The sequence below is a fragment of the Pseudophryne corroboree genome, chromosome 1, assembly GCF_028390025.1.
Source record: "Pseudophryne corroboree isolate aPseCor3 chromosome 1, aPseCor3.hap2, whole genome shotgun sequence".
NCBI lineage: Eukaryota > Metazoa > Chordata > Amphibia > Anura > Myobatrachidae > Pseudophryne > Pseudophryne corroboree.
Genome location: NC_086444.1, coordinates 103,363,257 through 103,435,345, shown reverse-complemented (window position 1 = coordinate 103,435,345; position 72,089 = coordinate 103,363,257). Strand labels below are relative to the sequence as shown.

At 48.8% G+C, this 72,089-nt stretch overlaps 1 protein-coding gene across 1 annotated transcript; it reads left to right on the top strand.

Moving 5' to 3' along the window:
• The first annotated feature begins 35,919 nt into the window (after positions 1–35,919).
• Positions 35,920–56,286, top strand: MRPS30 (mitochondrial ribosomal protein S30). Its single transcript, XM_063961829.1, has 5 exons — positions 35,920–36,604; positions 40,270–40,415; positions 47,299–47,404; positions 54,102–54,278; positions 55,916–56,286. Exons 1-5 carry the CDS (start codon positions 36,061–36,063, stop codon positions 56,176–56,178), a joined length of 1,236 nt encoding a protein of 411 aa, XP_063817899.1. The 5' UTR covers positions 35,920–36,060; the 3' UTR covers positions 56,179–56,286.
• The last annotated feature ends 15,803 nt before the right edge of the window (positions 56,287–72,089 follow it).

Sequence of the window (72,089 nt, the reverse complement as noted above, 5' to 3'; positions counted from 1 at the left end):
ACCATACCCTATCTCCCACCATAAAAGTGCAAGGACGTCGGAGCCTGTCAGAAATTTTTTTCTCTCGAAAGGCCGCTTTTCTGAGAGCAAGGTGCACTTTTTTCCAAATGGCTCTGAGATGGGAGGTTAAGGTTAGCGAGGAGACTGAGGAATGATGAAAAAAAGAATTGGCTCTGGGGTGAAAACCAAAAACTGAAAAGAATGGAGACACTTTAGTGGAGGAATGACAAGAATTATTGTAAGCAAACTCCGCCAACGGAAGAAACTCGGACCAATCATTCTGGAGTTTGGCTGAATACAAACGCAAATACTGTTTCAATGATTGGTTAACTCGCTCGGTTTGCCCGTTGGATTGTGGGTGGTAACCGGATGTTAACGACAATTTCATCTTTAATGAAGCACAAAAACATTTCCAGAATTGTGCGATGAATTGTGGACCCCGATCAGAAACAATATCAGTAGGCAACCCATGAAGTCTGAAAACATGGCGGAGAAACAAAACTGCCAACCCTTGGGCAGATGGCAGTCGGGGAAGAGCAATGAAATGAACCATCTTGCTAAAACGGTCCACTCCCACCCATATGACTCGGAATCCGGCTGAAAGGGGAAGGTCAACCACAAAATCCATGGAAATATGAGACCATGGCCTGAGAGGGACATTTAAGGGCATAAGTTGCCCGATAGGCAAGGAACGGGGAACCTTATGCTGTGCACAAACCTGACATGAAAAAACAAACTCCTTAACGTCTTTAGAAAGACCAGGCCACCATACTGAGCGGGAGACTAACTCCAAAGTCTTAGAGATTCCCGGATGCCCGGAAACTTTGTTATCATGGAATTCAGTTAAAACAGTAGCTCTCAAAAACTCAGGGACGTAAAGACGACCAGCAGGAGTATTTCCAGGAGCTTGGTGTTGAAGCTGTTTTAACTGGGTAAATAAATCTTGTGTGAGGCCTGCCCAGATGACCGAAGATGGAAGTATGGGAGTAACAGGACTGTTATTGTGAACCGGAAGAAAGCTGCGTGACAGGGCATCAGCCTTGGTATTCTTGGAACCAGGCCTGAAAGTGATTATAAATTTGAAACGAGTAAAAAATAAAGCCCAACGTGCCTGCCGGGCATTAAGCCGCTTAGCCGATTCGATGTATTGCAGGTTTTTATGGTCAGTCAATACTGAAATAGTATGTTTTGCTCCCTCCAACCAATGCCTCCACTCCTCGAAAGCCCACTTTACCGCCAGTAACTCCCGATTACCAACGTCATAGTTGGATTCAGCGGAGGAGAATTTCCTGGACATAAAGGCACAAGGGTGTAGCTCCAGAGACTCCGGATCCTTTTGAGAAAGGATAGCCCCCACTACAACCTCCGAGGCATCAACCTCCACAACAAAGGGCAATTCCGGATTGGGATGTTTGAGGACTGGAGCCGAGACAAAGGCTTGTTTCAAGGCCCGGAAGGACAACTCAGCTTCACGCGACCAGTTAGTAGGATCCGCTCCTTTCTTTGTCAGAGCTACAATGGGAGCAGCCAGGTCAGAAAAAGAATGAATGAACCTCCTATAATAATTCGCAAACCCTAAAAAGCGCTGAATTGCTTTTAAATTGGTGGGTTGCGCCCAACTAAGGATGGCCTGGAGCTTCTTTGGTTCCATGGAAAATCCCCGAGGGGAAATAATGTACCCTAAAAAAGATACTTCCGTGACATGGAACTCACACTTCTCCAGCTTGGCATATAGATGATTTTCGCGTAACTTTTGAAGAACCAGACGCACCTGGGTAACATGTTGTTCCATTGATTCAGAATAAATCAGGATGTCGTCTAAGTAAACGACCACGAATTTCCCTAGGAAGTCACGGAGCACATCGTTAATGAGGTCTTGAAAAACTGCTGGAGCATTAGACAATCCGAACGGCATCACCAGGTACTCGTAGTGACCCGACTGAGTACTGAAGGCCGTCTTCCACTCATCTCCAGATTTAATTCGGATGAGGTTGTACGCTCCTCTAAGGTCAATTTTAGAAAAAATCACAGCCGAACGTAACTGGTCAAAGAGTACAGAAATCAGCGGCAAAGGATAAGTGTTTTTAACTGAGATCTTATTCAGGGCTCTAAAGTCAATGCAAGGTCTAAGCGAGCCATCCTTTTTCTCCACAAAGAAGAAGCCTGCACTTAAAGGGGATTTTGATGGTCTAATGAATCCTTTCTCTAGGCTCTCCTTAACATAATCATTCATAGCCGCAGTTTCTGGCCCGGATAATGCATATAATCTTCCCTTTGGCAAAGCGGCACCAGGAATTAGCTCAATAGCACAATCATAAGGCCGATGGGGAGGTAGAATGTCCGCATTGCCTTTGGAGAAAACATCAGCAAACTCCCGGTATTCCACAGGGATGAGTTCTGGAATGATAGCTGCTACTCTGACGGGAAACGTAATACATTCCTTAGCACAAAAAGTACCCCATTGTGAAATCTCCCCTGACCGCCAATCAATGGTGGGATTATGAAAGGCCAGCCAAGGGTGACCCAGAACAACTGGAACTGCTGGGTGTCACGATCCAGGTAATTCCTTATCAGTATTTACCTTCCAAATGTCTCCTGAGACTGTCCCAGTGTTCCAAGCCTGGATTCCATCTGCGCTGTCTGTGTGCAGGACGCTGCATCTCATTGTCTCTAATCTCCTTACTGTGATTCTGGCAGCATCAGGGTTAAGTTTCACATGCAAGTTACAAACAATCTTTCCCTCCAAAAGCTAGCATGGGCGCAGCCATGTTTGTTTTCATCACATGTTACTTTTCAGCCAATCAGCTGCACTCTGGTTTCTACCCAATTACCCAGCAGCTGCACTCTAGACTCTGCTTAATCAGCCAGCCAATCCCTGTTTCCCAGCTGGTATAAATATCTTGTTCCTGGGCTGGAAAGATTGGTCAGTGCTTACTGTCACAACTGAGGGCTGGTGCTGACCAGGGGGAGCCTCAGTTGTAGGGGCTGAGGTATATGTGTACCTGGGAGGCAGTACAGGGTTCTTAGACAAGCAGGGAACCTTTAGAACAAATGCCCGAAGGCGTGACCAAGACAACGAAGGAAAGTTCAAAGGTTTATTAAACACAGTTCAGAGGAATACGGATGACTTGGTACAGGTAACAGGAATCACAGTTCAGAGAAATACTTGGGATCGATGGCGGAACACCGATGGTGACTGGGGATCGATGGCGGAACACCGATGGTGACTGGGGATCGATGGCGGAACACCGATGGTGACTTGGGATCGATGGCGAAACACCGATGGTGACTTGGGATCGATGGCGAAGCACTGATGGAGACTTGGGATCGATGGCGGAGCACCGATGGAGACTTGGGATCGATGGCGGAGCACCGATGGAGACTTGGGATCGATGGTGGAGCACCGATGGAGACTTGGGATCGATGGCGGAGCACCGATGGAGACTTGGGATCGATCCCAAGTCTCCATCGGTGCTCCGCCATCGATCCCAAGTCTCCATCGGTGCTCCGCCATCGATCCCAAGTCTCCATCGGTGCTCCGCCATCGATCCCAAGTCTCCATCGGTGCTCCGCCATCGATCCCAAGTCTCCATCAGTGCTTCGCCATCGATCCCAAGTCACCATCGGTGTTTCGCCATCGATCCCAAGTCACCATCGGTGTTCCGCCATTGATCCCCAGTCACCATCGGTGTTCCGCCATCGATCCCCAGTCACCATCGGTGTTCCGCCATCGATCCCAAGTATTTCTCTGAACTGTGATTCCTGTTACCTGTACCAAGTCATCCGTATTCCTCTGAACTGTGTTTAATAAACCTTTGAACTTTCCTTCGTTGTCTTGGTCACGCCTTCGGGCATTTGTTCTAAAGGTTCCCTGCTTGTCTAAGAATCCTGTACTGCCTCCCAGGTACACATATACCTCAGCCCCTACAACTGAGGCTCCCCCTGGTCAGCACCAGCCCTCAGTTGTGACACTGGGCAATGTGTAAGATAGAACTCGATTTTTTCGGAATGTAGAGCTCCTACTGTAAGTAGTACAGGGGGTGTACGGAGAGAAATAACCCCATTGGACAACGGACTCCCATCTAAGCCATGCATGGTGACACACCTACCCAAAGGTAACTGAGGAATGCCTAAGGCCTTAGCCCAAGTTAAATCCATAAAGTTTCCTGCAGCTCCACTGTCGACAAAAGCCGACACCAAAGAACTGAGGCTGCCAAAGGAAACCTTAACTGGGACTAAAAGGGAGTTATTCGAGGAGATAAGCTGCAGACCTAGGTGAACCCCCTCACAATTCACCTGGTCAAAAGCGTTTCTCGACTTGTTCGGACAGTTTAGAGCAAAATGTCCCTTACCCCCACAGTACAGACAAAGACCGGATTTTTGCCTTTTGGCTCTTTCCTCAGGGGACAGCCGGGAGAGACCCATCTGCATGGGCTCCTCTATGTCTTCAGGAATGGAATATACACACGGACTTGACCTTATAGGTGCTCCTCTGTCAGTCCTCCGCTCTCTGAGACGACGATCAATCTTAATAGAAAGCTCCATGAGTCTATCGAGAGTCTCAGGAGCGGGGTACTGGAGGAGACTGTCTTTTATAGACTCTGATAAGCCGAGGCGAAACTGGCTGCGCAGGGCTGGGTCATTCCAGCCACAGTCGTTCGACCAGCGGCGAAACTCCGTACAATAAACCTCCGCAGGATTTCTACGTTGTTTGAGAGCGCGCAGCTGACTTTCAGCGGACGCCTCTCTATCAGGGTCATCATACAAAAGCCCTAAAGACTCAAAAAAAGCATCTACTGACAACAACGCAAGATCCTCTGCCCTTAAACCGAATGCCCAGGTCTGAGGATCCCCCTGGAGTAAAGAAATAATTATCCCAACCCGCTGAGATTCAGTACCAGAGGAAGTAGGTCTTAAACGGAAATATAGTTTACAGGATTCCTTGAAATTAAAAAAATCTTTTCTGTCGCCAGAAAAACGGTCTGGCAAATGCATCTTTGGTTCAGGGACTACCTTCGGGGAGGCTCGCAAAAGATCTTCCTGCGATCTCACCCGAAGAGAAAGATCCTGAAACATCTGAGTAAGTTCTTGCATCTGGCTGACTAAGAACTGACCGGGATTTGGCCCTAAACCTGTCGGATTCATGAGGCCGATAAACTCTCACAAAACTGAATGAGAAAAAATTAAACCCCGTTTAATTTTAAGTTTTGGTATGGCCGGTAATAATGTTATGATTCCAGCACTCCAGGTCAGAGGAGATCTTATGGCAAGGACCGGAGCGCTGGAACGGAATGCTGGGGAAGGGAGCAGGAAAGAACAATAGCCCCTGGCGCCATAACTCTGTTGTCTCACCCGTGCTGTCAGAAATCCCTTGCGAGACTATGGTTTCTTGAGCCCTTGGCAGCCGCGTTTGAAGGGCGGATTATGTCTGCCCAACTCCGATGCCCCCCGGTCTTAGTGAGAGACAAAGGGAAATCCGAGACAGGATGATGACAAGAGGCCCTCTAACTAAACAAACAGGCCAGGGGCTATGAGCTAACTAAAAAACCAAAAGTATGTGCGGAGAAACCGCCAGGGAAAAGGACAACCAAAATCCACTTGTCCAATACTCCTACCCGGCACCGCCGAATACCAGAGTGGACCTGTGGAAGCGGAACCCTCCGCAAATGCTCCAAAACACAAAACATAAAGGGTAAAGCGGCCGAGCCGCTACACACGGCAGAGCCGCGACTCACGAACACCACTGGATGTTAAACGGTGATCAGTCAGGACTCCAGGGACGAGATGATAACTCCCGAGTACAGGACTTCAGAGGACTGGAATGACCGGATACAGCAGGACTGGAAACAGACTCTCAGCAAACAAAGGCAGCATGCAGGAAGCTATTACCGGCGTCTGTGAGAAGCCCTGAGAGTGTATTTAATCAGGAGTCCTCCAATCAGCTGCTGACAGAGCTGATTAGAATAAATGCCGTGCAGCTGCCTTGCTGCACGGCCAGGGAACAGGTGCACTTATTAATTCAAAGGACCCGGCAACGGGGAACGCGGTCCGCCAGTGGTGTCCCCGTTGCTAGGGTCCGTGCGGCTCAGCGCGCCCGGCGTCTAGCGTTGCTAGGGAGCCGGCGGCTGTACGCGCACGGCGTCCCTAGTTGCTAGGCGCCGCGCAGACAAGCGTACCCCGGCGCCTAACACACATAGACAAAACATGACAAGCACCAGACATTATAATGTATTTATATAATAGAGTGTAACATCAGATATATATGTATTATCAGAACGGAACAAGTTAAATATATCATGCTTATTGTCAAAATGATCAGGAGAATGTGTGTATTAATTTGATAGCTATGGGTAGATTGTAGCACATTGCAATGATTAGTTATGACCAAATGTATGACTACAAAGGACTTCCTGAAGACTTGAAACTGGATTCACAGTCATGGCCCTGGGGGCAGACACATGTGTTTGCAACATAGGAGAAAAGCCCTCGCACTGACCTATGAGCTGTCGAGTTCTTGAGAGGTCTAGCCTCTGGACCAATGGAAGAAGATGAAACCCACTGTTGTATACACCCATTATTTTACTGTATAAACATAGGGACCCAGAAGCAGGCAACTATTTGATACATTCTCATACACGCACACACACATTCTCATTCACTCTCTGATACATTCTCATATACTCTCAAACACACACACACACACACACACACACACACACACACACACACACACACACCCTTATCAGAAGTCTCCTACCTGATGACTGGCTGCCTGGGACCAGTGAAACTAAGCATATGTATATTGGCTGTAACTGATTCTTTTGTAACTATAACTGCTTCTTGTGTAATTGTAACTCTATAACCATATATATACATGTTATACTTAATGATATACTGTACACATGTTATTTTGTATGCATAACCCTTTTAATATCAAACATATATATATCTCTAAGAAATTGGACCTCAGCTTACAATGTGTGCGACTGCTTGCTTTCTCTTAAGGGACATAGTGTTGCGACATTCAGCGCACTTTTATCGTATATGGTAATAAGATGCGCCTTGCGTCCGCAGTACATATATTAACGCTGGCATTTGAAATGTTTATTTAGAAATAATTTGAAATTCACAGGCCACACCCCTGCAACCGGTGCAACGCTACATCTCTGCCTAGGAAACGGAGTGTTGCCCCCCCCCAGTCCCGTTTTGCGATCCAACCTGAATCAGCCCTATATTAAAGATTTATATACCAATTTTCAAGAATTTACAACATGTTTTTTTATTTTTTTTATACAAAATACCGTCACCCAGGGAGGGGGATACATTACCAATGCAATTGGGAGGCCAAAATGTTTTGTTAATTGCTAGAATGCTTTAGAAGTTTGGGTCTACCTATTTAAGCTGCATAAAGTGACACTGGGCCTGATTCAGAGACGGACGGTAGAGGCACAGCAGGTGCTGTGCGAAAATATGCTAATACTGCAGGAGGCATCTGAAGTCAAATGAAACCCAATGCTAGCATCTCAGATCCGAGTGCTACACCTGACGACAGAGCATTGGATCACCATCGGGCAGCCATCGAAGTAAGCCTATTCAAAAAGGCCAGTAAATTACATTACTGCCAAGGACAGTAAATCTGCATTGGAATATGCAGACACTGGCTTCGGCACAGCTCAAAACTCCCCCCACGTCAATGCCATGGCCTGTCAAGTTAGCTGCGGTTCCGATGCACTGCAACCATCATTGCATCCACAGATTTGCAAATGCGCAATGTGGATCCTGCGCATGTTCAAAAAACATTGGAGATGTACATAAATGTTGTGTTTATGTACATTGCTGAATCAAGCCATCTGGCATTAGAGTAAGATGCCAAGAGCTTAAAAAATAAATGTCAATGGAACTAATAGCTGTTATTATGATGAGTTTATAACTGAGTTACTTATTTTTCTATTGCATTTGTAGCATGCTAGAGCGTATTAATGAGAATAATAGTACAGATGGACAGAGCTGGCCCTGGGAATAGGCTATATAGGCTAATGCTTAGGGTGCTATTGTTCAAGGGGGGCACCCAGCAGGCACGTCCAAACATTACCCAGCCCAATGTGACACTGTGAAAAGAAGCACTGACTGTAGCGCACTGCTGGGAGAGGTCACGTCTGCTACAGGCTCCTGTGCAGCACCCCACAGGTGATACTTTCAGCATGCCAGAAGCCAGGATGCCGGCAGTCGAAATCCCGGCGACAGAATCCCGACACGTGGCCAGAATACCGGTGACTTAAAATGCAGATGCCAGAATCCTGAATGGCCCCATCCCAATTGTAAGTATGCCAGGGATTCTTAGGGTTAGACCGTGTGGAAAGGGGGTGGTGGTTAGGCTTAGGCGCCACCAAGGGTTAGGGTTATGCTGTGGGGAGAGGGGGTTAGGTTTACAAAGCCCCGTATGCTACACAGTGAAACTTGGGAGTGAGGAAACGCTGCATCGGGCCCTTTTAACACAGATTCAGTTGCCCACAAAAATACAATTGTCGCACTATACACTGATGTTAGCAATGCAGCTATGTCACTCGCAGTTATTTTATTTACACTAAAAGAATGCACATTTTAAGTGAAAAAGAAGATCTGCATGGTCAAGACAAACGGGGTCTGGTGCACTGAGAGGGGACACTTGGCGTGACTGATGCCACAGTAAAAATAGGACATTCTGCATGAGAGTTGCAGTGAGAATTGACATATTGTCAGTAGAGATAAGCGGGTTTGGTTCTTAGAGAACCGAACCCTACCGGACTTAGCCTTCCGAGCCCGGATCCGAGTCAGGCTCAGGTTTTCCAGCCTGACTCGGAAATTGGAACGCGGCAAAACGTCATCATCCCGCTGTCGGATTCTTGCGGGATTTGGATTCCATATAAGGAGCCACGCGTTGCGGCCATTTTCACTCCAGTCTCGGAGAGTGTAGTGAGAGGACTTGTCTCCGTCCTCCAGTGTCTGTGTGGGGGCGGGAAAGTGGGGTGGCAAGTCTTGTGCTGTGTTGTGCTGCTCAGTCCAGTCCAGTGTAGTCACAGTGTATTGTGCTGCATTAGTCCAGGCAGTCACAGTGTTGGTGGTCTCTCCTGCCAGTGTAGCTGTATAAAGTGTTGTTGACTGTGTTGTGCTGCATCAGACCAGTGGTAGTGTCCTGTCTCATCAGTCATTCCAGTGACGATATACGCTGCTACTATATGTCCACTGCTGCCGTATAATAATAACAACAACCACAAGTCTCTTACGGTATTGTTGTGTAGTTCTTTGTTCTGCATCAGACCAGTGGTAGTGTCCTGTCTCATCAATCATTCCAGTGACGATATACGCTGCTGCTATATGTCCACTACTGCCGTATAATAATAACAACAACAACCACAAGTCTCTTACGGTATTGTTGTGTAGTTCTTTGTTCTGCATTAGACCAGTGGTAGTGTCCTGTCTCATCAATCATTCCAGTGACGATATACGCTGCTGCTATATGTCCACTGCTGCCGTATAATAATAACAACAACAACCACAAGTCTCTTACGGTATTGTTGTGTAGTTCTTTGTTCTGCATTAGACCAGTGGTAGTGTCCTGTCTCATCAGTCATTCCAGTGACGATATACGCTGCTGCTATATATCCACTGCTGCCGTATAATAATTATAACAACCACAAGTCTCTTACAGTGTTGTTGTGTTGTTCTGTATTAGACCAGTGGTAGTGTCCTGTCTCGTCAGTCATTCCAGTGACGATATACGCTGCTGCTATATGTCCACTGCTGCCGTATAATAATAATAACAACCACAAGTCTCTTACAGTGTTGTTGTATTGTTCTGCATCAGACCAGTGGTAGTGTCTTGGCCATCAGTCATTCCTGTGCCGCATATTGTGTTATATAACTCCAAAAAAATAATGGAGAACAAAAATTTGGAGGATACAATAGGGAAAGATCAAGAACCACTTCCTCCTAGTGCTGAACCTGCTGCCACTAGCCATGACATACAGTAGACGATGAAATGCCATCAACGTCGTCTGCCAAGGCCGATGCCCAATGTGATAGTAGAGGGCATGTAAAATCCAAAAAGTCAAAGTTTAGTAAAAAGACCCAAAAAAAGTTTTTAAATGGACTGAGAAACATAAACTTGCCAGTATGCCATTTATGACACGGATTGGCAAGGAACGGCTGAGGCCCTGGCCTATGTTCATGACTAGTGGTTCAGCTTCACATGACGATGGAAGCCCTCATAACTGAGGCCTTGACACTTATGTTGGTGTTAGACGTGTGCCCGGTATCCGCCATTAGTGCAGTGGGATTTAGACAATTAATGGAGGCATTGTGTCCCCGGTACCAAATCCCATCTAGATTCCACTTCGCTAGGCAGGCGATAGCGAGATTTTGCCATTTAATTCCAGTCACTTGGATGTATAATTACAGTGATTTTGCCAATTAATTTCAGTGATTTATAATTATTAATTACAGTGATCTTGCCATGTTATTCAAGTGATTTGGACGTATAATTACAGTGATTTTGACAATTAATTTCAGTGATTTATAATTATTAACTACAATGATCTTGGCAATTAATTCCAGTGATTTGGACGTATAATTCCAGTTGGAATTGTTTGTGTCGCTTGGCTTAGTCATACAGCTACTTCATTGCACCTCTATGACATCTTTGCATGAGGTGCTGTTTGGGGCCTAGTTTTTGAAAAGTGCCATCCTGTGTGACACTGCCGTATAAGTCCAGGGGTACTGCCGTATAAGTCCACCAATTGCAGAATTTTTTTAAAAATTACTGGAGCGTGCTGGAGATGCTGTCAGTGGACCGAACAATTGCGGCCCATTCTCGACATTCAGCCACTGCGTGACACTACTAGATGGGCCAGGTGGTTGTGTCGCTTAGCTTAGGCCTACAGCAATCTCGTGCACCTTTTTTTCTTCTTTGCATCATGTGCCGTTAGGGGCCTATTTTTTTATATCTGCCCTCCAGTCTGCCACTGCAGTGCCACGCCTAGATGGGCCAATTGTTTGTGTCGCTTGGCTTAGTCATACAACTACCTCATTGCATTTCTTTTTCATCTTTGCATGATGTGGTTTGGGGCCTTTTTTTTATATCTGCCCTCCTGTCTGACACTGCAGTGCCACTCCTAGATGGGCCAGGTGTTTGTGTTGTCCACTTGTGTCGCTTAGCTTAGTCATCCAGTAACCTCGGTGCAACCTTTTGGCATAAAAACAATATTGTGAGGTGTTCAGAATAGACTGGAAATGAGTGGAAATGATTGTCATTGAGGTTAATAATACCGTAGAAGCAAAATTACCCCCAAATTCTGAGATTTTAGCTGTTTTTGTTTTTTTTCCAAAATCATCCAGATCCAAAACCAAAGCCAAAACCATAACACAAAAGTGGAATTAGAACCAAAACACAAAACGTGCCCGCCGCCCATCTCTAGTTGTCAGGCACAGAGAACATGATGCACCTTGTGCAGGTATAAAAGATGGTCACGTTTTCGACCCCATACTAGAACTGTCACTGCAAATGCTGCAGCCAGCACCAGTCTAGTGGCAGCTGAGCTTGTCACACTATAACAGGGAGGCAGGAAATTCTACCCAATTTGGGAATCACCTCTTCCCCCACCCCAACATAAATAAATAAAATCTCTTCCCCACTCACCCTAGGAAATAAATCCTGTGTAAAGTTAGAGATGTAAGGTTCTCTAGAAATCCGAACCCATCCGAATTTTGTAGATCCAAACCAAAACCCAGGTCCGATCTCCTGAGGAGAACCCTACTCTGTTCGCATCTTCCCATGATTTGGAATTCAGATTTTAAGCCCGACATTCGGGTTTTGGATTGCAAAAATTATGTGATTCTAGCTGAAATTCAAAATCCAAGATTTGGATTTTAAATCCGAATTCCGAACCAAACACTTGGTGGTTTTGCAAAATCAAAACATGACAATGAAATTAGAACTAAAACCCGAGACTTCGCGTGCATCTTGAAAGTTAAAAAAACAAAACATTTTCATATGTGCCACTTCTGGTACCAGCAAGTCCCTACAGCTATAAACTGCTGGCCCTTTTTGAACTACAAGCGTCAGTATGCCCTTTCATCCAGGACCCACTAGGACTGGTAATGAAGGTACATAGGTTGGACAGAGGATCCATTTGTGCATTCTGTGGGCTAAATAAGTATATATTACAAATTGCTTAAGTGTGTACACCCAGCATTGTTGGGTCCACTGGGGGGACTCCTCCCCCCATATTTTTGCACCAGGTCAGACATGACTATATACAGTGGGGATTGAAAGTTTGGGCACCCCAGGCAAAAATTCATTTTAATGTGCAAAAAGAAGCCAAGGAAAGATGGAAAAATCTCCAAAAGGCATCAAATTACAGATTAGACATTCTTATAACATGTCAAAAAAAGTTTGATTTTATTTCCATCATTTACACTTTCAAAAGAACAGAAAACAAAAAATGGCGTCTGCAAAACTTTGGGCACCCTGCAGAGTTAATACCTTGTACTGCCCCCTTTGGCAAGTATCACAGCTTGTAAACACTTTTTGTAGCCAGCCAAGAGTCTTTCAATTCTTGTTTGAGGTATCTTCGCCCATTCTTCCTTACAAAAGTCTTCCAGTTCTTTGAGATTCCTGGGCTGTCTGTGACGCACTGCTCTTTTAAGGTCTATCCATAGATTTTCAATTATGTTGAGGTCAGGAGATTGTGAAGGCCATGGCAAAACCTTCAGTTTATGCCTCTTGATGTAATCCACTGTGGATTTTGAGGTGTGTTTAGGATCATTATCCATTTATAGAAGCCAGCCTCTCTTTAACTTCAGCTTTTTCACAGATGGCATCAAGTTAGCGTCCAAAATTTGCTGGAATCTTATTGAATCCATTTTTCCTTCTACTTGTGAAATGTTCCCTGTGCCACTGGCTGCAATACAACCCCAAAGCATAATTGATCCACCCCCATGCTTAACAGTTGGACAGATGTTCTTTTCATTAAATTCTGTGCCCTTCCTTCTCCAAACGTACCTTTGCTCATTCCGGCCAAAAAGTTCTATTTTAACCTCATCGGTCCACAGAACTTTATTCCAAAATGCATCAGGCTTGTCTATATGTTCATTTGCAAACTTCAAACGATGATTTTTGTGGTGAGGACGTAGAAGAGGTTTTCTTCTGATGACTCTTCCATGAAGACCATATTTGTACAAGTATCTCTTTATAGTGGAATAGTGTACCACAACTCCAGTGTCTGCCAGATCTTCCTGGAGGGATTGTGCAGTCAAACGTGGATTTTGACTTGCTTATCTCATAATCATGCGAGCTGTTCTGTCTGATATTTTTCTTGGTCTTCCAGATCTTGCTTTAACTTCCACTGTTCCTGATGACTGCCATTTTTTTTATTACATTCTGAACAGAGGATATGGGCATCTGATAACGCTTTGCTATCTTCTTATAGCCTTCTCCAGCTTTGTGAGCGTCAACTATTCTCTGTTTCAGTGTTCTACACAACTGCTTAGAGGAACCCATGGTGCTGATTGTTGGAGCAAGGTCAGATGAGTCTGGGCTTTTAAAACCTTTGAGATTGACATCACCTGGTCTTTCCAGATGATGATTGAGAACAATCCATGATACTGCCAGGCCTCAGCTGTCCAAAGGGGGCAGTACAAGGTATTAACTCTGCAGGGTGCCCAAACTTTTGCAGACACCATTTTTTGTTTTCTGTTCTTTTGAAAGTGTAAATGATGGAAATAAAATCAAACTTTTTTTGACATGTTATAAGAATGTCTAATCTGTAATTTGATGCCTTTTGGAGATCTTTCCATCTTTCCTTGGCTTCTTTTTGCACATTAAAATGAATTTTTGTCTGGGGTGCCCAAACTTTCAATCCCCACTGTATTGAGGTAACGGTGATGATACAAATGGCAAACAGTCACAGGATGAAGATAAAGGTAACCCTGCCCAAATTATATGATATGCGATTAATATATTGCCGGTCGGGATCCCGACACTGAAATCCTGACAGGCGGGTAAATGCCGGCGGTCAGAATCCAGACCGCAGCCCCGTATTCCCACTCGGGTGGTGGGTCCACGCCACCACCCGAGTGGGAATATAACCTGTGACGATCAAAGCTCGCCACCAGGTCTGATGCCATATGCTGCTGTCGGGATACTGCCGGCATCCCAACAGCCGGTATATTGTATGTATTCCAATTATAGTACTTTACACGATAAGTAGATGGGTGGAACACTTGATATATAAGGCATATAACACAACTGCAGCTGCTGGTGGTGGATACATCTTCATGGATACAGGTAACGTGCCAGATTCTGTCTCTGGGAAACTGGTGATTACAGGCAAAGTGCTAGTTCCTGGCTCAAGGCAGTTGATAATCACAGATACAGGGTTAAGGCTCATACACACTGGGCGATTTTGAGCTGAAAGCAGGTCACTTTTGGTGTGTTGAGCTTCTTTCAGCTCAAAGCCGCCCAGTGTGTATGAGCAAGCGATGAGCGCTGATGCGCGCTCCCGCTTCACCGCTGGCAGCCGTCGTTCATCTACTGGTATGGAAAGCCGCTCACCCCCGCTGACATCGCTGGGTGAGGGGAAAAGCGCTCAGTGTGTATGCACCTTAAGTTCCTGGCTCTGGGCAGTTGACCGCAGGTGCTGTGCCAGTGTCTCGGCAGCTGGTGACCACAGGCCATGTTAGTGTCTGGGCAGCTGGTGACCACATGCACTATGCCAGTGTCATACCCTCCAACTGTACCTTTTCAATAGGTACAGTACCTTTTTTTTATGGTCTGTACTGATTTTTGGCTCTCCAAACTTCCATTGCAAGTATAGGAAAAGGGGCGTGGCCACGTGTACATTTTCTAATTTGAACCGATTTTTATGTGTAAAATGTTGGAGGGTATGCAGTGTATGGGCAGCTGGTGACCACATGCACTATGCCAGTGTCTGGGCAGCTGACCACATGCACTGTTCCAGTGTCTGGGCAGCTGGTAACCACATGCACTGTGCCAGTGTCTGGGCAGCTGGTGACCACATGCACTGTGCCAGTGTCTGGGCAGCTGGTGACCACATGCTCTGTGCCATTTTCTGTCTCTGGGCAGTTGCTAACTACTGCTGCCGGCTGCTGTGCCTGTCACTGTCAGCGGCGCCGGCAGATTAAAGCCTCCTCTCCCCCTCCTGTAACAGTGACTAACTGATCGGATGAAGGGGCGGGGCTACACTGGTGAAAAGAGGCGGGGCTACACCGGGGGGGGGGGGCTACACGGGACGATAAGACTGCAGTACCACAGAGGACATGCTGCTCAAGATCCTGCCAGCCAGACGGATAAGTGAAGAGAGAGTGAGTGTGTGTGTGTGTGTATGTATGTATGTGTATTTATGAATGTGTGCGGCGGGGGGAGGGGGCAAAATGTGAATAAACTGCACTTCTGTGAGCGTTATTTGTAATTTGTGTATGTATGTATGTATGTATGTGTATTTATGTAAGTGTGCTGCGGGGGGGGGCAAAATGTGAATAAACTGCACTTCTGTGAGCGTTATTTGTAATTTGTGTATGTATGTATGTATGTGTATTTATGTAAGTGTGCTGCGGGGGGGGCAAAATGTGAATAAACTGCACTTCTGTGAGCGTTATTTGTAAGATGCGCTACTACTCGGGGCGTTACGTGGAAGCGGCTCTACTGCTGGGGCATTATGTGTAAGCCAGGCCTGGCCAACCTGTGGCTCTCCAGCTGTTGTGAAACTACAAGTCCCATCATGCCTTGCCACAGTTTTGCTATTAGGGAATGCTAAAACTGTGGCAGGGCATGCTGGGATGTGTAGTTTCACTACATCTGGAGAGCCACAGGTTGGCCAGGCCTGGTGTAAGCTATGATACAACTGGGGCATTATGTGTAAGCTGTGATACAACTGGGGCGTTCTGTGTAAGCGGCGCCACTACCGGAAGTGTTTTAAATGGGGGTACTATTGTGTGGCCATGTCCCTTCCTTGTGAGACCACATCCTTTTATTGACAAGCCCTTTGTAAAGTATGGGAGGGTGCAAATTTGTAGTTTGCAGGGGGGCGCCGAACATCCTAGTACCGGCCCTGGCTGTGCCAATGTCTATCCCTGCAGAGCTGGTGATTACAGGTATTGTGCTAGTTCATGGCTACAGATAGAGCAACAGAGTAATTAACCAGCAGGAGACAGTCCTGACAAATGACTTCACTATAACCTATCCTTCAAATGTGTTTCCTTTGTGAGGACTAGATTTTATTATGGGAACCCAACAGCACAGAGAAACGAGATGCCAGTGACTGTCCCAGTAAATGGAACTGCAACCCACAGATCCCAATCAGATTCTATTTCCAGCACTTTTTATGCCATTAACCTTATACAATTATATGACTGCCTCTATTATTTGCTGAAGCGCTCAGCAACGCATATATCATAAAGGGCCTGATTCTGAGTTTGATGCAAAATGATTCTTTTTTGTGTGAAGCCGTAGAAGCCAAATTTACTACCTTATTATTGTTACTATGGGGGGGTCATCCCGAGTTGATCGCTCGCTAGCAGTTTTAGCAGCCGTGCAAACGCTATGCCACCTCCCACTGGTAGTGTATTTTAGCTTCACAGAAGTGCGAACGAAAAGATCGCAGAGCGGCTACAAAATTATTTTGCGCAGTTTCTGGGCAGCTTCAGACCTACTCAGCGCTTCAGGCTATTCAGTTCCTGTTTTGACGTCACGAAAACGCCCTGCATTCGCCCAGCCACGCCTGCGTTTTTCCGAACACTCCCTGAAAACGGTCAGTTGACACCCAGAAACGCCCTCTACCTGTCAATCACTCTGAGGCCAGCAGTGCGACAGAAAAGCTTCGCTAGACCTTGTGTGAAACGACATCGTTCGTTGTAATAGTACAACGCACGTGCGCATTGCGCCGCATGCGCAGAAGTGCCGTTTTTTTGCCTGATCGCTGCGCTGCGACCGAAAGCAGCTAGCGATCAACTCGGAATGACCCCCTTAGTCAGCACATTCCGGGGCCAGACCTCCCAACAATTTAAAGTCTCAAATTGGAACTCCTCACATGCACCGAATGGGATGTGACCTTTTATCAGTGAGGCAACGCCCACTGGTGGATGGCATTTTGGGGAAGTGACTACAGGTCACATCCACATTCCCGTCATGCTAGGAGCTTGACCTGCGCTCCGCGTGCTGCTAGTCAGCCCCCAACTTCTCCCGACACAATGATGTGCATGTCATCCTTGCTGCTCTGCATGAGAGTGTCTCCCCAACGTCCCACTACCGCGGGACAATGCGGTCTGTGGGTGGGACATCAGGACAGTGCCCAAAAAGTTGGACTGTCCTGCTGAAATCGGGACGGTTGGGAGGTGTGCCTTGCTCTTTACAATCTGGAACTAAACAGTAATAAAACAGAATAAGTGCTTAGTCCAACCAGATGACAGAGGCTGTTGGTGAGCTGCATGATCCGGTCACACAGCAATGTTGGCCTGAGGTCAGCTCAGTTACAGCCCATTTCACACAAAGCAAGATCTGGTAAAAGTCGGTCTGCCTCGGAGTTGATTGCAGGTATGCAAAAATGTACAACAGGCTTCTGCACATCCGCAGTATGGCAAAAATTGCTATTTGAGTCCCGAGGAGAGATCTGTCCGACTTACAACGTTTTTTAATGATTCAGGGCCTAATTCAAGGTTGATTGCAAAACAATATTTTCCTCTAATGGGCAAAACCATGTGCCTTGAAGGAGGGGCAGATATAACATTTGCAGAGAGAGTTAGATTTGGGTGGGTTATATTGTTTCTGTGCAGAGTAAATACTGGCTGCTTTATTTTTACACTGCAATTTAGATTTCAGTTTGAACACACCCCACCCAAATTTAACTCTCTCTGCACATGTTATATCTGCCCCACCTGCAGTGCACATGGTTTGGCCCATTAGAGTTAAATGTTGTTTTGCAATCAGCCTTGAATTAGGCTCTCGGTTCTATGGAAGTACTGTACTAAAGTATTTTTCAAAAGCATTACACCATCACATACCTCCCAACATGACCCTCTCCGGGAGGGACAGAATGCTCTGCTCCTGGACTTCCCTCTTAATTTATGATTGCCGGCACCTGGGCTGAAACACCTTTCTAATCCATTGACCTGTTCAACACAGGTGCCGGCAATCATAAATTAAGAGAAAAGTCCAGAAGCCGAGCATTGTGTCCCTCCTGGAGAGGGTCATGTTGGAAGGTATGCCATCACTCTTTTCATTTCTTTTTTTAAACTCTACAGACCAAGCTCCGGCAGGCCCTAGAAGCCACATAGCCGTAATAACAGGTGAGTAGCTTCCCGTGGGAAGAGCTCCCTCTGCTGTCGCAGTCTGGAATGCAAGTCCCAGGGGGAGAAAACAATTCCACCAACACTGTCTGTCTGGTTGTGATTACCAGGGAGTGCTTTCAATGGTTCCGGTATGAATGTTCGACAGTCATTAGGTTGACCACTATTGGTCGACATTGACATGGTCGCCACATGAAAATGGTCGACATGGATTTTTGGACTGTTTTTGGTGTCATTTTTTCGTTAACATGACCAGGAACTCCAATTAGTGTACCGCGTCCCCTTGCATGGTTCGCTTCACAGGTTACCGTTCCCAATCGTGTTCACGTGGATGGTAGAGTATGAAGAAGTGAAAAATCTATATATTTTTTTTAAAAGTCATGTCGACCTTTTAATTTGTTGACCATTCATATGTTGACCATTTTCATGTGTCGACCATTTGTCCATGTCAGCCATTGGTGGTCAACCTAATGAGTGTCGACCTTAACATTGTCGACCATCTGAACGGATGCAGATTTTACTGGGGGTAAAATCTGCCATGGCTCCTTGCAAGTGCCGATACCTGTGTCCTCCCGATTTCCGGACTCTGGGTCGACACCACTTAGGTCGACACCCATTCCATGACAGGGAATAGGTCGACACTAGAAATAGGTTGACATGACCATTAGGTTGTCATGAACAAGGTCGACGTGCAAAAAGGTCGACATGAGTTTTTCACATTTTTCTTCTTTTTTTTTACTTTTTCACACTTAACAATCCACGTGAACTACGATTGGGAACGGTAACCTTTGCCGAGCGCAGCGAGGTACCTTGTTGCTCGGTGCACTAATTGGGGTTCCTGGCCACTTTACGAAGAAAACGATACCCAAAAAACTCATGTCGACCTTTCTGCATGTCGACCTAATGGCTGTGTCGGCCTATTTCTAGTGTTGACCTAGGAACTGTCGACCAATAGGTGTCGACTTAGACACTGTCGACCCTAGAGTCCCATACCCGTCCTCCCCAGGGGTCATTTTCTCTTGAAAAGTGTCCCTTTACCTCTGTTAAAATAAATACAAGATAAGAGAATAAGATACATCAAATATCCCCCCAAAAATGGAAACCCTCTTTATAATTAATACACTGCTTAGACATATTTAACTTTTATGAAATTTGCATTAATTGCATTAATTGCCTACTCTGTGTGGGGAATTCAAATGGCAGCGAGGTAAAAAACCTCACGGATCTTGCACCCAATTTTGGATTACCGCGGTTATGCGCACTCCCGATACCTGCGTTATCTAATATATAGTAAATGGTTGTGGGGTTTTCAGCTCTGAAACCCTGCGGCGTGAGTAAAAAATAAAATAAATAATAATGATACTTACCCTTCCGGTGGTCGCTGCGAATCCCGGTGGTCTCCACTACATCTCTGCACTCGGGATGGGGCTGCTGGGAGGCATAGGTTCTGAGGGGAGGCTTGGTGGCCACAGCCAGGGACATCTCTAACACTAACCTGCTGTTATGTATGGGCGTGGCCACCTGCAGCTGTCAAAATTGACAGCTGGAGGTGTCGGAGCGGTCAGCGCTGCCTACCCGTTCATACATTGCACCCGCATATTGGCATACTATCCTTTAGATAGCAGCGCCGATGGTCACTGAGCTGGCACAGCCAGTGTCTTACATGGGGGAGATGCAGTATCAATGCATGCAATATGCGCTGATACCACTTCTACCGTATATAGGGGGTCATTCCGAGTTGATCACACGCTGCCGATTTTCGCAGTGCAGCGATCAGGTTACTACTGCGCATGCTTATGCACTGCAATGCGCACGCGCGTCGTACGGGTACAAACAGCATTGTTGCTGGGGAATGCTTCTAGCGACGAATCCATTCGCATGGGTGATCGCAAGGAGATTGACAGGAAGAGGGCGTTTTTTGGGGGTCTACTGATCATTTTCTGGGAGTGGTAGGGAAAACGCAGGCGGGTCCAGGCGTTTGCAGGGCGGGTGTCTGACGTCAATTCCGGGACCGGACAGGCTGAAGTGATCGCAGTGGCTGAGTAAGTTCAGACCTACTCTGAAACTGCAAAAAACGTTTTCGTCCCGCTCGGCTGCACAAGCGTTCGCACACTTGCAAAGCAAAAATACACTCCCCGCGTGGGCGGCGACTATGAGTTTGCACGGCTCCCACCCAGGGGATAGAGGTAGGGAGGCATTTGTGGCGGCATTGCGGCAGGGCTGGGCACTCACTGGGGGTGACTCATTGGGATATGTAGTGTGGGGCTGCGGTCTCGCGAGATGATAATATCATCATCTCACGAGTCTCTCCCTGTGCAGCCGGCTACAGCCTCCAGGCGATCTCCGAGTTCAGCAGGCAGCGGGCGGGGATTGGGAGGAGCCTGGAAAGCGTGCAAGGTGCGATGCCTGGCTGGTGTGGCCGCATTGGATCTTCAAGAGTTGTGGGGCACCACACACTCTGTTGGAAGATTAATCAGGGGCAGCAGGGCAGGTCTCCAAGTGGACTGACTGGGACTTTAACTGTATGAGTGATAAGAGGCAAGCCACTGACTGTATCTATCTATCTATTTGTCTATCATCTATCTATCTATCTATTCTGCATGCTGCAATGTGTAAAAAGCGGGACTGTTTGCCGTAATGTGTTAAAAGAGGACGCTGTCTGCCAAAATGTGTAAAAAGGGCTCTACCTGGTGTAGTGGTGCTACTGTGCAGCGTAATTTGAATAATGGAGACTACTGTGCACCGTAGTATGAATTGGTATGATTTTGTGGCCACGCCCCTTTCCCATGAAGCCACGCCCCTATGTATTTTTTGCGCGGCAACGGCGTGCACTGCTCCTATCTTGCAAAGGGGGTGGGGCGCCAATGCCGTTTCTTGCGCACAGCACTAAAATGCCTAGTTACGGCACTGTTTACCTTACCATGTCTCTATTACCCATTGGCATTTCTATAATGGATGCAATGTTGGCGATGCACATGGACACCTGAATCCAGGGGGGCCCTCACCGCACACACTGCACCCATTTTTAAATGCTTACCTTTCCGGACCCAACATTGGGCATTGCTCACACTGGTGACTAATGGTGGCGTCCTACGATGCACAAAGCATGATTGCACCATCTCTAGATATTGACAGTGGGCGTCCTTGCATACTCAGAAGCACAGTTGTATACCAGGGAAAGGTTTTGTAGCAGTGCGGCATTACAATAAAGTTGCAGATGTAACTGCAGCAAAAGGCGGAAGGAAGGCCGCGACTTGGTCCAACTCAGAATCAGACCCCTATGAGAAGAGATCCTGCCCCCTTCAGGAGACCCCACCCCCTCAGCGGACTGTGCCTCCATTAGGGCTGCTTACAGAAATTTTCCGGGCTGGTTTTCCATCCCAATCCGCCTCGGATATGGTCACTCTACATGAGGAAATAAAAGCTACTGTGCATGTTAAACGCGGGATCCGGTCTGAAGATCGACAGTGTCTAGGTCGACAATGTTTAGGTCGACCACTATAGCTCGACAGTCACTAGGTCGACATGGATGGAAGGTCTAAAGGTCGACATGAGTTTTTCACATTTTACATTTTTTGGGGGGATTTTTTCATACTTAACGATCCACGTGGACTACGATTGGAACGGTAAAGTGTGCCGAGCGAAGCGGTAGCGGAGCGAAGGCACCATGCCCGAAGCATGGCGAGGGGACGCGGTGCACTAATTTGGGATCCTGGTCACTCTACGAAGAAAACGACACAAAAAAATATATCCTCATGTCGACCTAGCACATGTCGACCTGGAAACCCTGTCGACCTTCCATCCATGTCGACCTAGTGACTGTCGACCTATAGTGGTCGACCTAAACATTGTCGACCTAGACACTGTCAATTTGATGAACCACACCCGTTAAACGCACGGTCGCAGCCACAGGGGGTCATGCCGACCCGTTTGCACGCTGCTTTTTTTTCCGCAGCCATGCGAACGGGTCTAGAATGCGCTGGCGCGTCGCTGCCCGGCGACGGGGAACACAAGGCAGCGACTGAATTAAAAAAGAAAACGATCGCTGCCGCGATTGCAACGTGATTGACAGGAGGAATGCGTTCCGGGGTGGCAACTGACTGTTTTCTGGGAGTGGTGAGGAAAATGCAGGCATGTCCAGGCATTCGCAGAGTGGGTGTCTGACGTCAATTCCGGGACCTGACAGGCTGAACTCATCGCAGTGGGTAAGTCCAGAGCTATTTAGAAACTGCACAAAAATAAGAATTTACTCACCGGTAATTCTATTTCTCGTAGTCCGTAGTGGATGCTGGGGACTCCGTAAGGACCATGGGGAATAGACGGGCTCCGCAGGAGACTGGGCACTCTAAAGAAAGATTAGGTACTATCTGGTGTGCACTGGCTCCTCCCTCTATGCCCCTCCTCCAGACCTCAGTTAGGGAAACTGTGCCCGGAAGAGCTGACATTACAAGGAAAGGATTTTGGAATCCAGGGTAAGACTCATACCAGCCACACCAATCACACCGTAAAAATAAGAATTTACTCACCGGTAATTCTATTTCTCATAGTCCGTAGTGGATGCTGGGGACTCCGTAAGGACCCTGGGGATTAGCGGCTCCGCAGGAGACTGGGCACAACTATAAAGAAAGCTTTTAGACTACTGGTGTGCACTGGCTCCTCCCACTAAGACCCTCCTCCAGACTTCAGTTAGGATACTGTGCCCGGAAGAGCTGACACAATTAGGAAGGATTTTGAATCCCGGGTAAGACTCATACCAGCCACACCAATCACACCGTATAACTCGTGATACAATACCCAGTTAACAGTATGATAACAACTGAGCCTCTCAACAGATAGCTCAACAATAACCCTTTAGTTAAGCAATAACTATATACAAGTATTGCAGACAATCCGCACTTGGGATGGGCGCCCAGCATCCACTACGGACTATGAGAAATAGAATTACCGGTGAGTAAATTCTTATTTTCTCTAACGTCCTAAGTGGATGCTGGGGACTCCGTAAGGACCCTGGGGATTATACCAAAGCTCCCAAACGGGCGGGAGAGTGCGGATGACTCTGCAGCACCGAATGAGAGAACTCAAGGTCCTCCTCAGCCAGGGTATCAAATTTGTAGAATTTTGCAAACGTGTTTGCCCCTGACCAAGTTGCAGCTCGGCAAAGTTGAAGAGCCGAGACCCCTCGGGCAGCCGCCCAAGAAGAGCCCACCTTCCTTGTGGAATGGGCTTTCACTGATTTAGGATGCGGCAGTCCAGCCGCAGAATGTGCAAGCTGAATCGTACTACAGATCCAGCGAGCAATAGTCTGCTTAGAAGCAGGTGCACCCAACTTGTTGGGCGCATACAGGATAAAGAGCGAGTCAGTCTTCCTGACTCCAGCTGTCCTGGAAACATAAATTTTTAGGGCCCTGACTACATCCAACAACTTGGAAGCCTCCAAGTCATTTGTAGCCGCAGGCACCACGATAGGTTGGTTCAGATGAAAAGCTGATACCACTTTGGGGAGAAACTGGGGACGAGTCCTCAATTCTGCCCTATCCATATGGAAAATCAGATAAGGGCTTTTACATGATAAAGCCGCCAATTCTGAAACACGCCTGGCTGAAGCCAAGGCCAACAACATGACCACTTTCCACGTGAGATATTTCAAATCCACGGTTTTCAGTGGCTCAAACCAATGTGACTTTAGGAAATCCAACACCACGTTGAGATCCCAAGGTGCCACTGGAGGTACAAAAGGGGGCTGAATATGCAGCACTCCCTTAACAAAAGTCTGAACTTCAGGTAGTGAAGCCAATTCTCTCTGGAAGAAAATCGATAGAGCCGAAATCTGGACCTTAATGGAACCCAATTTAAGGCCCATAGTCACCCCTGACTGTAGGAAGTGCAGGAACCGGCCCAGCTGAAACTCTTCCGTTGGAGCCTTCCTGGCCTCACACCACGCAACATATTTTCGCCATATGCGGTGATAATGGTTTGCGGTTACTTCTTTCCTAGCTTTTATCAGCGTAGGAATGACTTCCTCCGGAATGCCCTTTTCCTTCAGGATCCGGTGTTCAACCGCCATGCCGTCAAACGCAGCCGCGGTAAGTCTTGGAACAGACAGGGCCCCTGCTGCAGCAGGTCTTGTCTGAGCGGTAGAGGCCATGGGTCCTCTGACATCATTTCTTGAAGTTCCGGATACCACGCTCTTCTTGGCCATTCCGGAACAATGAGTATAGTTCTTACTCCTCTTCTCCTTATTATCCTCAGTACCTTTGGTATGAGAGGAAGAGGAGGGAACACATAAACCGATCGGTACACCCACGGTGTTACCAGAGCGTCCACAGCTATCGCCTGCGGGTCTCTCGACCTGGCGCAATATTTGTCTAGCTTTTTGTTTAGGCGGGACGCCATCATGTCCACCTGTGGTTTTTCCCACTGGTTTACAATCATTTGAAAGACTTCTGGATGAAGTCCCCACTCTCCCGGGTGGAGGTCGTGCCTGCTGAGGAAGTCTGCTTCCCAGTTGTCCACTCCCGGAATGAACACTGCTGACAGTGCTAACACGTGATTTTCCGCCCATCGGAGAATCCTTGTGGCTTCTGCCATCGCCGTCCTGCTTCTCGTGCCGCCCTGTCGATTTACATGGGCGACCGCCGTGATGTTGTCTGACTGGATCAGTACCGGCTGGTTTTGAAGCAGGGGTTTTGCCTGACTTAGGGCATTGTAAATGGCCCTTAGTTCCAGAATATTTATGTGCAGGGAAGTCTCCTGACTTGACCATAGTCCTTGGAAGTTTCTTCCCTGTGTGACTGCTCCCCAGCCTCAAAGGCTGGCATCCGTGGTCACCAGGACCCAGTCCTGTATGCCGAATCTGCGGCCCTCTTGAAGATGAGCACTCTGCAGCCACCACAGCAGAGACACCCTTGTCCTTGGAGACAGGGTTATCAGACGATGCATCTGAAGATGCGATCCGGACCACTTGTCCAACAGGTCCCACTGAAAGGTTCTTGCATGAAACCTGCCGAATGGAATCGCTTCGTAGGAAGCTACCATTTTTCCCAGGATCCGCGTGCAATGATGCACAGACACCTGTTTTGGTTTTAGGAGGCCTCTGACTAGAGATGACAGCTCCTTGGCCTTCTCCTCCGGGAGAAACACTTTTCTCTGTTCTGTGTCCAGAACCATCCCTAGGAACAGCAGGCATGTCGTAGGGACCAGCTGAGACTTTGGAATATTTAGAATCCAGCCGTGCTGTTGTAGCACTTCCCGAGATAGTGCTACCCCTACCAACAACTGCTCTCTGGACCTCGCCTTTATCAGGAGATCGTCCAAGTACGGGATAATTAAAACTCCCTTCCTGCGAAGGAGTATCATCATTTCCGCCATTACCTTGGTAAAGACCCTCGGAGCCGTGGAGAGACCGAATGGCAACGTCTGGAATTGGTAATGACAATCCTGTACCACAAACCTGAGGTACTCCTGGTGAGGATGGTAAATGGGGACATGTAGGTAAGCATCCTTGATGTCCAGCGATACCATGTAGTCTCCCTCGTCCAGGCTTGCAATAACCGCCCTGGGCGATTCCATCTTGAACTTGAATTTTTTTATATATGTGTTCAAGGATTTCAAATTTAAAATGGGTCTCACCGAACCGCCGGTTTCGGTACCACAAACATTGTGGAATAGTAACCCCTTCCTTGTTGAAGTAGGGACACCTTTACTATCACTTGTTGTGAATACAGCTTTTGAATTGCCTGTAACACTGCCTCCCTGCCTGAGGGAGTGGTTGGCAAGGCAGATTTGAGGAAACGGCGGGGGGGGGGGGAGACGTCTCGAATTCCAGTTTGTACCCCTGAGATACTACTTGAAGGAACCAGGGATCCACCCGAGAGCGAGCCCACTGACTGCTGAAATTTTTGAGACGGGCCCCCACCGTACCTGGCTCCGCCTGTGGAGCCCCAGCGTCATGCTGTGGACTTAGAGGAAGCGGGGGAGGACTTTTGCTCCTGGGAACTGGCTGTATGCTGCAGCTTTTTCCCTCTACCTCTGCCTCTGGGCAGAAAGGACGCGCCTTTAACCCGCTTGCCCCTATTGGGCCGAAAGGACTGTACCTGATAATACGGTGCTTTCTTTGGTTGTGAGGGAACATGGGGTAAAAATGTAGACTTCCCAGCTGTTGCTGTGGAAACGAGGTCCGAGAGACCATCCCCGAACAACTCCTCACCCTTATAAGGCAGAACTTCCATGTGTCGTTTGGAATCTGCATCACCTGTCCACTGCCGAGTCCATAACCCTCTCCTGGCAGAAATGGACATTGCACTAATTTTGGATGCCAGCCGGCAAATGTCCCTCTGTGCATCCCTCATGTATAAAAGTGCGTCTTTTATATGCTCTACGTTTAGCAAAATAGTGTCCCTGTCTAGGGTATCTATATTTTCTGACAGGGAATCTGACCACGCAGCAGCAGCACTGCACATCCAGGCTGAAGCTATAGCCGGTCTCAGTATAACACCTGTGTGTGTATATATAGATTTCAGGATAGCCTCCTGCTTTCTATCAGCAGATTCCTTCAGGGCGGCCGTATCCGGAGACGGTAGTGCCACCTTCTTTGACAAGCGTGTGAGCGCTTTATCCACCCTAGGGGATGTTTCCCAGCGTGACCTATCCTCTGGCGGGAAAGGGTACGCCATTAGTAACCTCTTAGAAATTACCAGCTTTTTATCAGGGGAAGCCCACGCTTCTTCACACACCTCATTTAACTCTTCAGATGGAGGAAAAGCTACTGGTAGTTTTTTCTCTCCAAACATTATACCCTTTTTTGTGGTACCGGGGGTAACATCAGAAATGTGCAACACATTTTTCATTGCCTCAATCATGTAACGTGTGGCCCTACTGGAAGTTACATTAGTCTCTTCATCGTCGACACTGGAGTCAGTATCCGTGTCGACATCTGTGTCAACCATCTGAGGTAGCGGGCGTTTTAGAGCCCCTGATGGTTTTTGAGACGCCTGGGCAGGCAAAGGCTGAGAAGCCGGCTGTCCCACATTTGGTATGTCGTCAAACCTTTTATGTAAGGAGTCGACACTATCACGTAATTCCTTCCACAGCACCATCCACTCAGGTGTCGACCCCGCAGGGGGCGACATAACATTTTCAGGCATCTGCTCCGCCTCCACATAAGCCTCCTCATCAAACATGTCGACACAGCCGTACCGACACACCGCAAACACACAGGGAATGCTCTGACAGAGGACAGGACCCCACAAAGCCCTTTGGGGAGACAGAGAGAGAGTATGCCAGCACACACCAGAGCGCTATATAACACTGGGATCCCACTATCAATGAGTGTTTTCCTTATAGCTGCTTTTTTTATATATATTATATATATATATATATATATATATATATATATTTATATTATCTATACTGCGCCTAAATTTAGTGCCCCCCCTCTCTTTTTTACCCTTCTGTAGTATTCAGACTGCAGGGGAGAGCCAGGGAGCTTCCTTCCAGCGGAACTGTGAGGGAAAAATGGCGCCAGTGTGCTGAGGGAGAAGCCCCGCCCCCTTTTCGGCAGACTTTCTCCCGCTTTTTCTGTAATACTGGCAGGGGTAATTTTACATCTATATAGCCTCTAGGACTATATATGATGTATATTTTGCCAGCCAAGGTGTTATTTATTGCCCTCAGGGCGCCCCCCCCCCAGCGCCCTGCACCCATCAGTGACCGAAGTGTGAGGTGTACATGAGGAGCAATGGCGCACAGCTGCAGTGCTGTGCGCTACCTTGGTGAAGACCGAAGTCTTCTGCCGCCGATTTTCCGGACCTTCTTCGTGCTTCTGGCTCTGTAAGGGGGACGGCGGCGCGGCTCCGGGAACGAACACCAAGGTCGGGTCCTGCGGTTGATCCCTCTGGAGCTAATGGTGTCCAGTAGCCTTTGTTAGGTAGGTTCGCTTCTTCTCCCCTTAGTCCATCGCTGCAGTGAGTCTGTTGCCAGCAGATCTCACTGAAAATAAAAAACCTAAATATACTTTCTTTCTAGGTGCTCAGGAGAGCCCCTAGTGTGCATCCAGCTCAGCCGGGCACAAGAATCTAACTGAAGTCTGGAGGAGGGTCTTAGGCGGAGGAGCCAGTGCACACCAGTAGTCTAAAAGCTTTCTTTATAGTTGTGCCCAGTCTCCTGCGGAGCCGCTAATCCCCAGGGTCCTTACGGAGTCCCCAGCATCCACTTAGGACGTTAGAGAAACTTGTGATAACCTTACCCAGTTAACAGTATGAACAACAACTGAGCATCACCCAACGGATGGCTTATAACAATAACCCTTTATTAAGCAATAACTATATACACGTATTGCAGAAAGTCCGCACTTGGGACGGGCGCCCAGCATCCACTACAGACTACGAGAAATAGAATTACCGGTGAGTAAATTCTTATTTTCTCTAACGTCCTAGTGGATTCTGGGGACTCCGTAAGGACCATGGGGATTATACCAAAGCTCCCAAACGGGTGGGAGAGTGCGGATGACTCTGCAGCACCGAATGAGCAAACACAAGGTCCTCCTCAGCCAGGGTATCAAACTTGTAGAACTTTGCAAAAGTGTTTGAACCTGACCAAGTAGCCGCTCGGCAAAGCTGTAAGGCCGAGACCCCTCGGGCAGCCGCCCAAGAAGAGCCCACCTTCCTTGTGGAATGGGCTTTCACTGATTTAGGATTCGGCAATCCAGCCGCAGAATGAGCCAGCTGAATCGTGCTACAGATCCAGCGAGCAATAGTTTGCTTTGAAGCAGGAGCACCCAACGTATTGGGTGCATACAGAATAAACAGCGAGTCAGTCTTCCTGACTCCAGCCGTTCTGGAAACATATATTTTCAAAGCCCGGACTACATCCAGCAACTTGGAGTCCTCCAAGTCCCGAGTAGCCGCAGGCACCACAATAGGTTGGTTCAAATGAAACGATGATACCACCTTTGGGAGAAATTGGGGACGAGTCCTCAATTCTGCCCTGTCCACATGGAAGATCAGATAAGGGCTTTTACATGACAAAGCTGCCAATTCTGACACACGCCTCGCCGATGCTAAGGCCAACAGCATGACCACTTTCCACGTGAGATACTTTAGTTCCAGGGTCTTAAGTGGTTCAAACCAGTGGGATTTCAGGAAATCCAACACAACGTTAAGATCCCAAGGTGCCACTGGAGGCACAAAAGGGGGCTGAATATGCAGCACTCCCTTAACAAACGTCTGAACTTCAGGCAGTGAAGCCAGTTCTTTTTGAAAGAAAATGGATAGGGCCGAAATCTGGACCTTTATGGACCCTAATTTTAGGCCCATAGTCACATTTGACTGTAGAAAGTGCAGAAATCGACCCAGCTGGAATTCCTCTGTAGGGGCCATCCTGGCCTCACACCAAGCAACATATCTTCGCCATATACGGTGATAATGCTTAGCTGTTACATCCTTCCTAGCTTTTATCAGCGTAGGAATCACTTCATCCGGGATGCCCTTTTCCGTTAGGATCCGGCGTTCAACCGCCATGCCGTCAAACGCAGCCGCGGTAAGTCTTGGAACAGACAGGGCCCCTGCTGCAACAGGTCCTGTCTGAGAGGCAGAGGCCATGGGTCCTCTGTGATCATCTCTTGTAGTTCTGGGTACCAAGTCCTTCTTGGCCAATCCGGAACGATGAGTATTGTTCTCACTCCTCTTTTTCTTACTATTCTCAGTACCTTGGGTATGAGAGGAAGAGGAGGAAACACATATACCGACTGGAACACCCACGGTGTCACTAGCGCGTCCACAGCTATTGTCCCTTGACCTGGCGCAATATCTTTTTAGCTTTTTGTTGAGGCGGGACGCCATCATGTCCACCTGTGGCAGTTCCCATCGATTTGCAATCTGTGTAAAGACTTCTTGATGAAGCCCCCACTCTCCCGGGTGAAGGTCGTGTCTGCTGAGGAAGTCTGCTTCCCAGTTGTCCACTCCCGGAATGAACACTGCTGACAGTGCTTGCACGTGATTCTCCGCCCAACGAAGAATCTTTGTGGCTTCCGCCACCCTGCTTCTTGTGCCGCCCTGGCGGTTTACATGGGCGACCGCCGTGATGTTGTCTGACTGAATCAGCACTGGTTGATCTCGAAGCAGGGGCTCCGCTTGACTCAGGGCGTTGTATATGGCCCTTAGTTCCAGTATATTTATGTGCAGACAAGTCTCCTTACTTGACCACAGCCCTTGGAAGTTTCTTCCCTGAGTGACTGCCCCCCATCCGCGGAGGCTTGCATCCGTGGTCACCAGGACCCAGTCCTGTATGCCGAACCTGCGGCCCTCGAGAAGATGAGCACTCTGCAGCCACCACAGAAGAGACACCCTGGCCCTCGGGGACAGGGTGATCAACCGATGCATCTGAAGATGCGATCCGGACCACTTGTCCAATAGATCCCACTGAAATATCCTCGCATGGAACCTGCCGAAGGGAATGGCTTCGTATGAGGCCACCATCTTTCCCAGGACTCGCGTGCAGTGATGCACCGACACCTGTTTTGGTTTTAGGAGGTCCCTGACCAGAGTCACTAATTCCTGGGCCTTCTCCTCCGGGAGAAACACCTTCTTCTGTTCTGTGTCCAGAATCATGCCCAGGAAGGGCAGACGCGTCGTAGGAATCAGCTGCGACTTTGGAATATTCAGAATCCAGCCGTGCTGTTGCAACACTTCCTGAGAGTGTGCTACGCTGATCAACAACTGCTCCCTGGACCTCGCCTTTATGAGGAGATCGTCCAAGAACGGGATAACTGTAACTCCTTGCTTCCGAAGGAGTACCATCATTTCCGCCATTACCTTGGTAAATACTCTCGGTGCCGTGGACAGACCAAACGGCAATGTCTGGAATTGGTAATGACAGTCCTGTACCACAAACCTGAGGTACTCCTGGTGAGGTGGATAAATGGGGACATGCAAGTAAGCATCCTTGATGTCCAGAGATACCATAAAATCCCCCTCTTCCAGGCTTGCAATGACCGCTCTGAGCGATTCCATTTTGAACTTGAATTTTTTCATATAAATGTTCAAGGATTTTAAATTCAGAATGGGTCTTACCGAACCGTCCGGTTTCGGTACCACAAACAGTGTGGAATAGTAACCCCTTCCCTGTTGAAGGAGAGGGACCATTATTATCACTTGCTGGAGGTACAGCTTGTGAATTGCCGCCCGGACTACCTCCGTTTCTGTGGGGGAAGCTGGTAAGGCTGATTTTAGGTAACGGTGAGGGGGAGTCACTTCGAACTCCAGCTTGTATCCCTGAGATACAATTTGTATAGCCCAAGGATCCACCTGTGAGCGAACCCACTGATTGCTGAATTTTCGGAGACGTGCCCCCACCGCTCCTGGCTCCGCCTGTGGAGCCCCAGCGTCATGCGGTGGACTTAGTGGAAGCCGGGGAGGACTTTTGTTCCTGGGAACTAGCTGCATGGTGCAGCTTCTTTCCCCTACCCCTGCCTCTGGCAAGAAAGGACGCACCTCTGACCTTCTTGCTTCTCTGAGAACGAAAGGACTGCATTTGATAATACGGTGCTTTCTTAGGCTGTGAGGAAACCTGAGGCAAGAAAGTCGACTTTCCAGCTGTCGCTGTGGACACGAGGTCCGAGAGACCGTCCCCAAACAATTCCTCACCCTTATAAGGCAAAACCTCCATGTGTTTTTTAGAATCGGCATCCCCTGTCCATTGCCGAGTCCATAAGACCCTCCTGGCAGAAATGGACATTGCATTAACTCTAGAGCCCAGCAAGCAAATGTCCCTCTGGGCATCCCGCATATATAAGACGACGTCTTTTATATGGCCCAGGGTTAGCAAGACAGTATCCCTGTCCAGGGCACCTATGTCCTCTGACAGAGTATCTGTCCATGCTGCTACAGCGCTACACATCCAGGCTGAAGCAATAGCTGGTCTCAGTAGAGTACCAGAGTGTGTATACACTGACTTCAAGATAGCTTCCTGCTTTCTATCCGCAGGATCCTTTAGGACGGCCGTATCCTGAGACGGCAGGGCCACCTTTTTAGATAAGCGTGTCAGCGCCTTGTCTACCCTAGGGGAGGATTCCCAACGTAACCTATCCGTTGGCGGGAAAGGGTACGCCAGCAGTAATTTTTTGGCAATCACTACTTTCTTATCAGGGGAGCTCCACGCTTCTTCACATAACTCATTTAATTCATGTGACGGGAAAAAGTCACTGCCTGCTTTTTCTCCCCAAACATATACACCCTCTTGTCAGAGACAGGGTTAACCTCTGAAATGTGCAATACATCTTTCATTGCAATAATCATGTAGCGGATGGCCTTGATCATCTTAGGCTGTAATTGTGCCTCATCATCGTCGACACTGGAGTCGGACTCCGTGTCGGCATCTGTGTCAACCATCTGAGATAGAGGACGTTTATGAGACCCTGACGGCCTCTGAGTCACCTGGGCAGGCCCGGGTTGAGAGCCCGGCTGTCCCACGGCTGCAGCGTCATCAAACCTTTTATGTAATGAGCTTACATTATCATTTAAGACCTTCCACATATCCATCCAATCAGGTGTCGGCCCCGACGGCGGCGACACCACATTTATCTGCACTTGCTCCGCCTCCACGTAACCCTCCTCATCAAACATGTCGACACAGCCGTACCAACACACAGCACACACACAGGGAATGCTCTGACTGAGGACAGGACCCCACAAAGGCCTTTGGGGAGACAGAGAGAGAGAGTATGTCAGCACACACCACAGCGCTATATAACCCAGGGATATTCACTATAATAAGCGATTACCCAATAGCTGCCGATTTTATGAATTTTGCGCCTAAATTTCTGTGCCCCCCCTCTCTTTTTTACCCTTCTTGTATCTGGATACTGCAGGGGAGAGCCTGGGGAGTGTCCTTCCAGCGGAGCTGTGAAGAGAAAATGGCGCTGGTGTGCTGAGGAAGAAGGCCCCGCCCCCTCAGCGGCGGGTTTCTGTCCTGCTTCTGTGTGAAAAAAATGGCGGGGTTATTTACATATATACAGTGCCTGACTGTATATATGTATGTTATGCCACAAAGGTACTTTAATTACTGCCCAGGGCGCCCCCCCCCCCCAGCGCCCTGCGGTATCCGTTCACATGGTCGACCATGTTATGGTCGACAGTCATTAGGTCGACCACTATTGGTCGACATTGACATGGTCGACATGGACACATGGACGACACATGAAAGGTCGACACATGAAAAGGTCGACATGAGTTTTTTTTTCTTTTGGGGAACTTTTCCATACTTTACGATCCACATGGACTACGATTGGAACGGTAAAGTGTGCCGAGCGAAGCGAAGGCACCATGCCCGAAGCATGGCGAGCGAACGAGCCATGCGAGTGGACGCGGTGCACTAATTGGGGTTCCCAGTCACTTTACGCAAAAAACGACACCAAAAAAAGTTAAAAAACTCATGTCGACCTTTTCATATGTCGACCGTTCACGTGTCGACCATTTTCATGTGTCGACCATGTGTCCATGTCGACCATGTCAATGTCGACCAATAGTGGTCGACCTAATGACTGTCGACCATAACATGGTCGACCATTCATACCGGAACCGCGCCCTGCACCCTACAGTGACCGGAGTGTGAAAGTGTGCTGGGAGCAATGGCGCACAGCTGCGGTGCTGTGCGCTACCTTAAATGAAGACAGGAGTCTTCAGCCGCCGATTTCGCCGACTTCAAGCTTCTGTTCTTCTGGCTCTGCGAGGGGGACGGAGGCGCGGCTCCGGGAACGGACGATCGAGGACAGATGCCTGTGTTCGAACCCTCTGGAGCGAATGGTGTCCAGTAGCCTAAGAAGCGCAACCTAGCTGTAGACAGGTAGGTTTGCTTCTCTCCCCTCAGTCCCTCGTAGCAGTGAGTCTGTTGCCAGCAGAAACTCACTGAAAATAAAAAACCTAACAAATACTTTCTTTTACTAGCAGGCTCAGGAGAGCCCACTAGGAGCACCCAGCTCTGGCCGGGCATAGATTCTAACTGAGGTCTGGAGGAGGGGCATAGAGGGAGGAGCCAGTGCACCCCAGATAGTACCTAATCTTTCTTTAGAGTGCCCAGTCTCCTGCGGAGCCCGTCTATTCCCCATGGTCCTTACAGAGTCCCCAGCATCCACTAGGACGTTAGAGAAATGTTTTTGCATAGCCGGGCTGCACAAGCGATCGCAGCCTTGCTATGCAAAAATACACTCCCACATAGGCGGCATCTAGTTGATCGCACCGGCTGCAAAAAGTGGCAGCATGCGTTCAACTCGGACAATTCTGCGCATGCGTATGGGGCGCACTGCGCACTCGCGTCGCACTATCACAAAAGCCGATGTAATTTTGCACAAGCTCGAGCAACGCTTTTCAGTCACACTGCTGATCGGTGAGTGATTGACAGGAAGTGGGTATTTCTGGATGGTAACTGGCCGTTTTCAGGGAGTGTGTGAAAAAACGCAGGCATGCCAGATAAAAACGCAGGAGTGGCTGGAGAAACGGGGGAGTGGCTGGCCGAACGCAGGGCGTGTTTGTGACGTCAAAACAGGAACTAAACAGACTAAAGTGATTGCAAGGTAGGAGTAGGTCTACAGCTACTCTGAAACGAGACAATCTTTTTTCGTAGCAGCGCTGCGATCCTTTCGGTAGCACTTCTGCTAAGCTAAGATACACTCCCTAGCGTGTGCAATGCTGCTAAAATCAGTTAGCGAGCGAACAACTCGGAATAAGGGCTATGGCCCAACTGAGGCCCTCATTTCGAGTTGTTCGCTCGCAAGCTGCTTTTAGCAGCTTTGCACACGCTAAGCCGCCGCCTACTGGGAGTGAATCTTAGCTTATCAAAATTGCGAATGAAAGATTAGCAGAATTGCGAATAGACACTTCTTAGCAGTTTCTGAGTAGCTCCACACTTACTCGGCATCTGCGATCAGTTCAGTCAGTTTCGTTCCTGGTTTGACGTCACAAACACACCCAGCGTTCGCCCAGACACTCCCCTGTTTCTTCAGACACTCCCGCGTTTTTCCCAGAAACGGTAGCATTTTTTCACACACTCCCATAAAACGGCCAGTTTCCCCCCAGAAACACCCACTTCCTGTCAATCACATTACGATCACCAGAACGAAGAAAAAAACCTCGTAATGCCGTGAGTAAAATACCTAACTGCATAGCAAATTTACTTGGCGCAGTCGCACTGCGGACATTGCGCATGCGCATTAGCGACTAATTGCTCCGTTGCGACAAAAAAATAACGAGCGAACAACTCGGAATGACCCCCCAGGAACGACAAGCCCTGAACTGATCGCAGATGCCGAGTAAGTGTGGAGCTACTCAGAAACTGCTAAGAAGTGTCTATTCGCAATTCTGCTAATCTTTCGTTCGCAATTTTGCTAAGCTAAGATACACTCCCAGTAGGCGGCGGCGGCTTAGCGCGTGCAATGCTGCTAAAAGCAGCTTGCGAGCGAACAACTCGGAATCACCACCTGAATGTAGAACCTGAAAGGGGCGGACTTTCTCTCAAGAAGGGCGTTTCGTAGAGCATCTGGGCGGGGATTGGTCAGATGAGTGACAGCGACACATTCACTTCCTGCACGTGGTCCAAATGCTGTCAGTGCGAGTCCTTGAGCCAAGAAGTCGTGCGCTCTGATTGGTTCTTCTGCTATCAGCTGACCTGGACGCGCCCAATCAGTGAGCGTGACGGAGAAGGTCGCGTCCTCCGTTGCCCGGGCACGACAACATGGCGGTGGGGCGCAAGATATACGGGAAACTGCGGCGCAATGCCGATTTAACGGCCGCCATGCTGCTGCTGCCCCCGGAGCCTGCAGTGCCCCGCACCTCGCTCTACCCGCCCATCGTAGCGTCCATGACGGCCAAGAGCAAGGCGTCCAAGCGGCGGCGGGTGGAGGGTCACTACAGCCGGGTGCACGAGCAGACCGACATCAGCGCCAAGCTGCGGCTGATCACCGGCCTCCAGCGCCTCAAGTACGTGGTGTACCCGCAGACCTTCGCCCTGGGCGCCGACCGCTGGTACCAGCACTTCACCAAGACGGCGTACGTGCCGGGGCTGCCGGAGCGGCGCTGTGCGGGGGGCCCGGATCTGGCCGCGGTGCGGTCCCTGGTGTGCGAGGCGCTGCTGCAGGAGATGCACTACGCCCAGAAGGGCCGCCGCTTCCTGTACCGGGAGCAGGAGGTGTCCGCCGCCCCCTTCCTCACCAGCCTGGTGTCCGTGCTCAGTAGCCAGTGCGCCGGCCACAACCCCACCCTCAGCAGCTCCTGCCTAGGTGAGTGCCCGATGCCGCCGTAATCACGGGCTCTGGGTGGTCCTGAAGATGGGATAGGAGCCTGCTGCCTGGGGGTGGGGATAGGGGGGTGCCGCCTTGCCTGGGGGTGGGGATAGGGGGCGCCGTGTTGCCTGGGGGTGGGGATAGTAGGGTGCCGCCTTGCCTGGGGGTGGGAATAGGGGGGTGCCGCGTTGCCAGGGGGTGGGGATAGGGGGCAGCGCGCAGCCTGGAGGGTGGGGATAGGGGGCAGCGCGCTGCCTGGAGGGTGGGGATGGGGGCGGCGCGCTGCCCGGAGGGTGGGGATGGGGGTGGCGCGCTGCCTGGAGGGTGGGGATAGGGGGGCGGCGCGCTAACTGGAGGGTGGGGATAGGGGGCGGCGCGCTGCCTGGAGGGTGAGGATAGGGGGCGGCGCGCTGCCTGGAGGGTGGGGATAAGGGGTGGCGTGCTGCCTGGGTATAGGGAGATCTGTGCTGCATGGAGTAGGGGGTGCCATGCTTCCTGAAGTTGGGATATGGGGCACCACACTGAGGTGCCTGGGGTTAGTGGGTGGTGTGCTGCCTGAGGATCGTGGCATACTGCCTAGCGATGAGGATAGGAGGAGCCATGTGACGCTGTCTGGGGGAGGGGATAGGGAGTGCCATGCTACGCTGTCTGGAGCTAGAAATGAACTTGTACGCTTGGGATACAGTCATTAGGTCGACCACTATACGTTGACAGGTCAGAAGGTCGACATGAGTTTTTTCCCTTTTTTCTTCTTCAATTTTTGGACTTTTTCATACTTTATGATCCATATGGACTACAGTTGGGAACGGTAACCTGTGCCGAGCACAGCGGTAGAGGAGCACACGGTGCACTAATTGGGGTTCCCCGTCACTTTACGAAGAAAACTACACCAAAAAAAGTAATAAAAAAAAATAAATTTTTTTTTTCACCTGTCGACCTAATGCACGTTGACCAATAGTGGTCGACCCATACCCGTACGCTTTAGCGGTCTTGGGCCTGATTGAGAGGTGGATGCTGCTATGTCCGCTCTTATGTCTGTTGCCAGAGTCACGGCTGTGATAATATGCAGGGGCTACCTTCAGCCTCCCCTTGGTGTACAAGCATGTGTCTGAATGTGCAAGTGCTGAGACGCACACTACCAGAGTCTGACACTGTAACCACCAGTGGTTCTTGAAACGTCACTATTGGCACATGAACCTGCGCTATGGCTGGTGTAGCTTCTTTGTCTGACTCTGGTCTCCATGGCAGCAGCTGTTTTTCTGGGACACACGTATGACACTACCGTGAACACCCATGCTCCTATTTCTCTTACCATATGTCCCAGTCACAATAGCACGTTTGTATGTACACACTGTAACACATGGGTTTTCTGATTATTTTTTTGTGCACACCCAGGGGCAGATTAATTAAGCCTGGTGAAGTGATAAAGTGGAAGGTGATAACGCACCAGCCAGTCAGCTCCTAACTGTCATTTTTCAAACCCAGCCTGTGACATGACAGTTAGGATCTGATCGGCTGGTCCTTTATCACCTTCCACTTTATCACTTCACCGAGCTTAATAAATCTGCCCCTCAGTTACAAATTGCTCAGCTGCGTGAACATCATTGCTTGTGACATTGGGGCAGATGTATTAACCTGGAGAAGGCATAAGGAAGTGATAAACCAGTGATATGTGCAAGGTGATAAAGGCACCAGCCAATCAGATCCATTATGTAAATTAACAGTTAGGATCTGATTGGCTGGGGCCTTTATCACCTTGCACATATCACTGGTTTATCACTTCCTTATGCCTTCTCCAGGTTAATACATCTGCCCCTCAGTCCCTTTGTATTTGTTGATAGTAGCACTTAGATGCTCAGACTGCTCTTTTGTCTTCGCTACTGTGACAGTGGGGTAGATTTACTATCCTTCTTTAAGGGATAATGCGCTATATGCACATGTTATGTGCCGCAGATAGCGCATCCCCTGATGTATTATCCCGTCGAATTGATATTGTAAGCAGGGGCGGTATGCGCCCTCTGCCTTATCGGCCCCTCTATCTGTTAGGCAGAGCACCGATAAGCTTGCTTACTTATAAACGTTCGGTGTGCCCGAACGTTGGTCTCTCCTACCCTGTTCCTCTTCGCCTCACAGAATCGGCGCTGCAGGTCTCCAAGCAGTTCCTCCTTTTTTTTTTTTTTCGTGTCTTTCAATAAACTTTATTGTTAAACATACAAAGGCTCCAGCGTCCAGCAAAGCAAACCGCGCATGTGCCAGCATTACTCCCGCAAGGTATGCTGGGAGTAAATGTACGGCGCAGGCGCATAAGTGACAACTGCGGCCAAGGGAGACGGACGTTATGGGAGGACGCGTATCACTAGCAGGGTGAGATAACACACTCCCATAACGAAGACAGCAGCCTTAGTAAATGCATTGGAAAAGAGGACCCACTTCACCACGATAATGTGGTGAAGCGGGTCCCAGCATATAAGGAACGAAAACGGCATTTTAATAAATCTACCCCAGTGTAACAGAATGTAAAGTGTCCTTTCAAAACAAAGCTGTCACTCATTGGTTTATTAAAATCATGTGAGCACTGACCATCACAGGTGACTGATATGTAATTTATCACATTTGAACACTTGAATCTAGCGCTGAGCATACATTATACCATTGGTTTCCAAATGCGGTCCTCAAGGCACCTCGGCAGTCCAGGTTTTAGGGATATCCCTACTTGTGCACAGATTGTATGCTCAAACGGACTGAGGTACTAATTAAGTCTCCTCTGTCTAAGCATGGCTATCCATAAAACCTGGACTGTTGGGGTGCCTTGGCCCACGTTTGGGAACCTCTGCACTATACAATTATCTGGATAATTGTGCAGTGTATGCCTGCGACCAATCCAAAAATATTGATCGGTCAGACATGCCGGATCGTCCAGTGTGTTTGTGCGATGTAACGTTTCGAAGTTACAAATCGTCCGACACTACAATGTATGTGCAGGCAGAGCTGTGTCTCCAGCAGCCGTCTCCTTCCTGTATTTCCAGGGCTTCCTGTGTGTACGTGCTGGCAAAGTGGCGGTGGCTCAGTCCACTTAGGCCGTTTGGCCTACAGAGCACACTACAGTCGGGATACGGTCGTTAGGTCGACGGTCATTGGGTTGACCACTGAAGGTAGATGTGCATTAGGTCGACATTGTCAATTGGTCGACGTACTAGGCCGACATGAGTTTTTTTGGGCTTTTTTGAATTTTTTTTTTTACACATTTTTTGGATTTGTTCATACTTGACAATCCACGTGGACTACTATTGGAACGGTAACCTGTGCAGAGCGAAGCGGTAACGGAGCGAGGCACCTTGCCCGAAGCAGCGAGGGGACATGGTGCACTAATTGGGGTTCCCCATCACTTTACGAAGAAAACAACACCAAAAAAAGTCCAAAAACTCATGTCGACCTTTTCACCTGTCGACCTAATGCCCATGTCGACCTTCAGTGGTCGACCTAATGACCTAATGACTGTCGACCCAATGACCCGTACCCCTACAGTCAAGCCCTTCTCCATCACTCAGTACTATAAGCCCGAAAGATACACTTCTAGGAATTCTGTATTTGAGTGCTGTGTACTTTAGTGCTTCTGTGACTTTAATATATATCATTTATTTCCTCTTCCTGTATGTCTGTAGATCTGAAGCCTCAGGTGAACTTCTATTGGTTGCGCGGTGAGACCGTGGTTCCTCGTGGTCACAGAAAAGGCTGTGTTGATCCCATTCGATTTCAGATTGATGATGAACCTCATGCCCAGATCAGACTGCGTCAGCAACTTCCTGAGGTAGGATATGTCCCTGCATAGACTTTCTGCAGTGTTAGGGAGTTGTAGTTTAACATGTGTTTTTGACGAGTTTTTCTTTATACATTTTAAAAATAATATCTACAATTTTTTTTTTTTTTGCAATTTATTTTGTTTGGCATGGATACTGTGTTTTAGTTTAATATTTAGGTATTTGTTATATAACTAAAAATGTAGGCTTACTTCACAAATGCATTAATTGGCTGCATTTTCCACCCGTTCTAATTAGATTTTGGCTTCCAATTAGAATTTTTAATGCATCGTCCATATAAATTCCCTCCTGTCAGGGCCCAGAATCTACATAGGGTTTAATGGTCAGAGTAAGGGTGTACATCGACTGATAAAAACCATCGATGATCTGGTGATGGTGGGTGGTCTCACTATCAATGGGAGGCTACAGGTGGTAGACATCTATGGCTATTCCCCCTATGGTGACTGCCAGCCCTGCTATGCCCATGCACATGGTGTGCCATCCGTGAATATCCTGGCCATTGATGGCTAGTTGACCATGGTGAAATACAATCAATGTCAGAGCTGTCGATGGTCATACCTCTCAAGGGGATCATTCAGATGATAAATTAATGGGTGTTTAATAAGGATTTTCTCTGACGTCCTAGTGGATGCTGGGAACTCCGTAAGGACCATGGGGAATAGACGGGCTCCGCAGGAGACTGGGCACTCTAAAAGAAAGATTAGGTACTATCTGGTGTGCACTGGCTCCTCCCACTATGACCCTCCTCCAGACCTCAGATTTCTGTGCCCGGCCGAGCTGGATGCACACTATGAGCTCCTAGAAATAAAGTTTATTTTAGGTTTTTTATTTTACAGTGAGACCTGCTGGCAACAGGCTCACTGCATCGAGGGACTAAGGGGAGAAGAAGCGAACCTACCTACTTGCAGCTAGCTTGGGCTTCTTAGGCTACTGGACACCATTAGCTCCAGAGGGATCGACCGCATGGAACTGGCCTTTGTGTTCGTTCCCGGAGCCGCGCCGCCGTCCCCCTTACAGAGCCAGAAGCAAGAAGAGGTCCGGAAAATCGTCGGCAGAAGACATCATTCTTCACCAAGGTAGCGCACAGCATTGCAGCTGTGCGCCATTGCTCCTCATACACACTTCACACTCCGGTCACTGAGGGTGCAGGGCGCTGGGGGTGGGGCACCCTGAGCAGCAATAAAAACACCTTGGCTGGCAAATATATCACAATATATAGCCCCAGAGGCTATATATGTGATAAATACCCCTGCCAGAATCCATAAAAAAGCAGGAGAAAAGTCAGCGAAAAAGGGGCGGAGCTATCTCCCTCAGCACACTGGCTCCATTTTCTCTTCACAGTGCAGCTGGAAGACAGCTCCCCAGGCTCTCCCCTGTAGTTTGCAGGCTCAAAGGGTTAAAAAGAGAGGGGGGGCACTAAATTTAGGCGCAATATTGTATATACTAGCAGCTATTGGGAAAAATTCACTCAATATAGTGTTAATCCCTAAATTTATATAGCGCTCTGGTGTGTGCTGGCATACTCTCTCTCTGTCTCCCCAAAGGGCTGTGTGGGGTCCTGTCCTCAGTCAGAGCATTCCCTGTGTGTGTGCGGTGTGTCGGTACGGCTGTGTCGACACGTTTGAGGAGGCTTATGTGGTAGCAGAGCAGATGCCGATAAATGTGATGTCGCCCCCTGTGGGGCCGACACCAGAGTGGATGGATAGGTGGAAGGTATAAACCGACAGTGTCAACTCCTTACATAAAAGGCTGGATGACGTAACAGCTGTGGGACAGCCGGCTTTTCAGCCCGCGCCTGCCCAGGCGTCTCAAAGGCCATCAGGGGCTCAAAAACGCCCGCTCCCTCAGATGTCGACACAGAGTCTGACTCCAGTGTCGACGAGGTTGAGACATATACACAATCGACTAGGAACATCCGTTACATGATCCTGGCAATAAAAAATGTGTTACACATTTCTGACATTAACCCAAGTACCACTAAAAAAGGGTTTTATGTTTGGGGAGAAAAAGCAGGCAGTGTTTTGTTCCCCCATCAAATGAGTGAATGGAGTGTGAAAAAGCGTGGGTTCCCCCGATAAGAAACTGGTCATTTCTAAAAAGTTACTGATGGCGTACCCTTTCCCGCCAGAGGATAAGTTACGCTGGGAGATATCCCCTAGGGTGGATAAGGCGCTCACACGTTTGTCAAAAAAGGTGGCACTGCCGTCTTAGGATACGGCCACTTTGAAGGTACCTGCTGATAAAAAGCAGGAGGCTATCCTGAAGTCTGTATTTACACACTCAGGTACTAGACTGAGACCTGCAGATAGTGCTGCTGCAGCGTGGTCTGTAACCCTGTCAAACAGGGATACTATTTTGCGAACATAAGAGCATATTAAAGACGTCGTCTTATATATGAGGGATGCACAGAGGGATATTTTGCCGGCTGGCATCCAGAATTAATGCAATGTCCATTCTGTCAAGAGGGTATTAGAGACCCGACACTGGACAGGTGATGCTGACTTTAAAAGGCACATAGAGCCTTATAAGGGTGAGGAATTGTTTGGGGATGGTCTCTGGGACCTCGTATCCACAGCAACAGCTGGGAAGAAAATTTTTTACCTCAGGTTTCCTCACAGCCTAAGAAAGCACTGTATTATCAGGTACAGTCCTTTCGGCTTCAGAAAAGCAAGCGGGTCAAAGGCGCTTCCTTTCTGCACAGAGACGAGGGAAGAGGGAAAAAGCTGCACCAGTCAGCCAGTTCCCAGAATCAAAATTCTTCCCCCGCTTCCTCTGAGTCCACCGCATGACGCGGGGGCTCCACAGGCGTAGCCAGGTACGGTGGGGGGCCGCCTCAAAAATTTCAGCGATCAGTGGGCTCGCTCACAGGTGGATCCCTGGATCCTTCAAGTAGTATCTCAGGGGTACAAGCTGGAATTCGAGGTGTCTCCCCCCCGCCGTTTCCTCAAATCTGCCTTGCCGACAACTCCCTCAGGCAGGGAGGCTGTGCTAGAGGCAATTCACAAGCTGTATTCCCAGCAGGTGATAGTCAAGGTGCCCCTACTTCAACAAGGACGGGGTTACTATTCCACACGGTTTGTGGTACAGAAACCGGACGGTTCGGTGAGACCCATTTGAAATTTGAAATCCTTGAACACATACATAAAAAAATTCAAGTTCAAGATGGAATCGCTCAGGGCGGTTATTGCAAGCCTGGAGGAGGGGGATTACATGGTATCCCTGGACATCAAGGATGCTTACCTACATGTCCCTATTTACCATCCTCACCAGGAGTACCTCAGATTTGTGGTACAGGATTGCCATTACCAATTCCAAACACTGCCGTTTGGACTGTCCACGGCACCGAAGGTCTTTACCAAGGTAATGGCAGAAATGATGATACTCCTTCAAAAAAAGGGAGTTTTAATTATCCCGTACTTGGACGATCTCCTTATAAAGGCGAGGTCCAAGGAGCAGTTGTTGGTCGGAGTAGCACTATCTCGGGAAGTGCTACAACAGCACGGATGGATTCTATACATTCCAAAGTCACAGCTGGTTCCTACCACATGCCTACTGTTCATTTCCTGGGGATGGTTCTGGACACAGAACAGAAAAAAATGTTTCTCCCGCAGGAGAAAGCCAAGGAGCTGTCATCTCTAGTCAGAGACCTCCTGAAACCAAAACAGGTATCGGTGCATCACTGCACACGAGTCCTGGGAAAAATGGTAGCTTCTTACGAAGCAAAATTCCATTCGGCAGGTTCCATGCAAGAACCTTTCAGTGGGACCTCTTTGATAAGTGGTCGGGATCGCATCTTCAGATGCATCGGCTGATAACCCTGTCTCCAAGGACCAGGGTATCTCTACTGTGGTGGCTGCAGAGTGCTCATCTTCAAGAGGGCCGCAGATTCGGCATACAGGACTGGGTCCTGGTAACCACGGATGCCAGCCTTCGAGGCTGGGGGGCAGTCACACAGGGAAGAAATTTCCAAGGACTTTGGTCAAGTCAGGAGTCGTCCCTACACATAAATATTCTGGAACTGAGGGCCATTTGCAATGCCCTAAGTCTGGCAAGGCCTCTGCTTCAAAACCAGCTGGTACTGATCCAATCAGACAACATCACGGCAGTCGCCCATGTAAACTGACAGGGCGGCACAAGAAGCAGGATGGCGATGGCAGAAGCCACAAGGATTCTCCGATGGGCGGAAAATCACGTCTTAGCACTGTCAGCAGTGTTCATTCCGGGAGTGGACAACTGGGAAGCAGACTTCCTCAGCAGACACGACCTACACCCGGGAGAGTGGGGACTTCATCCAGAAGTCTTCCAACTGTTGGTAAACTGTTGGGAAAGGCCACAGGTGGACATGATGGCGTCCCGCCTAAACAAAAAACTAGATATTGCGCCAGGTCAAGGGACCCTCAGGCAATAGCTGTGGACGCTCTAGTGACACCGTGGGTGTACCAGTCGGTTTATGTATTCCCTCCTCTGCCTCTCATACCAAAGGTACTGAGAATAATAAGAAAACGAGGAGTAAGAACGATACTCGTGGTTCCGGATGGGCCAAGAAGAGCTTGGTACCCAGAACTTCAAGAAATGATATCAGAGGACCCATGGCCTCTACCGCTCAGACAGGATCTGCTACAGCAGGGGCCCTGTCTGTTCCAAGACTTACCGAGGCTGCGTTTGACGGCATGGCGGTTGAATTCCGGATCCTAAAGGAAAAGGGCATTCCGGAGGCAGTCATTCCTACGCTGATAAAAGCCAGGAAAGAAGTAACCGCAAACCATTATCACCGTATTTGGCGAAAATATGTTGCGTGGTGTGAGGCCAGGAAGGCCCCAACAGAGGAATTTCAGCTGGGTCGTTTTCTGCACTTCCTACAGTCAGGAGTGACTATGGGCCTAAACTTGGGTTCCATTAAGGTCCAGATTTCGGCTCTGTCGATTTTCTTCCAGAAAGAACTGGCTTCACTGCCTGGAGTTCAGACATTTGTAAAGGGAGTGCTACATATTCAGCCCCCTTTTGTGCCTCCTGTGGCACCTTGGGATCTCAACGTGGTGTTGAGTTTCCTGAAATCACATTGGTTTGAGCCACTTAAAACTGTGGATTTGAAATATCTCACGTGGAAAGTGGTCATGTTATTGCCCTTGGCTTCGGCCAGGCGTGTGTCAGAATTGGCGGCTTTGTCATGTAAAAGCCCTTATCTGATTTTCCATATGGATAGGGCAGAATTGAGGACTCGTCCCCAGTTTCTCCCTAAGGTGGTATCAGCTTTTCACTTGAACCAACCTATTGTAATGCCTGCGGCTACTAGGGACTTGGAAGATTCCAAGTTACTGGTCGTAGTCAGGGCCTTAAAAATGTATATTTCCAGGACGGCTGGAGTCAGGAAAACTGACTCGCTTTTTATCCTGTAGGCACCCAACAAAATAGGTGCTCCTGCTTCTAAGCAGACTATTGCTCGCTGAATTTGTAGCACAATTCAGCTGGAGCATTCTGCGGCTGCATTGCCGCATCCTAAATCAGTAAAAGCCCATTCCACGAGGAAAGTGGGCTCATCTTGGGCGGCTGCCCGAGGGGTCTCCGGCTTTACAACTTTGCCGAGCTGCAACTTGGTCAGGGGCAAACACGTTTGCTAAATTCTACAAATTTGATACCCTGGCTGAGGAGGACCTTGAGTTCTCTCATTCGGTGCTGCAGAGTCATCCGCACTCTCCCGCCCGTTTGGGAGCTTTGGTATAATCCCCATGGTCCTTACGGAGTTCCCAGCATCCACTAGGACGTCAGAGAAAATAAGATTTTACTCACCGGTAAATCTATTTCTCGTAGTCCGTAGTGGATGCTGGGCGCCCATCCCAAGTGCGGATTGTCTGCAATACTTGTATGTAGTTATTGCCTAACTAAGGGTTATTGTTGAGCCATCTGTTGAGAGGCTCAGTTATATTTCATACTGTTAACTGGGTATAGTATCACGAGTTATTCGGTGTGATTGGTGTGGCTGGTATGAGTCTTACCCGGGATTCAAAATCCTTCCTTATTGTGTCAGCTCTTCCGGGCACAGTATCCTAACTGAGGTCTGGAGGAGGGTCATAGTGGGAGGAGCCAGTGCACACCAGATAGTACCTAATCTTTCTTTTAGAGTGCCCAGTCTCCTGCGGAGCCCGTCTATTCCCCATGGTCCTTACGGAGTTCCCAGCATCCACTACGGACTACGAGAAATAGATTTACCGGTGAGTAAAATCTTATTTTCTCACACCCTGCTATTTATATGAACACTGTGACTAGTCAGTGGACATCTTGAATGTTAGAAAACCATTTGTCCTGGGAATGACACTTTTTTGCTGTGCAAAGTGAATACAATAATTATATATTGCAGACCAGTCTTTGGGGCAGATGTATTAAGCCTGGAGAAGGCATAAGGAAGTAATAAGCCAGTGATAAGTGCAAGGTGATAAATGCACCAGCCAGTCAGCTCCTAACTGGTCATTTACATATTGGAGCTGATTGGCTGGTGCATTTATCACCTTGCACTTCCTTATGCCTTCTCCAGGTTAATACGTCTTCCCCATTATGTCCTATTTGCTAGTGATGTAATGAATACTTTTTCCTGACTTTATAAGAAAGTTCATGTTATATCCTGAGGAAACACCCTTCATCCAAAAGAATATTAGGGGGTGAGGAAAATCGGAGGAAAATAACACCTTTTTTTTTTTTTTGGTGGTTTTTTTTTCACCCCTGGCCCATTAGAAGCATATAGGTTATTAAACACAAAATCATCTTTGTACATTGATAACTTTGTGATAAGTTTGCTTTCCATATTCGTTTTATGTTACCAAAATAGTTTTGCTGACTTTTATCTTCTTCTTCTTTCTTTTTTTTTTTTTTTTCCTGAAGTTTGTTCCTCTAGATGCTGCTGTGCCTGAGGAGGTTCCCGTCATTCCGTATGAGCCAAACAAATTGCCCCTGTTCAAAAAACAGTATGCAAACAACGTATTCATTGGTAAATGAATCTAAGAACGCCATAGCTTATTAGGTATTACCAGGTTTTAAGGATTTCCGTCTGTAGCAAAGGTGGAGTAGTTGGTGACCCAGGTAAATAGGAATTTCTCTAACGTCCTTGAGGATGCTGGGACTCCGTAAGGACCATGGGGAATAGACGGGCTCCGCAGGAGATAGGGCTCTTTAAGAAAGCTTTGGACTCTGGGTGTGCACTGGCTCCTCCCTCTATGCCCCTCCTCCAGACCTCAGTTTTACACTGTGCCCAGAGCAAGATGGGTGCACTGCAGAGAGCTCTCCAGAGTTCTCTGCCTAGAAGCATTTTTGTTTGGATTTTTACTACTTTTTCACAGGGAGCACTGCTGGCAACAGGCTCCCTGCATCGAGGGACTGAGGAGAGAGGAGCAGACCTTCTTGTCAAAGATAGGCTCTGCTTCCTCGGCTACTGGACACCATTAGCTCCAGAGGGGGTGAATGCAGGTTCTTACTGGGCGTCCACCCCCGGAGCCGCGCCGCCGTTCTCCTCACAGAGCTAGAAGTACAGAAGACAGAAGTCGTCAGGCGGCAGAAGCCTTCAGCTTCACTGAGAACGCACAGCACTGCAGCTGTGCGTCATTGCTCCCATACACCTCACATACTCCGGTCACTGTAAGGGCGCGGGGGGGGGGGGGGGGGGGTTGGCGCGCCCTGGGCAGCAATATGAACCTCTGCATGGCAAAAAGACTATATACATGTACAGGTGGGCACTGTACATGTATATAAAAGAGCCCCCGCCATATTTTACTAAGTTTGAGCGGGACAGAAGCCCGCCGCAGAGGGGGCGGGGCTTCTCCCTCAGCACTCACCAGCGCCATTTTCTCTCCACAGCACTGCTGAGAGGAAGCTCCCCGGACTCTCCCCTGCTTGACACACGGTGAAAGGGTGCTTAAAAGAGAGGGGGGGCACATAATTGGAGGTTTACATATTATACAGCGCTGCTGGGGAAAAACATTTTGTGTTGGTCTCCAGGGTTATTGCGCTGGGCTGTGTGCTGGCATACTCTCTCTCTGTCTCTCCAAAGGGCCTTGACAGGGATACTGTCTTCAGGAAAGTGGTTCCCTGTGTGTGTGTGAAGTGTGTCGGTACACGTGTGTCGACATGTTTGACGAGGAAGGCTCGCTTAATGTGGAGGGGGAGTGCTTGAATGTCAACGCCGACACCGGAATGGGTGGATATGCTGAATGTCTTGAATGCAAATGTCAATCTATTGCATAAAAGATTAGACAAGGCAGAAGCTAGGGATCAGTCAGGTAAGCCAGTCCATGCCTGTCCCTGGGGCGCCAGGTCCTTCGGGGTCTCAGAAGCGCACCATATCCCAGATCGATGACACAGATACCGACACAGATACTGACTCTAGTGTCGACTATGAAGATGCAAAATTACAGCCGAAGGTGGCTAAGGGTATACGGTACATGATTATTGCCATTAAAGAGGTTTTGCATATTACTGAGGAACCCCCTGTCCCTGACACGAGGGTACACATGTATAAAGGGAAAAAGCCTGAAGTCACTTTTCCATCCTCATTTGAATTAAGTGACTTGTGCGAAAAGGCTTGGGAATCTCCGGATAGGAGACCACAAGTTCTCAAAAGGATTCTCATGGCGTATCCTTTTCCACAAACTGATGGGATACGCTAGGAATCTTCGCCAAAAGTTGACAAGGCGCTGACACGTTTGTCCAAAAAGGTGGCACTGCCTTCTCAGGATACGGCTTCCCTCAAGGAACCTGCTGATCGCAGGCAATTACCTTAAAGCACATTTACAATCATTCCGGTACTATTGCTCGACCGGCTATGGCGTCGGCCTGGGTTTGTAGTGCGGTTGTGGCATGGGCAGATTCCTTATCTACTGAAATTGACACCTTAGATAGGGACGCCATTCAAATGACCATAGAGCATATCAGAGATGCTGCCTTGTATATAAGGGATGCTCAGAGAGACATTTGTTTATTAAGCTCCAGAATAAATGCTATGTCTATTTCTGCTAGGCGGCTCTTGTGGACCCGTCAGTGGACGGGAGATGCCGATTCAAAGCGGCATATGGAGTCCTTGCCTTACAAAGGGGTGGAGTTGTTTGGAGACGGCCTCTCGGATCCTGTCGCTACGGCTTGTAAGTCACATTTCTTACCTTATGTCCCCCCGCAGCATACAAAAAAGACACCTCATTATCAAATGCAGTCCTTTCGTTCCAATAAAAACAAGAAGGTATGTGGATCATCCTTTGTTGCCAGAGGGAAAGGCAGGGGAAAAAAGCTGCACACAGCTAGTTCCCAAGAGCAGAAGGCCTCCCCTGCGTCTGCAAAGTCCACCGCATGACGCTGGGGCTTTCCGAGGGGAGGCAGATCTGGTGGGGGCTCGTCTTCGGTTTTTCAGCCACGTCTGGGTTCACTCGCAGGTGGATCCCTGGGCATTAGAGATTGTTTCTCAGGGATACAGGCTGGAATTCGAAGACTTTCCTCCTCGCCGATTTTTCAAATCGGCTCTGCCGGCTTCCCCGTCAGAGAGGGAGCTAGTGTTGGCAGCAATCCACAAATTGTATATTCAACAGGTGATTGTCACAGTTCCTCATCTCCAGCAAGTAGAGGGATATTACTTAACCCTGTTTGTGGTCCCGAAACCGGACGGTTCGGTCAGACCCATTTCAAACCTGAAATCTCTGAACCTGTACTTGAAGAGGTTCAAGTTCAAAATGGAATCACTCAGGGCGGTCATCGCCAGCCTGGAGGTGGGGGATTGGATGGTGTCCCTGGACATAAAGGATGCTTACCTTCATGTTCCGATATTCCCCCCGCATCAGGCGTTCCTGAGATTTGCAGTGCAGGACTGTCACTACCAATTTCAGACGTTGCCGTTTGGGCTTTCCACGGCCCCGAGAATTTTCACCAAGGTAATGGCGGAAATGATGGTGCTCCTGCGCAGGCAGGGGGTCACAATTATCCCATACTTGGACAATCTCCTCATAAAGGCGAGATCTCGGGAGAGGTTGCCGACAGCGTGTCTCTGTCCATGAAGACGTTGCAGATACAGGGCTGAATTCTCAATATACCGAAGTCCCAGCTAGTCCCTACAACGCGTCTGACCTTTTTGGGGCTGATTCTAGACACAGACCAGAAAAGGTTCAGGAACTCATAGCCATGGTCAGGAACCTATTAAAACCAAAAAAGGTTTCAGTGCATCATTGCACGCGGGTCCTGGGGAAGATGGTGGCTTCCTACGAGGCCATCCCTTTTGGCAGGTTCCATGCGAGGACTTTTCAATGGGACCTCTTGGACAAGTGGTCCGGGTCCCATTTACAAATGCATCAAAGGATCACCCTGTCTCCCAGGACCAGGGTATCTCTCCTGTGGTGGCTGAACAGTGCTCACCTACTAGGTCGCAGGTTCGGCATTCAGGACTGGGTCCTGGTGACCACGGACGCAAGCCTCTGAGACTGGGGAGCAGAGAGAAATTTCCAAGGTCTCTGGTCAAGCCTAGAGTCTTGTCTCCACATCAACGTCCTGGAGTTGAGGGCCATATACAACGCCCTGCGTCAAGCGGAGGAATTGCTTCGGAGAAAACCGGTTCTGATTCAGTCAGACAATGTCACGGCAGTGGCTCATATAAACCGCCAAGGCGGAACAAGGAGCAGAATGGCCATGGCAGAAGCGACCAGGATTCTACGCTGGGCGGAAGGCCATGTAAGCGCGCTGTCAGCCGTGTTCATCCCGGGGGTGGACAACTGGGAGGCGGACTCCCTCAGCAGGCACGACCTGCATCCGGGAGAGTGGGGACTTCATCAAGAAGTCTTCGCACAGATCACGGATCGTTGGGGACTGCCTCAAATCGACATGATGGCATCCCGTCTCAACAAAAAGCTAAAGCGGTATTGCGCCAGGTCAAGGGACCCTCAGGCGGTAGCGGTAGACGCTCTGGTGACACCTTGGGTGTTCAGATCGGTCTATGTGTTTCCTCCTCTTCCTCTCTTACCCAAGGTGTTGAGAATAATACGAAGAAGCAGGGTCAGAACAATACTCATTGTTCCGGATTGGCCACGGAGGACTTGGTATCCGGAGCTGCAAGAGTTGCTCGCAGGGGATTCGTGGCCTCTTCCTCTAAGGCAGGACCTGCTGCGGCAGGGGCCCTGTCTGTTCCAAGACTTACCGCGGCTGCGTTTGATGGCATGGCGGTTGAACGCCGGATCCTAGCGGAAAAAGGGATTCCGGAGGAAGTCATTCCTACCCTGATCAAGGCTAGGAAAGATGTGACGTTAAAACATTATCACCGTATATGGCGGAAATATGTTTCTTGGTGTGAGGCCAGAGCTGCTCCTACGGAGGAGTTCCATTTGGGCCGTCTACTTCACTTCCTTCAAACAGGAGTGACTTTGGGCCTAAAATTAGGGTCCATAAAGGTCCAGATTTCGGCCTTATCCATTTTCTTTCAAAGAGAATTGGCCTCTATTCCTGAAGTACAGACCTTTGTGAAGGGAGTGCTGCATATTCAGCCTCCCTTTGTGCCTCCGGTGGCTCCTTGGGATCTTAACGTGTTACGTTTCCTCAAGTCACCTTGGTTTGAACCACTCAAAACTATGGAGTTGAAATACCTCACGTGGAAAGTGGTCATGTTGTTGGCGTTAGCTTTGGCAAGACGTGTTTCCGAATTGGCGGCTTTATCACATAAAAGCCCATACTTGGTTTTTCACGTGGATAGGGCGGAGTTGAGGACTCGCCCTCACTTTCTGCCAAAAGTGCTCTCATCTTTTCATGTGAACCAACCTATTGTCGTGCCTGTGGCTACACGGGACTTGGAGGATTCCGAGTCCCTGGATGTAGTCAGGGCTTTGAAGATTTATGTGACCAGAACGGCTAGAATCAGGAAGACTGAAGCTTTGTTCGTTCTGTATGCGGCCAACAAGGTTGGCGCTCCTGCTTCAAAGCAGACTATTGCTCGCTGGATCTGTAACACGATTCAGAGGATTGCCGTTACCGAAATCGGTTAAGGCCCACTCCACTAGGAAAGTGGGCTCTTCTTGGGCGGCTGCCCGAGGGGTCTCGGCATTACAGTTGTGCCGAGCAGCTACTTGGTCGGGGACAAACACCTTTTGCAAAGTTCTATAAGTTTGATACCCTGGCTGAGGAGGACCTCCTGTTTGCTCAATCGGTGCTGCGGAGTCATCCGCACTCTCCCGCCCGTTTGGGTGCTTTGGTATAATTCCCATGGTCCTTACGGAGTCCCAGCATCCTCAAGGACGTTAGAGAAAATAAGATTTTACTTACCGGTAAATCTATTTCTCGGAGTCCGTAGAGGATGCTGGGCGCCCGTCCCATGTGCGGACTTCTTCTGCAAGACTTGTATATAGGCCCTCATTCCGAGTTGTTCGCTCGGTATTTTTCATCGCATCGCAATGAAAATCCGCTTAGTACGCATGCGCAATGTTCGCACTGCGACTGCGCCAAGTAACTTTGCTATGTAGAAAGTAATTTTACTCACGGCTTTTTCATCGCTCCGGTGATCGTAATGTGATTGACAGGAAATGGGTGTTACTGGGCGGAAACACGGCGTTTCAGGGGCGTGTGGCTGAAAACGCTACCGTTTCCGGAAAAAACGCAGGAGTGGCCGGAGAAACGGTGGGAGTGCCTGGGCGAACGCTGGGTGTGTTTGTGACGTCAAACAGGAACGACAAGCACTGAACTGATCGCACAGGCAGAGTAAGTCTGAAGCTACTCTGAAACTGCTAAGTAGTTAGTAATCGCAATATTGCGAATACATCGGTCGCAATTTTAAGAAGCTAAGATTCACTCCCAGTAGGCGGCGGCTTAGCGTGTGTAACTCTGCTAAATTCGCCTTGCGACCGATCAACTCGGAATGAGGGCCATAGTTATTGCTTACATAAGGGTTATGTTATAGTTTTTCGGTGGAACCGTGGCTATGTTGTTCATACTGTTAACTGGGTAAGTTTATCACAAGTTATACGGTGTGATTGGTGTGGCTGGTATGGATCTCGCCCTTAGATTTACAAAAATCCTTCCTCGTACTGTCCATGTCCTCTGGGCACAGTTTCCCTAACTGAGGTCTGGAGGAGGGGCATAGAGGGAGGAGCCAGTGCACACCCAGAATCCTAAAGTCTTTCTTAAAGTGCCCTATCTCCTGCGGAGCCCGTCTATTCCCCATGGTCCTTACGGAGTCTCAGCATCCTCTACGGACTACGAGAAATAGATTTACCGGTAAGTAAAATCTTATTATTTGTATAGTAACTTCCCCCAGCTAGACACACAAGCGGATCCTGGCGATAGCGATTCCTAGCTCCTCTATCAGCAGTAGACATGGTCACATAGGTGCTTTGGGGGGAACTGGGGAGTGCTCACCCGCTCTACTCCACTTCCCTAAAGATATATAGATAGAATGGGTAGGTGTGAATGCAGACTTAGGACATGGACCAATTTTACCCTGATGGAAGGAGTGCTTTAACACTGGGGTTAGATACACTTTTTACAGCCCTATTATATATTGAAGGTATCTTGTGTACATTAGGAGTTGTCTGCTTTTGCACTCAACCCCCTCAATAAAATATAGCACCTCCTTGTTTTAAAATAGAGGGTCCAGGTATGAACCGATTTAGAACAGTTAGAACGGCCCAGTTGTGTCCAGGGAGACTCCTTAACACGCTGTTCACTCTTCTCTACAGGAGCCAAAGTAGATGACCCATGCTGTTATGGTCACACGCAGTTTCACCTGGTACCAGACAGATATAAGAGGGAGAGGCTACAAAAGATGAACATTGGAGACCACGTTGAAGTCTTTTTGCGTGCAAATGCCATTGCAAGTCTCTTTGCCTGGACAGGAGCACAAGCCATGTATCAAGGTAAATGTCCTGTGTATGGTGTTCCAGTGAGCATGGACTCTGTAACCCTGAGTATAAAGGGGGGAGGGGGGGGGGGGGCTCTAACATTGGGTCTTATAGCAAGTTTAAAACAATTTGATCCTGACCAAACCATGCTGCAATACAAGGGGTTGCAGGTGCATTTATTTAGTTTGCATGCAGGGAAAATACCGTCTGTTTTTACATGTAGCTCTCACATGATTGTTAACTTTGTTCCTTATTCTGCAATTTAGAATAAAACTAGAACACACATGGCCCGGTCTCTAAATGTCTGCGCACTCTAAAGCTGCCCCACCTGCAGCGCTGAATGTATTTGTCACTGTGCAAACTGCTCTTCTTGGTTTGCTCCTGATTCTGCATAAACCCCATTGTATGCAATGCTTAGACTGGTAGTGATGCAATAATTCCTAATAATCCAGGCTATCTCTGCTCCCAGCTTTTAGTAATATTTCCACTTGAGTATTGTTGATAACGTCAGGCTTGTTTCTCATTCACTAAGGGGCTGATACCCCCCCCCCAAAAAAAAAAAAAGAGAGCAGGATACTACACTGGAGCAAATCTGTGCTGCCCTGCAGGTGGGGCAGATGTAGCATGTGCAGAGAGTTAGATGTGGGAGAGGTCAGCCAGTATTTCATCTTCTTTCTATAAAAAAAAATCATTGGCTCCGTTTTCATTGCAACATAGTTTGTTCCAGATGCATCCTGGGTCATGATGATCTCAACCAAATTGTAACTACTATTTCGCTTTCTGTATAGCTGTTACTCTCTCGAATTGAAAGTATCCAAAGAGTAGCAGCAGGCGTGCTTGGTGACCCGGCCCAAGACGAGGAGGCTGCTGCTGCTGCAGCTATTGAGGCTGAAATGCTTCACTGACGGAATGAGGGAGCCGCAACATATGCTGCAGTTGTCTTACTCCGTATTAAGCATCAGGACTTTAAGAAGCATTTATCTGTTGAGCAGCTATTTGTAGAAATGAGCCAATGCTTGGAATGAGGCTGGCAGTCTTGCCTTTCTCCCAGCTCAGATTAGGCCCCTATATGTTGAATGCAGCGCAGAGGGTAAAGGTTCTCCATTGTAGTAGAATATGTAGCACCCCCTGCCCTTCTCCACATTCTATTAAACACTGTACCTCAAAGCACCTCTATGTAAAGAGACCTGAGGGGTATAGTTACTAAAGTGTGGGTTTACAGAAGTGGAGATGTTGCCCATAGCAACCAATTAGATTCTACTTATCGAGCACATTCTAGAAGATAATAGTTTAGAATCTGGTCGGTTGCTATGTGCAACATCTCCACTTCTATATACCCCCTGAACAGCAGAATAGGCATTCCTTTCAGAGTAAATGAGGAGACAATGAGTATATCCACATCGGCAAAAGCCCTCCATATTCCCCGTAAATTAGGATTCCCCAATTTATAAAGGTATTGCTCCTCAGAAAAAAAAATTGAGCGGCATCTGCATCCCGACACTGAAGATACCAAAAGCGGACGGGGTAAGTATTTTTTTTACTCTACCCTCTCTCTGATCCTTGGGTTGGGGTGGCTATGGCTTACCACTCTCTCTAGTGCTGAACTCTAACCCTCCCTTGAGGACCAGTGCTCATTGTTTTGTGTCTTGCAGGTTTTTGGAACCAGTCAGAAGTGACGCGGCCCTTTGCCTCGCAGGGGGTTATTTCTGATGGGAAATACTTCTCCTTTTTCTGCTACCAGCTAAACACATTGGCTTTGGCGGTGGATTCTGAGAAAGACCCCAACCGTAAGAACATTTGCTGGGGAACGCAGAGCGCCCCTCTATATGAAGCCGTGGAAAATGGGGACATCAAAGGATTTAATGACGACGTTCTTAGGCAGCTTATTGACTTTTTTATGAATTGCCCAACATAGTATAATGGCTTCAAAGGGTGATAATTATTTCATATGTATATATATTTCCCTGTGTTGTAATTAATGCACTTCTTAATTATTGTGGAAATAAAGCAAAGTATGAGCTTTTTTTTTTTTTTTCTACAAGTAATTGTGTTTTATTAGGGGTTCCAACAAACCTCCAACTGTCATCATACACGCGTTTCACCACCTAGCCTTGCTGCTGTTGCCTTCCATGCTTCAATATGTTGTGTTCACACCCTCGCTCACATACAAGAATATTGGGGAGAAAGTCAAAGTACAAATTACACAGCTAGAAATCTGCATAAGGAAGAAATTGCAATGACAAATTAGTGTATTGCATATAAACATGTAGAGCAAATGAGACTCTAACAAGAGTTGCAATGATATCTTGCAAATGAGAATTTTATGTTATAAGGTATATTACCAGGGACGTGTGGGGGGGGGGGGGGCTCCTCCCCTCTCCTCCCCTCTCCTCCCCTCTCCTCCCCTCCTCCCCTCTCCTCCTATGACGCAGGTATGGGGAAGCACTTACCTCTGGATCCCCGCAGCGGCATCTTCTTTAAAAACAGTCTGCTTCCACAGGGTGCTCTGTCCTCCTATCGTCAGTTGTGTCCTAGGCGGCTGTCTCTCCTTCACAGTTGCTTTACTGGGAGGAGGCATGGCTATGGTCCCGGGATGTCCCAGCCTAGCCACGCCTCCTCCCAGTAATGCATTTGTGAAGGAGAGATAGCCAGTTAGGACAAAACAGAAGATAGGAGGACGCAGCACCTTGCGGCAGCAGACTGTTTTTAAAGGTGATGCCGCCCGCGTGGATCTGGAGGTAAGCGCTCATCCGCACTGGGGTGGGGGGCTAAAAATAGGAGAGAAGACCGGCAGCATTGGGGCGCCAAATTTATTTCTCTTACGTCCTAGAGGATGCTGGGGACTCCAAAAGGACCATGTGGTATAGACGGGATCCGCAGGAGCTTGGGCACACTAAAAAGACTTTGACTGGGTGTGAACTGGCTCCTCCCTCTATGCCCCTCCTCCAGACCTCAGTTAGACTTTGTGCCCAGGAGTGAATGGACACGCACTAGGGGAGCTCTACTGAGTTTCTCTAAAAGACTTTGTTAGGTTTTTTATTTTCAGGGAGACCTGCTGGCTACAGGCTCCCTGCAACGTGGGAGTGAGGGGAGAGAAGTCAGACCTACTTCTTCTTAGTTAAGGGCTCTGCTTCTTAGGCTACTGGACACCATTAGCTGCAGAGGGTTCGATCACTTGGTTCGCCTAGCTGCTTGTTCCCGGAGCCACGCCGTCACCCCCCTCACAGAAGCCAGAAGAAAGAAGCCGGGTGAGTATTAAAAGAACCGAAGACTTCAGTGACGGCAGAAGACTTCAGTAACGGAGGTACAGCGCAGCGGTGGAGCTGCGCTCCATGCTCCCACACACTTCACCAACGGCACTCACAGGGTGCAGGGCGCTAGGGGGGAGCGCCCTGGGCAGCAGTTACTGATGTTTTTGGCTGGCAAAAAAGGACTATACGGCGTCCAATCACGGTATAGAGTACCCCCGCCAGTTTGCAGATTCAAATTTTAGCGGCTGCAGCGCGCCGGGAAGGGGGCGGGGCTTAGCCGCACATTGCTCACCAGCGCCATTTTCTCGTATTTCTACAGTGCTGCAGAGACGCTAGCCTGGTCCTCCACGCTCCCGCAAGTACACAGGGAGGAAAACGGGGGGGGGGGGGGGGGCACATATATTTGGTGCTTTTCATTTATGTTAACAGCGCTGATCGTATTTCTAGTTTGTGTTCGTGTATGGGCGCTGGGGTGTGAGCTGGCATACTCCCTCTGCGTTTCTCCCTAAGGGCTTCTCTGTGGGTCTGTCCCCGGGCTTGTGGACTGTGTGGGTGTGTCGGCATGTCTGAGCCTGGGTGTTCCTCCCCAGAGGAAGTTATGGGGGCTGCAGAAAAGGATTTAGGTATGTGTCTGTCGGCACAGTCGACTGCTGATTGGATGACTATGCTGAGTACACTGAATGCGAATGTGGCTTTATTATCTAAGAGACTGGATAAATCTGATTCTCAGACACAAACATGGAGACAGTCGGTGGAGGATGCCTTGTCTCAGGTACAGACAGTCTCAGGGTCACAGAAGCGTGCTTTTAACCAGATGGCAGATACAGGTACCGACACGGACTCTGACTCCGATGTCGATTTGAATGAGGCTTCTTTGCATCCACGGGTTGTCAAAAGTATTCAGTACATGATTATAGCCATTAAAGACGTTTTACGTATATCTGAGGAACCTGCTGTTCCTGACACTAGAGTCTGTTTATTTAAGGGGAAAAGACCTGAGGTAAAATTTCCCCCCTCTCATGAAATGAATGCGCTTTGTGAAAAGGCTTGGCAGTCGCCTGAAAAAAGGTGGCAGATTCCCAAGCAAATTTTGATGGCATATCCTTTTCCCTCTGACGATAGGGAAAAATGGTAGTAGTCTCCAAATGTGGACAAGGCTCTATCCCGATTGTCCAAGAAGGTGGCGATTCCGTCTCCTGACACGGCTGCCCTCAAGGATCTGGCGGATCGCAAGCTGGAGACGACTTTGAAGTCCATTTTTGTAAATACTGGTGCATTGCTCAGACCTGCTGTGGCGTCGGTATGGGTGAGTAGTGCTATTGCTAAGTGGGCTGAGAATTTGGCTTCTGATATGGATGCTCTTGATAAAGATAATATTTTTTTGACTCTTGGTTATATCAAGGACGCTGCAGATTACCTAAAGGATGCAGCGAGGGATGTTGGCCTCTTGGGATCAAGAGCCAATGCCATGGTGATTTCGGCCAGGAGGGCGCTGTGGGTTCATCAATGGAATGCCGATGCCGACTCCAAGAAGAATATGGAAGCTCTCCCTTTTAAAGGTAGTGTCTTGTTCGGTGACGGCCTGGCTGACCTGGTGTCGACCGCTACGGCGGGTAAGTCGTCTTTTCTTCCTTATGTTCCCACACAACAGAAGAAGGCACCCCATCAGCAGATGCAGTCCTTTCGGCCTAATAAATACAAACGAGGTAAGGACTCGTCCTTCCTCGCTTCAAATGGTAGAGGTAGGGGAAGGAAGTCGCCTGCAGTGTCAGGCACCCAGGACCAAAAGTCCTCCCCTGCCTCTACCAAGTCTACCACATGACGCTGGGACTACCCTGGGGGAGCCGTCTCCGATTCTTCAGTCAGATCTGGGTTCGTTCGGCTGTGGATCCTTGGGTCTTAGACATAGTGTCCCAAGGGTACAGACTGGAGTTTCAGGAGATGCCCCCCAACCGGTTTTTCGTGTCTGCCTTGCCAACTTCTCTTCCCGAAAGAGAGGTGGTAAGGGATGCGATACAAAATTTGTGTCAACAGAGGGTCGTGGTGCCAGTTCCCCCGTCAGATCGGGGGAAAGGGTTCTATTCGAGCCTCTTTGTGGTGCTGAAGCCGGACGGTTCGGTCAGACCAATTCTGAACCTAAAATCCCTCAATCCATACTTGAAAACTTTCAAGTTCAAGATGGAGTCTCTTCGAGCGGTGATCTCTAGCCTCGAAGGGGGGGATTTTATGGCGTCTTTCGACATAAAGGATGCTTACTTACACATCCCGATATTCCCTCCTCATCAGGCCTTCCTGAGGTTCGCGGTGCAGGATTGTCATTACCAATTTCAGGCGTTGCCGTTTGGGCTTTCCACGGCCCCGAGGGTTTTAACCAAGGTAATGGCAGAGATGATGGTCCTCCTGCGCAAGCAAGGAGTCACAATTATCCTGTACTTGGACGATCTCCTGATAAAGGTGAGGTCCGAGGAGCAGTTGTTAAGAAATGTAGATCTCTCCCTGTCGGTTCTGCGACATCACGGATACTAAATTTGCCAACGTCTCAGTTGATCCCGGCCAATCGGCTGCTCTTCCTGGACATGGTCCTAGACACGGAGATACAGAGAGTGTTTCTTCCGGAGGTCAAAGCTCTGGAAATCCAGACCATGGTCAGGGAGCTTCTGAGGCCGACAAGTGTCGATTCATCAATGCACTCTGGTACTAGGGAAGATGGTTACGGCTTACGAAGCCATTCCGTTTGGCAGGTTTCATGCCCGGGTGTTTCAGTGGGATCTGCTAAAAAAATGGTCCGGGTCTCACCTGCACATGCACCGGTAAATAAGTCAATCTTCTAGGGCCAGGATATCTCTCCTGTGGTGGCTGCAAGGCTCTCACCTTCTAGAGGGACGCTGATTCGGAATCCAGGACTGGGTCCTGCTGACAACAGATGCAAGTCTCCGAGGCTGGGGCGCAGTCACGCAAGGAAGAAATTTCCAGGGAAAGTGGTCAAGCCAGGAATCTTGTCTCCACATAAATGTTCTCGAGTTGAGAGCCATGTACAATGGCCTGCTGCAAGCAAAGAACCTTCTTCAGGGTCTCCCTGTCCTAATCCAGTCGGACAACATAACAGCAGTGGCGTACGTAAACCGCCAAGGCGGAACAAGGAGCAGGGTGGCTATGGAGGAGGCCACAAGAATCCTACGCTGGGCGGAACAGCACGTGAGCGCTCTGTCAGCAGTCTTCCTCCCGGGAGTGGACAACTGGGAAGCAGACTTCCTCAGCAGACACAATCTCCATCCAGGAGAGTGGGCTCTTCATCAAGAGGTATTTGCAGAAGTGACAAAGCGTTGGGGAATTCCTCTGATAGACATGATGGCGTCTCGCCTCAACAAGAAGCTTCCGAGGTATTGTTCCAAGTCAAGGGACCCCCAAGCCAGTGCAGTGGACGCCCTGGTGACTCCATGGGTGTTTCAGTCGGTGTATGTGTTCCCTCCGCTTCCTCTCATTCCGAAGGTGCTGAGGATCGTTCGACGAACAAGGGTTCAGGCGATACTCGTCGTTCCAGATTGGCCACGGAGGGCCTGGTATCCGGATCTTCAAGACTTACTAGTGGAAGATCCCTGGCCGCTTCCTCTAAGAGAGGACCTATTGTTGCAGGGGCCCTGCGTGTTTCCGGACTTACCGCGGCTGCGTTTGACGGCTTGGAAGTTGAGCGCCAAATCTTAGCTCGGAAGGGTATTCCCGGGGAGGTCATCCCCACTCTCCTTAAAACTAGGAAGGAGGTTACGGCAAAACAGTATCACCGTATTTGGAGGAAATATGTTTCATGGTGTGAGACCAAAGCTGCTCCGGCGGAGGAGTTTCACTTGGGTCGGTTTCTCCATTTTTTTTTGCAGGCAGGCGTAGTTGCAGGCCTGAAATTGGGTTCCATAAAAGTGCAGTTTTCGGCTTTATCTATTTTCTTTCAGAAAGAATTGGCCGTCCTTCCTGAGGTTCATACTTTTGTGAAGGGAGTGCTGCATATCCATCCTCCATTTGTGCCGCCGTGGGATCTTGAAGTGGTCTTGCAGTTCCTTATGTCTCACTGGTTTGAACCTTTGCGTAAGGTTGAGTTAAAGTTTCTCACTTGGAAAGTGGTCATGCTTTTGGCTCTGGCGTCTGCCAGGCGAGTGTCAGAGTTGGCGGCCTTGTCTCACAAGCCCTTATTTGATCTTCCTTTCGGATAGAGTGGAATTGAGGACTCGTCAACAATTTCTGCCGAAGGTGGTTTCTTCGTTTCACATTAACCAACCTATTGTGGTGCCTGTGGCTACGGATGTTGTGGCGGTTCCAATGTCTCTTGATGTTGTAAGAGCTTTGAAAATTTATGTCGCCAGGACGGCTCTTACCAGAAAAACAGAGGCTTTGTTTGTCCTGTATGCTTCCAACAAGATTGGAAATCCTGCTTCTAAGCAAACTATTGCACGCTGGATTTGTAATACGATTCAGCAGGCTCATTCTTCGGCTGGGCTACCGTTGCCGAAGTTGGTAAAGGCCCATTCTACTAGGAAGGTGGGCTCTTCTTGGGCGGCTGCCTGAGGGGTCTCGGCACTTCAGCTTTGCCGAGCAGCTACGTGGTCGGGTTCAAACACCTTTGCTAAGTTTTACAAGTCTGATACCCTGGCTGATGAGGACCTCATGTTTGCTCATTCGGTGCTGCAGAGTCGTCCGCACTCTCCCGCCCGTTTGGGAGCTTTGGTATAGACCCCATGGTCCTTTTGGAGTCCCCAGCATCCTCTAGGACGTAAGAGAAAATAGGATTTTAATACCTACCGGTAAATCCTTTTCTCCTAGTCCGTAGAGGATGCTGGGCGCCCATCCCTGTGCGGACTGTTACTTGCAGTTGTATTATTACTGGTTGTATTTGTATACACATGGGTTGTGTATTAGTTTATTCAGCTTGTTGCTGTTGTTAATTCATACGGTTATCTGGTTTCATACTACTCCAGTTGTACGGTATGTTTGTGGTGTGGGCTGGTATGTTTCTCGCCCTTAGTTTAAACAAAAATCCTTTCCTCGAAATGTCCGTCTCTCCTGGGCACAGTTCCTATAACTGAGGTCTGGAGGAGGGGCATAGAGGGAGGAGCCAGTTCACACCCAGTCAAAGTCTTTTTAGTGTGTCCAAGCTCCTGTGGATCCCGTCTATACACCATGGTTCTTTTGGAGTCCCCAGCATCCTCTATGGACTAGGAGAAAAGGATTTACCGGTAGGTATTAAAATCCTATTTCTGCTGCGGGGTACACTGGGCTCCACAAGTCTGGACAATGGGGTGTAGAATAGGATCTTGATCCGAGGCACCAACAGACTCGAAGCTTTGACTGTTCCCAGAATGCACAGCGCCGCCTCCTATATCACCCCGCCTCCCAGCACAGGAGCTCAGTTTTGTAAGTTGGTGCTGCAGTAAGCAGGCACTTAAGAGGGGCTGCTCCAAGCAGCCCTGAGAAAAGCTTTTCATGAGGTAAAAAGTGAAGACTTCAAGGGCAGCAGCGATGGTAAATGTCTTGTGACATTAACTGCTGCAGCTCCAGCTCTCCCCAGCGGCGCTGTACACTCCCGAGCCCTGGTTGCCGGGTACCTACAGCGGAGGCTCCGGTTTTCTTCATGTTAGACACACACGGCTGGGGCTCTCCAGGATCGCGTGGGCGTGCTTCGGGAGGTGGTAATTGGGTCCCGCTCGCGATCCGGCGTGGTCAGTGGGAGGCGGGCCAAGCGCGCTGGTGGTGGACACTGTGGCAGTACAGGCGATCCCACTAGATCACCAGGGCATGGGCGCAGGTCGTGTTTTCTCCCTAAACCACTATTTATACCCCGTAGCAGTACCCCGTGTTTTGCCAGCAGAGGGGATAAGGCTTAGACCTGAAGCCCCAGCGCGCCATTTCTAGCAAGTGTTCCCGCCCTGGAGATGCATATCTGTCTTTTCCTCACTCCCAGTCAGTGTCTGCAGCGCCATTATCCCTCAGCTCACTGTTCCTGGGCCTGCTTGGGCAAATTCTCCTATGTAAAGCCGCCTGGTTGTCAGCACTGTGCCTTTACATGACACTTAAGTATTCTACCTGCCTTTTTAGACAGTGATAGTTAAGAAAGAGAGTGCATTTAGTCAGGGTTTTATAGTACAATTACCCTGTGATATACATCCATTTTCTTACTGTGTAGTGTTATATCTATTGACTATATAGCTGTGTAAGCTAGTCCAGTGCAGTATTATTGTCTGTAATAACCTCTGCATTGTACAAACTGTGACCTTCTGTGTGTGCATTTGATAGCTGAGTGTTGTCCATATCGTGTCTTTCACTCAACTTGCTATCCCTATATTCTATAACCTGAGGGGGCTTGGTGCGTCAGGTGTTATCTAATATAGGATTTTCACAAAGATATACTGTATTACGTATTTTTCTATGTGATTTGGTCACCATATCTCTCCTTTATCTCTGCTAGTGCTGACTACACTGCCCAGGGGTTTGGGATATTGTGCTGCTGATAATTGTACTGTGTTACCTCATACTGCAAGTTATATCATGTCTGCTTCTGAGGGTAACGGTTCTGGGGCGGAACACACTGCTGGTGTTGCTGAAGCCACAGGCACATATGAGGAGAATATAGCAGCTGTGGGCTCTGGTTCTGGGAGCTCCTTGCCCCCCAGTGGCACTGTGGCAACGGAGGCACATACTGACCCACCGTGGGCCGCTTTTTCACGCTTCTGCATACGCTAGTTCATAAACTAACACCCCCTATGGGACCCCGAATGCCGGTACAACTGTATGTGGGCCCTGCAGCTAACCCGCCGTGGGCGGACGATTTATCTGCTCAATTAAAGAAGTTGAACCAGTCCTTTACTACTAAAAGGTTTGACCAACGCTCGCCTAAGTCCAAAAGGTCCTCTAAGCGAGCGCTCGTCTCCTCACAATCCACTGCTGTCACTGACACCTCGTCTGATGAGGACGGCGCTTACACTGACCCCACAGGTTCTGATTCAGATACGGCTGATGGGGAGGGTAGTTCACATGTGGATGTTCCTGATCTTTTGGAGGCTATTAAATTAATTCTGCAGATTACGGATGATCCCGAGCCATCCGTGCCTCCTAAGAAACCAGATAGGTTCAAGTGTCAGAAGGTGGTTAAACAGGTTTTACCTCACTCTGACCACCTACTGGATATACGTCAGGAACCCTGGGAAAACCCGGCTATGAAGTTTGTGCCTCAAAAGAAGATGCTGGCTCGCTATCCCCTCGCGCCAGAGCTGTCTAAGAATTGGGAAACGCCTCCTCTAGTGGACTCACATGTGGCTAGGATGGTGGTTTCCTCAGCTCTACCTGTCACTACCGTCACGTCTCTGAAAGAGCCTACGGATAAACGTGTGGAGGGTTGTCTAAAAGCGATTTACACCCTCACGGGTGCTGCACAAAGGCCCACTATTGCAGCTACATGGGCTGCTGAGGCTATTGAAGCATGGGCTTTGGAGTTAGAAGCTGAAATCTCCTCTGACCATGCTAGACAATGCTTATCATATATTGTCACAGCTTCTCGATATATTAGAGGCGGCTTATGATGCCGGTATCCTGGCAGCCAAGGCCTCTACTACGTCAGTCCAGGCTCGCCAGATATTGTGGCTGAGATCCTGGTTTGTGGATCTGGACTCTAGAAAAACCCTGGAGGTACTCCCTTTCAAGGGAGATATTCTGTTTGGGGAGGACTTAAATAAGATGGTGGCTGACTTGGCTACTGCCAAAACTGCCTGTCTACCTAATACCGCTCCTTCTGTGTCGAAGGCTAAAGGTACGTCCTTTCGCCCCTTTCGTCCTTCAGGTAAAGCAAAAGGTCAGGCATACCATAAGCAGGCCCGCACTTCCAAACCTGGTAAACCGAAGCCCAAAAGAGCCTGGGCTGCCCGTTAGCCAGCTGCAAAGACCGATAAGCCTGCCGCATGACGGGGCGGGCCTCCCCCTGAGGGATCCCAGGGTGGGGCGCCGGCTGCTAGGGTATACCCAGGAATGGTTGAAGACCACTTCAGATGCCTGGGTACGGGAAGTCGTCACTCGAGGTTATGCCATTGCCTTCAAAAACCCCACCCCCTCATCGATTTTGCCAGACAGACGTCCCTTTGGACCGGACAAAGGCAAAAACTCTACACTCGGTGGTACAGACCCTCCTGGATACAGGAGTCGTAGTACAGGTGCCTCTTGCTCAGAGGGGCCGGGGGTACTATTCTCCGCTGTTTCTAGTCCCGAAACCGAATGGGTCCTCCAGGCCCATTCTCAACCTCAAGGCATTAAACAGGTTTGTGAAGATTTCCAAGTTCTGTATGGAAACCCTTCGCTCTATAGTTCTGGCCTTGGAACCTGGGGACTACATGGTCTCCTTGGACATACAGGATGCTTACTTCCATATTCCTATAGCAGTGTCACATCAGCAATACCTGAGGTTTGCTATTGGCAACATCCATTACCAGTTTCGTTCGTTACCTTTTGGTTTAACAACGGCTCCGCGAGTCTTCACCAAAGTTATGGCGGTGATGACGGTGGTACTCCGTCGTCAAGGGGTCAGGATACTGCCGTATCTGGACGACTTGTTAATCCTGGCAAATTCCACAGATCTTCTCCTGTGTCATCTGGATTTGACGGTCCGGTTTCTACAAGCCCACGGGTGGCTCATCAACTGGAAGAAATCCTCCCTGGTCCCTGCTCAGAGCATGGTGCACCTGGGAGCGCTGTTGGCCACTCGCAACCAGAGGTTGTTCTTGTCTCAGGAGAAAGTCCTGAAGCTTCAGGACAGGATTCGTTGCTTCCTTTCTCGTCCGCAAGTGTCGATACATTCGGCAATGCAGGTGCTGGGCCTCATGGTGGCAGCATTCCACATGGTGGAGTATGCTCAATTCCATTCTCGCCCCCTACAGAAGCTGATTCTAGCCAAGTGGGATGGCCTGCCTCACCGGATCAGGTCTCAAATGATCTCATTGACTCCGAAGGTCCGTCTGTCGCTGATCTGGTGGCTCCAGGACCAACAATTGTGCAGGGGCCGTCCCTTCTGGATATCCAACTGGGTCCTGTTGACGACAGATGCCAGTCTAAGAGGTTGGGGCGCGGTGCTGGAGCAGCACTCCTTGCAGGGTCGGTGGACCAAGGAGGAATCTCTCCTCTTGATCAACATTCTGGAGTTGCGGGCGGTCTTCAATGCGTTGAACCTGGCCCAGCATTTAATTCAGAACTGTCCTGTTCAAGTACAGTCAGACAACGCCACCACAGTGGCTTACATAAATCATCAAGGCAGCACTCAAAGCCGTTTGGCAATGAAGGAAGCCTCACGGATTCTACGTTGGGCAGAACGCCATCTACGGGCAGTATCTGCAATATTTATTCCGTGAGTCCTGAATTGGGAAGCGGACTTTCTCAGTCGTCAGGACGTGCATGCCGGCGAGTGAGGCCTCCATCCAGAAGTGTTTCAACTCCTCGTGGAAAGGTGGGGTCTTCCAGATGTGGATCTGATGGCGTCTCGACACCATCACAAGGTTCCGGTCTTCGGAGCAAGGACAAGAGATCGGCTGCTGTACGTGTTCCCTCTTGTGTCACTCCTGCCCAGGGTAATTCGGAAGTTCAACCAAGAAAAAGGAAATCTGCTTCTCATAGCTCTGGCGTGGCCCGTGACGGCACTGGTTCTCAGACCTGCAAGGCCTATCGTCAGAGTGTCCACTTCTACTTTCACAACGCCCAGACCTCCTCGTTCAGGGCCCTTGTGTCTACCAGGACCTAGCCCGGCTATCTTTGACGGCGTGGCTCTTGAAGCTTCCGTCTTGAGGGCTAAGTGTTTTTCTGAAGAGGTCATTAAAACTATGTTGAGGGCCTGGAAACCGGCTTCTGCTCGGATTTACCATAGGGTCTGGCATTCATACTTTATTTGGTGCGCATCTAACAATTATGACGCTTCCAAGTTTAGTACAGCCAAACTTTTGGCTTTTCTGCAGCAGGGCCTATATTTAGGCCTGCGTCTGGCCTCCCTCAAGGTTCATATTTCTGCCTTGTCGGTGTGGTTTCAGAGAAAAATTGCGACTTTACCTGATGTTCATACTTTCACTCAGGGTGTGTTGCGTATCCAACCTCCCTATGTCCCGCCTGTGGCTCCTTGGGACTTGGTGGTTTTGGAGGCGTTGCAGGAGCCTCCATTTGAACTTCTTGGTTCAGCTGACCTTAAGTGGCTTTCCCTTAAGGTGGTGTTTTTGCTGGCTATTGCCTCTGCTAGAAGAGTGTTGGATCTGGGTGCCTTGTCTTGTAGTTCCCCATATCTGATTTTTCACCGTGACCGGGCGGTTCTTAGGACTCGTCCCGGATATTTACCTAAGGTGGTTTCTTCGTTCCACCTTAATCAGGAGATTGTGGTTCCAGCCTTTGTCTCTCCTGATTTGTCTCCCAAAGAGCGGTCTTTGGATGTGGTACGGGCTCTCCGTATCTATGTGAAGAGAACTGCTTCTATTCGAAAATCTGATTCTCTCTTTGTTTTGTTTGGATTTCACAAACGTGGCTGGCCTGTTCACAAGCAGACCCGGGCCAGATGGATTAGAATGGTGATTGCACATGCTTATGTGAAGGCTGGTCTGTCAGCTCCTGCTCACATTACGGCCCGTTCTACTCAGTCTGTTGGACCTTCTTGGGAGGCCCAACGTGGTGCGACCCTTGATCAATTGTGCAAGGTGGCTACGTGGTCCTCCGGGAACACGTTCATAAGGTTCTATGCCTTCGATACTGCCGCTTCCCAGGATGCTTCCTTTGGACGCCGGGTTCTTGTGCCCGCTACAGTGCGTCCCCTCCCATAAGGAACTGCTTTAGGACATCCCCATTGTCCAGTGTACCCCGCAGCAGAAAACGAGTTTTATGGTAAGAACTTACCTTTGTTAAAAACTCTTTCTGCGAGGTACACTGGGCTCCACAAGGCGCCCACCCTGACGCACTTAGCTTCTTTGGGTTGATATGGCATTAGCCGCTGACACTTCTCTTGTCGTGAGAGTGTGGTGTATGTGGCTACTAACCGTTGTCGTCTCTTTTCCTGCTACTGCATTGGGCTGGTTAACTAAAACTGAGCTCCTGTGCTGGGAGGCGGGGTGATATAGGAGGCGGCGCTGTGCATTCTGGGAACTGTCAAAGCTTTGAGTCTGTTGGTGCCTCGGATAAAGATCCTACTCTCTACACCCCATTGTCCAGACTTGTGGAGCCCAGTGTACCTCGCAGAAAGAGTTTTAACAAAGGTACGTTCTTACCATAAAACTCGTTTTTTTTTCTACGCTCCCCTTCCTCCTCAACCTAAGAACATTTTAGTGCCATGTATATAACCATGTCAAATAGGCTGGAACACTTTGCTACAAGAGAGAGTCTGATATAGCAATGCCCCAGTGAGAGAAGAGAAACTACTAATATGTGCATATACTGTGCAGGTGATTGACAATGTAACTCAAATGCAGTAATGCAGACTTTATTTCTTTGGGTCAACGTGATGACCTTTTCTGTGTACCACTGCAAAGGGAAAGCCTAATGTCTGCCCATAGGCTGCTGCGGAGAGAGAGAGAGATCGGGATTGGCCTATGGGAGGAGCGACTGTTTCTGGCCATGCACAGCAGCGCTATTGTTGGATAGTCCGTGCAGAGAGAGGCCCCTGCGGTGCTGATGTAGAAACACAATGGTTTCTCCTTATCTGGTGAGGGGTACTATTTTGAGCTGATACTTATTTTCTGGCCTGGCTGTAGCATGTGGCCTGCAGGAGTTTGACCTGTCCCTGTGGTAGACATACAGTAAGTGGTGTTTCCTAAATGGTTATGTCCTAAACTGATGATCTACTTTTAGTCAAGGTTGTGATAGATTTTTGCCAACATTGTGAATTTGTTGAGCATATCGCTGTCTGTTCTGGTGATCAGCCCTAACCCTACGTTCTGACATTGTTGACATTATGAACTTATATTGTAGAAAGACCGCCAGCCAGCCCCATTGCTGACCTGAGTGGCGGCAGAAGGATGCTGGGATTTTGCACATGTGTGAAGTTGGTAGAACTGCACGGGTGAAATGCCATAAGTGGCATTACAGCTGTGTCGGTATCCTGGCCGGCATACTGAGGGTGACCTAATGTCTGATGACATTGTCACTGTCAACCTCCTGTACACAGCCCTCATGGAGTGTCAAAAACCCCATAGGTACAGAACTTTGAGCTACAACCTTTCTGATATCTGCTGCAAGTAACCATTTGTATTATACCCCTTTATGCTTTTCTGTCAACATTCTGCTATCTGACTCACACAACCAGTATATACACTTATACATCTATAGATATCAACATTTCTGTCTTTGCTTATCCTCGTATACAATGCACACTAATCATGTGAGTGAGGGGACATCAGCGCTGTCTGCATTGCATATTGTGAGTTTGTGTAATACAGAAAGGGTGTGGTTCATAGTGTTGGCCACACTTAGGTCGACAGAGTCTAAGGCAGGCATTCCCAACCACGGTCCTCAAGGCACACTAACAGTGCAGGTTTTAGTGATATCCAGGCTTCAGCACAGGTGATTTAATTAGTAGCTCAGTTATTTTGATTTAACCATCGGTGCTGAAGCCTGGATATCACTAAAACCTGCACTGTTGGTGTGCCTTGAGGACCGTGGTTGGGAATGCCTGGTCTAGGTTGACCACTATTGGTCGACAGTGACTAAGTCGACACCCAAAATAGGTCGACATGACAAAACGTCAACATAAGGTTTTTAAAAATAATTTGTGTCGTTTTCTTCGTAGAGTGACCAGGAACCCGAATTAGTGCACAGTGTCTCCTCGCAGCCCCAGTTGCAGGAGAAAATGAAGGAGGAGATGTTGATGGGTCACGTTCCGCTTAAGCTGTTTTTTTTGTCACACCAGCAGGTCTTTGCACCTCTGCAGACTTGTGTCCACTGGAAAGTGAGATACAACGTAGGCTTTAAACCTAGGATCGAGCATGGTGGCCAAAATGACCACCCTTGAATCCTGGCAAAGGAAATGAAGGGTTCCATCCACAAGTCCCACATACTTAGCAGAATCACTCTGTCTTAGCTCCTCCTTCAATTTCTCCAGCTGCTTCTGCTAAAGCCTGATGAGGGGAATGAACTGACTTCACTTGTAGCAAGTTCAAAGGGTTGGAGAACCTTGCACAACACGGAAATAATTCTCCACTGTGCTTGGGTCAGGTGCATTCCCTCCCACTCCTTTACCATCCTAAATAATAGGTGGATGTATAGGCTTGAATGGCATTTTGCTGCTCCTCCATCCTCTGACGTATATAGAGGGTTGAATTCTACCTCGTTACTTCAGGTGATGGCAGGGCAAGTTCAAGAATGTTTGCTGGCTCTCCAGTCTTAGGCACGCAGTCGCTGAATGTCGGAAGTGGCCCGCAATTTTTTTCGGGCCACCGGCCGCATTTCCTGCATGCCCCTGTCGTTTTTAAAAAAATTCTGCACCACCAAATGAATTGTGTGTGCAAAACACGGGACGTGCTGGAATTTGTCCAGATATAATGCACGCACAATATTGGTGGCGTTGTCAGATATCACAGATCCCCAGGACAGTCTAAGTGGGGTAAGCAATTGTGCGATCATGTCCCTCAGTTTCAGTAAGAGGTTGTCAGCGGTGTGCTTCTTATGGAAACTGGTGATACACAGAGTAGCGAGTTGGCGTTTGTGAGATGCTGATGCCGCTGCTGTTGTTGCTGCGGGAGGCAATACATCTACCCATTGGGCTGTCACAGTCATGTAGTACTTAGTTTGCCCTGCTCCACTTGTCCACATGTCCGTGGTTAAGTGGACAGTGGGTACAACTGCATTTTTGAGGATACGGAGGACACTTTTCTTAATGTCCCTGTACAGTCTTTGAATCGCTTGCCTAGTGAAGTGGAATCTAGACGGGATTTGGTACCGGGGACACAGTACATCCATCAACTGTCTAAATCCCACTGCACTAATAGCAGATACCGGAACGCATGGCTAACACCGGCATAGTTGTTATGGCATCATTAATCTGCTTTGAAACAAAAAGACTGCTGTCATATTTCATCTTCCTCGCAAAGGACTGTTGGACAGTCAATTGCTTAGGTAAAGTAGTACAAATGGTCTTCCGACTTCCCCTCTGGATGACGATCGACTCCCAGGAGCATCAACAGCAGCAGCAGCAGTAGGTGTGCCACTCAAGGATCCTCCGGAGGAATCCCGGATAGGAGAGGACTCGTCAGTCATGGCAGTGACATGGCCTGCAGGACTACTTCCGTTCCTGACTGAGGAGGGAATTGACGTTGAGGGAGTTGGTGGTGTGGATTGCAGGTGCTTGGATACAACAGGAAAAAGGATTTAGGTGTCAGTGGACTGATTACGCAATTACCCAACGTCTCTGAACTTGACAATGACTTATGATGAATGCGCTGCAGGTGACGTATAAGGGAGGATGTTCCTAGGTAGTTAACTTCCTCACCCCTACTTATTATGCATTGACAAAGGCAACACATGGCTTGACACCTGTTGTCCGGATTTGTGGAGAAATAATTCCACACCGAAGAGGTGGCTTATTTGGTAT

What these genes read in the sequence shown, in the direction of transcription:
- MRPS30 (XM_063961829.1), top strand. Translation starts at nt 36,061, where the DNA reads ATGGCGGTGGGGCGCAAGATATACGGGAAACTGCGGCGCAATGCCGAT. An exon ending in CCTCAGCAGCTCCTGCCTAG is followed by an intron (nt 36,605 to 40,269) that starts GTGAGTGCCCGA and finishes GTATGTCTGTAG; the next exon opens with ATCTGAAGCCTCAGGTGAAC. An exon ending in TGCGTCAGCAACTTCCTGAG is followed by an intron (nt 40,416 to 47,298) that starts GTAGGATATGTC and finishes TTTTTCCTGAAG; the next exon opens with TTTGTTCCTCTAGATGCTGC.